The following is a 71,831-nucleotide window of genomic DNA, read 5'->3' on the forward strand; positions in this document are numbered from 1 at the left end:
GTCATAGTCATACTTAATATCAATAAAAAGCAAAGCATAAAAATGACATAGGTGCTCTCTAATTGGTGCTTATATAAGAGGAGAATGACTCAACAGGAAAATAAATAGACAAGCCCTTCGCGGAGGTAAGCATTGATTTGCAGAGGTGCCAGCGCTCAAGCTTTGAAAACAGAGATAATAATTCTGGGTGGCATGCTTTCATTGTCAACGCAATGACCAAGAGTTCTCAATATCTTCCATGCTACTCATGCTATAGGCGGTTCCCAAACATAAAAGTAAAGTTTTAACTCCCCCACCACCAATCAATCACACTCCACGGCTAGCCGAATCCTCAGGTACCGTCCATACTAACATCAATCCGGGGGGAGTCTTGTTTTACAGTTATGTTTTCGATTTAAGCGTGGCACTGAGCATTCCAGTTACCGGCCCCTTTCTCGTGAATGACCGTGAATAAACACATGTCGAGGATAACACTCCTAGCATGGAAGATACCAATAGCCCCCTGTCACCACATGAGCGGTTCGGGCATGCAAAACAGTTTATTTCTTGAAGATTTAGAGAGTGGCACATGCAAATTTACTTGGAACGGCAGGTAGATACCGCAAATAGGTCGGTATGGTGGACTCTCATGGAAAAACTTTTGGGTTTATGGAAGTGGATGCACAAGCAGTATTCCGCTTAGTACAAGTGAAGGCTAGCAGAAGACTGGGAAGCGACCAACTAGAGAGCGGCAACAGTCATCAAGATGCAATGAGTTTGACTAACATTGAATGCAAGCATGAACAGGATATAAATCACCATGAACACGAACATCATAGAGGCTATGTTGATTTTGTTTCAACTACATGCATGAACATGCGCCAAGTCAAGCCACTTGAATCATTCAAAGGAGAATATCATCCTATCATACTACATCATAGTCATCTCAAAATCTATGTTGGCATTCAAGACAAACCATTATAAGCTCTCAGCTAAATAAGCATGGCATCAGAAACTATGATCTCGAAGTTGTCATTGCAAACATGGTTCTTTCACAACAAAGCTGAATCTGGGTCGACAAGCTAGTCATATTTACAAAAACAAAATAGATAGAGTTCATACCAGCTTTTCAGTCTCAGTCACTTCATCTATATCATCATTATTGCCTTTCACTTGCACGATCGAACGATGTGAACAATAATAAGAGTGCTCGTGCATTAGACTAAGCTGAATCTACAGACAAACACAAAGGTGAAGACAAAGTAATATGGCTCTTTGAAAGCTAAACAGGTATGCATGCAAGAGCCACTAAACATTGTAACCAATATCTTCTACCTTGACCCAAAGAAGAAGAAAACTATTTACACGGGAAAGATCCCAACAAGCAAAAGAAGAAAGAAAAATCTTTTTGGGTTTTCTCAAAAGGACACAAAACAAGAAAATGAAAATAAACTAGCATGGATAATACAGTGGCAAAGTGTGAACACCGGCTAACAAAGTGAAAGCATAAGCATGAATGTAAAGTCGGTGAGAACACGTACTCCCCCAAGCTTAGACTTTTGGCCTAGCTTGGTCTACTCCCATGGATGGTCCTTGCGAAACCCAAAATCATAATGGGTGTTATACGGGAGTGATGTAGCCACTGCCTGAATAGCTGCCTCACGAAGTCGAGCAGCCGTCGCCTCCCTCTCATACTCCTCTGCCTCTCTTATGGTTATGTAGTATCTTTGTTTTACCTGAAAGTCAAAGAAAGCAGGAGCAGGAAGGGTAATATGGAAAACACGCTGTCGGTTAAATATCAAGCGGTATAGGAGGGATTCATGATCTCTCTCAAGGAACTGGTAGCGTGTTAGAGCGACACGATCAAGGTAGGTTGTACGGATAGGAGGGTCTTCTGAACGGATGGATACTCCAAGAAAATTTGCTAAGCGTGTAGCATAAACTCCACCAAAGAAATCCCCCTCACTGGCATTATTATTCAACCTCCTCGCTATTATAGCTCCCATATTGAAGCTCCTGTCACCTGTTACTGCGCTCTTAAGGATACTAAGGTCGGAAGCGCATAGGTGACAATGTGCACCCTTGCCGTTAATGCACCTACCTATGAAGAGGGCAAAGTAGTGCAAGGCAGGGAAATGGATGCTTCCTATGGTGGCTTGCGTGATATCTCTGGTTTCTCCAACAGTTATACTGGAGACAAAATCTCTGACCGAAGACTTAGAAGGATCATTAATACTACCCCCATCAGGTATCTTGCAAATCCTATTGAAATCCTCCAAATCCATGGCGTAGGATTTATCGTACAGATCAAACAGTATGGATGAGTCACGGCCAACTAAAAATTTAAATCTACGCACGAAAGAGGCAGTGAGCATAGCATACTGTTCACATTTATCCGAGAGGAATTCTTCTAACCCGGCATTGCAGACAAGTGTATCAAACTCATCCTTGAAACCTGCTTCGATCATGGACTCACCGGAAGGCCATTAACATGGTTGTACTGGTGCGTCCCTTAGTTGAAAAGGTTCGGGCTCCCGAAAAGAAAGACGGGGACCCTTCTTACTTGAGGAACCACCATGAAACTTCCTCCTGAACATAATTTCCTTTTGGTGAAATTTTTGAAGTTCAAGAGAAAAATGAATGAAGTCCGACCACACCTTGTAGCAACTACTCCGACTAGCGACTAGAGACTGTATCACGCGCTAAAACTACTTGGGGATCAACATTTCTACCTCAAGAACAGGGTCACCAAGGTAGCAAGAATACGCGAAGGATAAAGCACTAGAGCAAAAACTAATTGGACCAATGGAGGAGTCACTTACCAAGGAGTAATTTCCACAAAACGGTTCAGAGAATGGTGCTTTGAGCAAGGAGATCGAAAATCACAGCCAAATGAGCAAGAACACGGGTTTGAGTTGCGAAACAATTTTTTCTGGAGGTGGAAGAAGAGGCTGGGAGCTGGAATGAGTGGAGGGGGTCCTTGTGGGCCCCACAAGCTTGCAAGCCGCCACCAAGGGGGGGTGGCGGTGGCAGGGCTTGTGGCCCACTGGTGTGGCCCCCAGGCCAGCTCTTAGGCCCAGTAATTTTCAAATAATCTAGAAAAAATCATACTATATTTTCAGGACCATCGGAGAACTATTATTTTCGAGGTATTTTTCTTCGGGACGCTAGAACAGAAAACAGGAAAAACTAAACTAAATCTATCATTTTTCTTCTAAGCAACAGAAAATGAAAAGCTCAAAACAGAGGTATGTGACTCTTTGATTCATCCATTTCATGGTCATCGAAAGAAATCCGTCAATGGGGTTGATCAAGTCCTCATGACAAAACCTTCTCGAATCGCAAGAGAGAACGGAGAATTTTCGAGTAGCCACTAAGTCACCTCAATGGGGATATGTATCTCCCCAACAAGCAAATCATACTTCATCTTGACACGAGGAATAGGGCATTCAAAGCTCCCAATAAGAATCGATGAAGTCTTTTCAATAGCATTGATGCAATGTACTTGATATCGTTTCTTCCGAAAGTGCACTGTGTGCTCCTTACCGTTGACATGGAAAGTGACATTGCCTTTGTTGCAATCTATAATAGCCCCTCAGTGTTTAAAAAGGGTCTTCCGAGGATGACAGCCATGGCATCGTCCTCGGGAATATCCAAGATAACAAAGTCTGTTAAGATAGTGGTGTTAGCAACCACAACAAGCACATCCTCGCAAATGCCGATAGGGAAAGCATTTGATTTGTCGGCCATTTGCAGAGAAATTTCAGTGGGTGTCAACTTATCCAACTCAAGTCTACGATAAAGAGAGAGCGGCATAACACTAACACCGGCTCCAAGGTCACATAAGGCAGTTCTTACGTGGTTTCCTTTAATGGAACAAGGTATAGTGGGCACTCCGTGATCACCAAGTTTCTTAGGAGTTCCACCTTTGAAAGTGTAGTTGGCAAGCATGGTGGAGATCTCAAGATCTGGTATCTTCCGTTTATTAGTCACGATATCTTTCATGTACTTGGCATATGGAGACATCTTGAGCATATCAGTTAACCGCATCTGCAGAAAGATGGGTCTTATCATCTCAACGAAGCGCTCAAAATCCTCATCATCCTTTTTCTTGGATGGCTTAGGAGGAAAGGGCATAGATCTCTGAACCCATGGCTCCCTTTCTTTACCATGCTTCCTAGCAGTGAAGTCATTCTTATCGTATCTCTTAGGTTGTGGGTTATCAGGATTAACCGAAGGTTCAATCTCCACATCCTCATCATTGCTAGGTTGAGCATTATTATGAACATCACTGTCCATATTGTCACCAGGTTCATGTTCATCATCTGATTGTGTTTCTGCATCAGATGCAGAAATATCATTAGGTTCTTCAGGTGTGATAGTATTTGGTGAACTGGCATGTAGGTTTCTATCATCCTTCTTCCTCTCCTTAGGATGACTGGGTGTATCAGCATTGATTCCTTGAGAATCTTGATCGATTCTCTTAGGATGACCTTCAGGATACAAAGGTTCCTGAGTCATTTTGCCTCCTCTAGTAATGACTCTGACAGAGTTGTCATTTAATTCATTGAGCAAGTCATTCTGAGCTTTAAGTACTTGTTCTACCTGAGTAGTAATCATAGAGGCATGTTTAATCATTGACATTTATGTCTACACAAGCACTTAAATGGCTAAGCATACGAGTACTTTGTTCCAAGTGTCTGCTAACATAATCATTGAAACTCTGATGTTTGGCAACAAAGTTGTCAAATTCATCAAAGCATAGGCTAGCAGGTTTATCAAAAGGAATATCACTCTCATCAAACCTACGCAGAGAATTTACTTCCACTACCTGTATCGGGTTATCGAGACCATGGATCTCTTCGATAGGTGGTAGGTTTTTGACATCTTCAGATCTAATGCCTTTCTCTTGCATAGATTTCTTGGCTTCTTGCATATCTTCGCGACTGTGGAATAGAATACCTCTTTTCTTTGGAGTCGGCTTAGGAGGTGGTTCGGGAATAGTCCAAGCATTATCGTTGATCAAGATGTTATTTAGTAGGGTCTCAGCTTGTTCTACAGTTCGTTCCCTAAAAACACAACCGGCACAACTATCTAGGTGGTCTCTAGAGGCATCGGTAAGTCCGTTATAGAGGATATCAAGTATCTCGTTCTTCTTAAGAGGGTGATCAAGCAAATCATTCTGTAGCTCGACGAGCCTCCCCCAAGCTTGTGGGAGACTCTCTTCTTGGAGTTGAGCAAAGTTGTATATTTCCTGCAAGGCAGCTTGCTTCTTATGGGCAGGGAAATATTTCTCACAGAAGTAACAGACCATATCCTGGGGACTACTCACACATCCAGGAGCAAGAGAGGTGAACCAGGCTTTAGCGTCATCCTTTAGAGAGAAAGGAAACAACTTAAGGATATAGTAGTGGCGGATCTTCTCCTCATTAGTGAAAAGGGTGGCTATATCGTGTAGTTTGGAAAGATGGGCTACGACCGTCTCAGACTCATAACCGTGAAAAGGATCAGATTCGACTAGAGAGATTATCTCAGGATCGACACAGAATTCATAATCCTTATCGGTGATAAAGATAGGTGAAGTGGCAAACTTCGGGTCGTATTTCATCCTAGCTTTCAGAAATTTTTCCTTCCACTTGAGAAGTAATTTCTCAGCGTCATAGGCATCCTTACACGCAAGAAAATCCTCAGCTATCTCTCCCTCCATAACGTAACCCTCAGGTATATCAGGCAATTCATATCTAGGAGAGCTAGATCTAGCAGGAGCAAAAGCAGGTTCTATCTCAATAGTATCGACAGTTTCAGAAGCATCACGAGCATTGGCAGTAACTCTAGCAATATGAGCATCAAGGAATACCCCTAGTGGAACATCAGGCAAAGTAGTGTTTCTAGCAGTATCAAGCATAGCATCATCAGGCAAAATAGCATCTCTAGCATCATCAGGCAAAGCAGTATCAGGCATAGCATCTCTAGGAGTATCAGGCAAAGCAGTATCAGGCATAGTATCTCTAGCAATATCAAACATAGAATCATCAGGCATAGTATCAAGCATAGCATGTCTAGCAGTAGCATCATAAGCATCATCAAGCATAGGCGACATATCAAGATTTCTAGCACGAGGTGATATCGCAAACTTACTCATAACTGAAGGTGAATCAAGTGCAGAGCTAGATGGCAGTTCCTTACCTCCCCTCGTAGTTGAGGGCAAGACTTTGGTTTTCGGATCCTTCAGATTCTTCATAGTGATCAGTAGATATAAATCCCAAGTGACTCAGAGAATATAGCAATACCTCCCCGGCAACGGCACTAGAAAAATGTTGATTCCGTGACAGCAGACCTTCCCCTACAACGGCACCAGAAGAATGCTGCTAGCACTCTTCGGCAATCGAAACTAGAATAATGTTGTTGATGGCCCACCAACGCATGGGATCGCAGCAGTTTTCGAGGGTAGAGTATTCGACCCAAATTTGTTGATCGCCAAACAGGAGGTGAGAGAATACTCTCGAGTATTAGCAGCTGAATGTGTTACATTCAACCACACCTGAAAGATTAGTATCTGCAAGCACAGTAGTGACATCAAAGTAGTATGATAGCAACGGTGGCAAGCGACAGTAGTAGCAACAGTAGCAGCAGAGCAAAACAAGTAACAGCAGCAGAGCAAGACAAGTAACAGCAGCAGAGCAAGACAAGTAACAGCAACAGTAGGACAAACTCGTAGGCAATGGGTCGGTGATTTGTTTGGATGATATTCATCATGCAACAGTTATAACACGGAGAGATATGTGGCTAGCTCTCGTTCGTCAATGTGATGTAGGCATGCATTCCGTGTGTCGTCATACGTGCTTAGGGAAAATAACTTGCATGACATCTATTGTCCATCCCTCCCGTGGCAGCGGGGTCCAAAAGGAAACTACGGGATATTAAGGTTCTCCTTTTAATAAAGAATCGGACCAGCGCATTAGCACTTGGTGAACACATGAACTCCTCAAACTATGGTCATCACCGGGAGTGGTTCCGGTTATTGTCACTCCGGGGTTGCCGGATCATAACACATAGTAGGTAACTACAACTTGCAAGATCGGATCTAAAACACACATATATTGGTGACAACATAATAATTTCAGATCTTAAATCATGGCACTCGGGCCCTATTGACAAGCATTAAGCATGGCAAAGTAGTAGCAACATCAATCTCAGAACATAGTGGATACTAGGGATCAATCCCCATCAAAACTAACTCGATTACATCATAGATATCATCCTACTCATCACCGCCCAACGAGCCTACGAATAGATTACTCACGAATGATGAAGAGCTTCATGGAATTGGAGAGGGAAGAAGGTTGATGATGACGATGGCGACGATTTCCCCTCTCCGGAACCCAAAACGGACTCCAGATCTGCCCTCCAGATGAAGAACAGGTTGTGGCGGCGCCTCCGTATCGCAAACGCGACGAAATCTTCTCTCTTGCTTTTTTCTGGGACGAAAGTGAACTAATAGAGTTGAGATTGGGGGCGGCAGAGCCGTGTGGGCCCCACAAGCTTGCCATCCGCCACCAAGGGGTGGCGGTGGCAGGTCTTGTGGCCCACTGGCCCACCCCCTCAGGTGGATCTTTGCGCAGGTATTTTTCATATTTTCCAAAAATAATCTCCATAAATTTTCAGGACGTTCTGAGAACTTTGATTTCTGCAAAAAAATAACACCAAGGCAGTTCTGCTGAAAACAGCGTCAGTCCAGGTTAGTTCCATTCAAATCATGCAAATTAGAGTCCAAAACAAGGGCAAAAAAGTTTGGAAAAGTAGATACGATGGAGACGTATCCATGGCAACAACACGATGCGTGCCTCGCTATCCCTTCTGTCACTGGGTGAGGTCACCACACGGTATGAACCCAGAACCATGCACTTCTCCCATTGCAAGAATCATAGATCAAGCTGGCCAAACAAAACGCACAACTCGAAGAGAATTACAAGGATATGAAATCATGCATAAGAGAGATCATAAGAAACTCAAATAAGATTCATAGATAATCTGATCATAAATCCACAATTCATCGGATCTCGACAAACACACCGCAAAAGAAGATTACATCACATAGATCTCCATGAAGATCATGGAGAACTTTGTATTGAAGATCCAAGAGAGAGAAGAAGCGATCTAGCTACTAGCTATGGACCCGTAGGTCTATGGTGAACTACTCACGCATCATCGGAGAGGTCATGGTGTTGATGAAGAAGCCCTCTGTATCCGAATGCCCCCTCCGGCAGGGCACCAGAACGTGCCCCAAATGGGATCTTGCGGACACAGAAGCTTGCGGCGGCGGAAAAGTACTTTCGATGATCTCCTGTTTTTTCTAGAATTATTGGGAATATATAGGCGAAAGACCTAGGGCAGAGGTGGCCCAAGGAGCCCACAAGCCTGGGAGGCGCGGGCTACCCTGGCCGCGGCTAGGGGGCTTGTGGGGTCCCTGGTGGCCCCTGCCTTGGTTCTCAGGCTTCCCGATCTTCTTCTGTTTCGGAAAAAATATTTTTGGAAGTTTCATTCTGTTTGGACTCCGTTTAAAATCCTCCTCTGAAAGGGGTCAAAAACACGGAAAAAACAGGAACTCGAACTTGGCACTGAGTTAATAAGTTAGTCCCAAAAAGATATAAAAGGCATACAAAACATACAAAGTTCGACACGATAATAGCATGAAACCATCAAAAATTATAGATACGTTGGAGACGTATCAATCCCCTATACTCGTGGGTTATCAAGACCATTTTCTGGCACCGTTGCCGGGGAGGCACAGTTATTTTCTCTGAGTCACTTGGGATTTACGTCTGCTGGTCATTATGAGGAATCAGAAAGATCCAAGAACTAAAGTCTTGCCCTCAACTACGTGGACAGGTAAGGAACTGCCATCTAGCTCTGCACTTGATTCACCTTCAGTTATGAGTAAGTTTGCGACACCACCTCCTGCTAGAAATTTTATGTGTCGCATGTGCTTGATGATGCTACCTCTGCTATCCATGATGCTTGTGATGATGCTATGCTTGATACTACTTTGCCACTAGGTGCATTCCTTGATGCACAAATTGCTAGAATTGCTGCTAAATGTGATGATACTTCTGAAACTGCTGATACTATTGAAGTAGAACCTGCTATTTTTCCTGTTAGAATTAGCTCTCCTAGATATGAATTGCCTGATATGCCTGAGTGTTATGTTATGGAGGGAGAGATAGCTGAGGATTTTCTTGCGTGTAAGGATAGCTATGATGTTGAGAATTTACTGCGCAAGTGGAAAGAAAAATCTCTGAACGCTAGGATGAAATACGACCCGAAGTTTGCTACTTCGCCTATCTTTGTGACCGATAAGGATTATGAATTCTCTGTTGACCCTGAGTTAATCACTCTGGTCGAATCTGATCCTTTTCACGGTTATGAGTCTGAAACGGTTGTAGCCCATCTTACCAAACTACACGATATAGCCACCCTATTCACGAGTGAGGAAAAGATCCGCCACTACTATATCCTTAAGATGTTTCCTTTCTCACTAAAGGATGATGCTAAGACTTGGTTCACTTCTCTTCCTCCTGGTTGTGCGCGTAGCCCCCAGGATATGATCTACTACTTCTGTGAGAAATATATCCCTGCCCATAAGAAGCAAGCTGCCTTGCAGGAAATATATAACTTTGCGCAAGTTGAAGAAGAGAGTCTCCCACAAGCTTGGGGGAGGCTCGTCCAGCAACTGAATGCTTTTCCACATCACCCTCTTGAGAAGAATGAAATACTTGATATCTTCTATAATGGACTTACCGATGCTTCTAAAGACCACCTTCATATTTGTGTCGGTTGTGTTTTTAGGGAACGAACCGTAGAACAAGCTGAGATCCTATTGAATAATATCTTGTGCAATGAGAATGCTTGGACTATTCCCGAACCACCTCCTAAGCCAACTCCGAAGAAAAGAGGTATTCTATTCCTCAGTCCCGAAGATATGCAAGAAGCTAAGAAATCTATGAAAGAGAAAGGCATTAAATGTGAAGTTGTCAAAAATCTACCACCTATCGAAGAGATCCATGGTCTTGATAACCCGATACAGGTAGTAGAGGTAAATTCTCTTCGTAGATTCGATGAGAGTGATATTCCTTTTGATAAAACTGCTAGCTTATGCCTGGATGAATTTGATAACTTTGTTGCCAAACAACAGAGTTTCAATGATTATGTTAGCAGACAATTGGAACAGAATGCTCGTATGCTTAGTCATTTAAGTACTTGTGTGGACAGAAATGTCAATGATCTTAAGCTCTTGAGTAAACATGCCTCTATGGTTACTACTCAAGTAGAACAAGTACTTAAGGCTCGGAATGACTTGCTCAATGAGTTGAATGACAATTCTGTCAGAGTCGTCACTAGAGGCGGTAGAATGACTCAGGAACCTTTGTATCCTCAGGGTCATCCTAAGAGAATTGAACAAGATTCTCAAGGAGTTAGCACTGATGCACCTAGTCATCCTAGAAAGAAGAAGAAAGATGATAGGAACTTGCACGCTAGCAACCATGTTGCTGTTACACCTAAGAGTCCAAACGATGTCTCTGTTTCTGATGCTGAAACACAATCTGGTGATGAACATGAGCCTAATGATAATATCAATAGTGATGTTCATGATGATGCTCAACCTAGCAATGATAAGGATGTGGAGATTGAACCTGTTGATCTTGATAACCCACAGCCTAAGAATAAAAGATACGATAAGAATGACTTCGCTGCTAGGAAGCATGGTAAAGAAAGGGAACCATGGGTTCAGAAACCCATGCCCTTTCCTCCCAAACCGTCCAAGAAAAAGGATGATGAGGATTTTGAGTGCTTTGTTGAGATAATTAGACCTATCTTTCTGCAAATACGTTTGACAGATATGCTCAAAATGTCTCTGTATGCTAAGTACATGAAGGATATTGTGACTAATAAGAGGAGGATACCTGAGGTTGAGATTTCCACCATGCTCGCTAACTATACCTTCAAGGGTGGAACTCCTAAGAAACTAGGTGATCCCGGAGTGCCCACTATACCTTGCTCCATTAAAGGAAACTACATTAGAACTGCTTTATGCGACCTTGGAGCCGGTGTTAGTGTTATGCCTCTCTCTCTCTCTCTTTATCGTAGGCTTGAACTGGATAAGTTGACACCCACTAAAATCTCTCTGCAAATGGCCGACAAATCAACTGCTTTCCCTATCGGCATTTGCGAGGATGTACATGTTGTGGTTACTAACGTCACTATCTTAACAGACTTTGTTATCCTGGATATTCCCGAGGATGATGCCATGGCGGTCATCCTTGGAAGACCCTTTTTAAACACCGCAAGGGCTGTTATAGATTGCAACAAAGGCAATGTCACTTTCCATGTCAACGGTAATGAGCATACGGTGCACTTTCTGAAGAAACAATATCGAGTACATTACATCAATGCTATCGAAAAAACTTCATCGATTCTTATTGGGAGCTTTGAATGCCCTATACCTACTGTTAAGATGAAGTATGATTTGCTTGTTGGGGAGATGCATGATACGTCTCCAACGTATCTATAATTTTTGATGGTTTCATGCTATTATCTTGTCAAACTTTGGATGTTTTGCATGCCTTTTATTTATTTTCTGGGACTAACTTATTAACTCAGTGCCAAGTGCCAGTTCCTGTTTTTTCCATGTTTTTGACCCCTTTTAGAGGAGATTTTGAAACGGACTCCAAACGGGAGAAAATCCCCGAAAAGATTTTTTCTAGAACGGAAGAAGATCGGAGGACTTGGGAGCTAAGCCAGAAGAGCCCCAGGGGCCCCACAAGGCCGCACCCAGCGGCCAGGGGGTCGCGCCATCCAGGCTTGTGGGCCCCCTTGAGGTCCCCTGACCTAGATCTTGCGCCTATAAATTCCCAAATATTCCCAAAAAAATCAAGGGACGATCGCAATTACTTTTCCACCGCCGCAAGCTTCTGTTTTCGCAAGATCCCATCTGGGGCATGTCCTGGTGCCCTGCTGGAGAGGAGATTCGGACACGGAGGGCTTCTTCATCAACACCATGACCTCTCTGATGATGCGTGAGTAGTTCACCATAGACCTACGGGTCCATAGCTGGTAACTAGATGGCTTCTTCTCTCTCTTGGATCTTCAATACAAAGTTCTCCATGATCTTCATGGAGATCTATCCGATGCAATCTTGTTTTGCGGTGTGTTTGTCGAGATCCGATGAATTGTGGATTTATGATCATATCATCTATGAATCTTATTTGAGTTTCTTCTGATCTCTCTTATGCATGATTTCATATCCTTGTAATTCTCTTCGAGTTGTGGTTTTGTTTGGCCAACTAGATCTATGATTCTTGCGTTGGGAGAAGTGCTTGGTTTTGGGTTCATACCGTGCGGTGACCTCACCCAGTGACAGAAGGGGTAGCGAGGCACGTATTGTGTTGTTGCCATCAAGGGTAAAAAGATGGGGTTTTCATCATTGGTTTGAGATTATCCCTCTACATCATGTCATCTTGCTTAAAGCGTTACTCTGTTCTTCAAGAACTCAATACACTAGATGCATGCTGGATAGCGGTCGATGTGTGGAGTAATAGTAGTAGATGCAGAAAGTATTGGTCTACTTGTCTCGGACGTGACGCCTATATGCTAGATCATTGCCTTAGATATCGTCATGACTTTGTGCGGTTCTATCAATTGCTCGACAGTAATTTGTTCACGCACCGTGATATTTGCTATTATGAGAGAAGCCTCTAGTGAACACTATGGCCCCCAAGGTCTACTCCACACCATATTTTCAGCCTTACACTTTTTACTTCGTTGCACTTTCCGCCTTCAGTTCTCACTTTGCAACCAATCTTGAAGGGATTGACAACCCCTTTTAAGCGTTGGGTGCAAGCTTGTTTGTGTTTGCGCACGTACTTTGGAATTGACAAGGCCCTCCTTCTGGATCGATACCTTGGTTCTCAAACTGAGGGAAATACTTACTGCTCCTATGCTGCATCACCCTTTCCTCTTCAAGGGAAAAACCGACGCAAACCAGAGAAGTAACAAGAAGAATTCCTACGCACCAGGGAAGGACTTTTGTTGCCGCAGCAGAAGAGTTTCTCGCGCCGTTGCCGGGGAGGAAGATCATGTCAAGAACTCATCCAAGTAGGTGCCGCAAACTCATATCTTGCATTTACTTTGTTTGCCAGTTGCCTCTTGTTTTCCTCTCCCCCACTTCACCAATTTGCCTCTTTCGTTCGCTTTTTCGTTCACCCTTTACGTTCGCCCTTTTTCTGGCCCGCTTTTTGTTTGCTTGTGCGCTTGCTTGCCTGCTAAAGCCCGAATGGCCCCACTAAGGGATTTTGATGCTCGCTTTGTGAAGTAAGAAGAGATTGAAACTAGTGTTAAAGGCTTCATGTCTACACAGTTTGAATATAATAGTTACTTCCGTAGAGAGCTGAAGGAGCAAAATTATTTTTTGGCTTTTATGAGTAGAGAAGTTTATGATATGGCCAAAGAATTCCTTGTGCTGAATTCCCAGTTTGCTTGTCTTGAAAAGCTAGTGGGCCAGATTTCTGATAAGCAAGCTACTTTAGTCAATAAAATGGCTGCTAAACCCGAAACCCGTGATGAGAATCACGATGATCATAAAGTGATTGGTGTGAATCCCATTGAATCTTTGTTTTCTTGTGTCAAACCTAATGATTATGGGGCTGGATATGAATCCACTTTGGTTGAAAAGTGCCCCAATGATTCGGAGTCCATCTATCTTGATGCTAAAAGCATTGAAAGTGGAATAGAAGACGTTAAAACTTTGAGTAGTAATGAAATTACTACTGTGGATTTCGAAGAATTCAATTATGATAGTTTCTCCTTGATTGAATGCATTTCTTTGATGCAATCCATGTTGAACTCTCCACACGCTTATAGCCAAAACAAATCCTTTACTGATCATATCGTCGAAGCTATGATAAAAGCGTTTGAAGAGAAACTTGAATTGGAAGTCTCTATCCCTAGAAAACTTCATGATGAGTGGGAACCTACCATCAAAATCAAAATAAAAAACTATGAGTGCAATGCTTTGTGTGATTTCGGTGCTAGTGTTTCTGTGATTCCAAAGTCTTTATGTGATATTCTTGGTTTTAATGATATTGAAGAGTGTTCTCTTAATTTGCATCTTGCTGATTCTACTATCAAGAAACCCATGGGAAGGATGAATGATGTTCTTATTATTGCAAATAGGAATTATGTACCCATGGATTTGATTGTGCTTGACATTGATTGCAATCCTACATGCCCTATTATTCTTGGTAGACCTTTCCTAAGGACTATCGGTGCTATCATCGATATGAAGGAAGGGAATATTAGATTTCAATTTCCTGTAAGGAAGGGCATGGAACACTTTCTTAGAAAGAAAATAAGATTTCCTTATGAATCCATGATGAGGACTACTTATGGTTTGAGCACCAAAGATGATGATACGTGATGCTATCGCTCCTATGCCTAACTAAGGGCGTTAAACAATAGCGCTTGTTGGGAGGCAACCCAATGAATTTATCTTTTTCATTCTGTTTTGTTCCATCCACATTTTCATAATTCTGTTGGATTGTGTTTTTTGTGTTTCTTTTTGTGTTTGAGCCAAGCAAAACCTTTATGACTAGTCTTGGTAATGGTTGTTTGATCCTGTGGGAAAAAGACAAAACCTTTTCGCTCACGAGATGATTTTTCATTTTTATTCTGAAAGAGATTTTGAGTTGATTCTTTTTGCCGCTGATTGATATGCTTTTTCCCCAGACCGTCATAATGTTTCAGATTTTTTGAGGTACCACAAGTATACGAAGTATACAGATTGCTACAGACTGGTCTGTTTTTGACAGATTCTGTTTTTGTTGAGTTGGTTGCTTGTTTGATGAAACTATGGTTAGTATCGGGGGGTACTAGCCATGGAAAAATGAGAATATAGTAGACCATCATCAATATAGATGGAATTCAAGTTTGCTACAGTACCAAAAGAAGTGGTAGTTTGTTTTCTTGTACTAATGTTATCACAAGTTTCTGTTTAAGTTTTGTGTTGTGAAGTTTTCAAGTTTTGGGTGACGTTCTCAGGGACAAAGAGATAAGGAGTGGAAAGAGATCAAGCTTGGGTATGCCCAAGGCACCCCAAGCCAAATTCAAGGACACCAAAAATCCTAAGCTTGGGGATGCCCCGGGAAGGCATCCCCTCTTTCGTCTTCAATCCATTGGTAACATTACTTGGAGCTATATTTTTATTCACCACATGATATGTGTTTTGCTTGGAGCGTCTTGTATCTTAGGAGTCTTTTCTTTTTGTTGTGTCACAATCATCCTTGCTGCACACCTTTTTGAGGTAGAGAGACATGCACTCATCGTGATTTTGCTAGAATGCTCATAGTGCTTCACTTATATCTTTTGAGCTAGATACTTTTGCTCTTGTGCTTCACTTATATCTTTAGAGCACGGCGGTGCGTGATTTGGTAGTTGGCTTATGCTATGAAAGTAGTCCCAAATGTGCTAGGTACCCAAAGAGGATGCAAAAACCTCCATCTTCATGTGCATTGAATAGAAAGAGAAGTTTTGATTCCTCTCAATTAGTTTTGAGACGTGGATTCGGTAATATTGAGAGTTATGTTAGTAGGATGTTGTGAATCTAGAGATACTTGTGTTGGAGTTTGTGATTCACGTAGAATGCACGTATGGTGAACCGCTATGTTAGAAAGTCGGAGCATAATTGATCTATTGATTGTCATCCTTTGTGTTGAGGTCGGGATCGCGCGATGGTTAACACCTACCAACCCTTCCCCTCGGAGTATGCGTTTATCACTTTGTTTTGATTACTAATAAAAACTTTTGCAATAAGTATATGAGTTCTTCATGACTAATGTGAGCCCATGGTATAGATGCACTTTCACCTTCCACCATTGCTAGCCTCTCTAGTGCCGCGCAATTCTCGGCGGTGCAAAACCCACCAAATTCCTTCCTCAAAACAGCCACCATACCTACCTACTATGGCATTTTCATAGCCATTCCGAGATATATTGCCATGCAACTCCCACCGTTCCGTCTCATGACTTGTGTCGTCACTCTCATATTGTCATTGCATGATCATACTAGATCGTTGCACATCTCGGTACACCGCCGAAGGCATTTCCTATGGAGTCATCATCATTGTGATCTTTGAGCTTTGAGTAACTAAAAAGTGTGATGATCATCATTATTAGAGCATTGTCCCATGTGACGAAATAAAAAAGAGGCCAAAGAGCCCAAAAACAAAAAAAAAAAGAGAAAAGAAAAAAAAGAGGCCTAAGGGCCCAAATAAAAAAAAGAAATGAGAGAAAAAGAGAGAAGGGACAATGCTACTATCTTTTTCCACACTTGTGCTTCATATTAGCACCATGTTCTTCATGATTGAGAGCTTCTTGCTTTGTCACTACCATATGCTAGTGGGAATCTTTGTTTTATAACTTGGCTTGTATGTTCCAATGATGGGTTTCCTCAAAATTGCCATAGGTCTCCGTGAGCAGGCAAGTTGGATGCACACCCACTAGTTTTCCTCTTGAGCTTTTACATACTTATAGCTCTAGTGCATCTCTTGTATGACAATCCCTACTCATTCACATTGATATCTATTAATGGGCATCTTCATAGCCTATTGATACGCCGAGTCAGTGTGACCATCTCCTCCTTTTTGTCTCACAACCACCACCACACTCTATTCCACCTATAGTGCTATATCCATGGCTCGCGCTCATGTATTGCGTGATAGCTATAAAAAGTTTGAGAAAGTAAGAGTGCGAAAACAGTTACTTGGCCAATTCCAGGGTTGTGCATGATTTACATTAGTTGTGTGAGGATGATGGAGCATAGCCAGACTATATGATTTTGTAGGGATAACTTTCTTTGGCCTTGTTATTTTCAAAGTTCATGATTACCTTGCTAGTTTGCTTGAAGTATTATTGTTTTCATGTCAATAGCAAACTATTGTTTTGAATCTTACGGATCTGAACATTCATGCCATGTGAAATAAGTTCCAAAGGACAACTATTCTAGGTAGCATTCCACATCAAAAATTCATTCTTTATCACTTCCCTACTCGAGGACGAGCAGGAGTTAAGCTTGGGGATGCTTCATACGTCTCCAACGTATCTATAACTTTTGATGGTTTCATGCTATTATCTTGTCAAACTTTGGATGTTTTGCATGCCTTTTATTTATTTTCCGGGACTAACTTATTAACTCAGTGCCAAGTGCCAGTTCTTGTTTTTTTCCATGTTTTTGACCCCTTTCAGAGGAGATTTTGAAACGGAGTCCAAACGGAAGAAAATCCCCGAAAAGGTTTTTTCTGGAATGGAAAAAGATCGGAGGACTTGGGAGCCAAGCCAGAAGAGCCCCAAGGGCCCCACAAGCCCCCACCCCGCGGCCAGGGGGCGCGCCATCCAAGCTTGTGGGCCCCCTAGAGGTCCTCTGACCTAGATCTTGCGCCTATAAATTCCCAAATATTCCCCAAAAAAATCAAGGGACGATCGCAATTACTTTTCGTCGCCGCAAGCTTCTATATCCGCAAGATCCCATCTGGGGCACATCCTGGTGCCCAGCCGGAGGGGAGATTCGGACACGGAGGGCTTCTTCATCAACACCATGACCTCTCCGATGATGCGTGAGTAGTTCACCATAGACCTACGGGTCCATAGCTAGTAACTAGATGGCTTCTTCTCTCTCTTGGATCTTCAATACAAAGTTCTCCATGATCTTCATGGAGATTTATCTGATGTAATCTTCTTTTGCGGTGTGTTTGTCGAGATACGATGAATTGTGGATTTATGATCAGATTATCTATGAATATTATTTGAGTTTCTTCTGATCTCTCTTATGCATGATTGCGTATCCTTGTAATTCTCTTCGAGTTGTGGGTTTTGTTTGATCAACTAGATCTATGATTCTTGCATTGGGAGAAGTGTTTGGTTTTGGGTTCATACCGTGCGATGACCTCACCCAGTGACATAAGGGGTAGCGAGGCACGTATCGTGTTGTTGCCATCAAGGGTAAAAAGATGGGGGTTTCATCATTGGTTTGAGATTATCCCTATACATCATGTCATCTTGCTTAAAGCGTAACTCTATTCTTCATGAACTCAATACACTAGATGCATGTTGGATAGCGGTCGATGTGTGGAGTAATAGTAGTAGATGCAGAAAGTATTGATCTACTTGTCTCAGACGTGATGCCTATATGCTAGATCATTGCCTTAGACATCGTCATGACTTTGCGCGGTTCTGTCAATTGCTCGACAGTAATTTGTTCACCCACCGTGATATTTGCTATTATGAGAGAAGCCTCTAGTGAACACTATGGCCCCTAGGGTCTACTCCACACCATATTTTGAGCCTTACACTTTTTACTTCGTTGCACTTTCCGCCTTCAGTTCTCACTTTGCAAACAATCTTGAAGGGATTGACAACCCCTTTGAAGCGTTGGGTGCAAGCTTGTTTGTGTTTGCACAGGTACTTTGGACTTGACGAGGCCCTTCTTCTGGATCGATACCTTGGTTCTCAAACTGAGGGAAATACTTACTGCTCCTGTGTTGCATCAGCCTTTCCTCTTCAAGGGAAAAACCGACGCAAACCAGAGAAGTAACAATAAGAATTCCTACGCGCTAGGGAAGGACTTTTGTTGCTGCAGCAATGCACATCCCCATTGAGGTAACCTAGTGACTATTCGAAAATTCTCCGTCTTCTTTTGCGATTCGAAAAAGTTTGTCAAGGAGACTTGATCAACCTCATTGACGGAATTTCTTTCGATGACCATGAGATGGATGAGGACCAACATAGGTTGACCGTTATTTGTTGAGGAAGAGAGGTGGGATGAGTAGCATCCCCAAGCTTAGATGCTTGATACTTATTATAATGGGTTCCTTGGGCATCCCCAAGCTTGAGCTTTTGTATCTCTTTCAATCTTCTCATATCCCGGTTTCACCGAAGTCTCAAAAACTTCATCCACACAAAAACTTGAAAAGAACTCGTGAGATAGGTTAGTACACATAAGAATGAATCAATACTTCATTTACTCCCAAGACAAGTTGCATAATAATTTTCAAACATTATCTACTATTTACTATCATTTCCACAATTTATATCTGAAAGTGCATTATATCGACTAGAAGGGGTGAATAGGCATTTTTTATGAATTCGTCACTGAGGAAATTCCTCAGTCGCGAATGGCGAGCAACAGATTAAGTACTCAGGCAAGTGGGCAAAACAACAATAGCATAGTCTTCAGAGTGAAATGAAACATTCAGTTTGCACAAGTAGCGTGTTCAGGATATGCAAGTGAAGAACAAGTGAAGTTAAGAATTTGGGGTGGGGAAATTGCAAAAGTCTTCAGTAAAATTCTTCAAATAGTAACGATCAATTTCATCAACATACAACTGAGGAAATGAAAGGGTTGAGGAAATAGAACCGGTACTCGATGAAGAGAGTGGTTTGATGACCCAGTTCCAACTGTTGTGACAGTCGTACGTCTAGTTTGGAGCGGATTGGTATTTAAATCAAAGGACACACTATCCCATGACACATAGTCCTTACTGTATTCTCCTTGAGATAAGGACACATAGTCCTTTCCTAACACTCGTGATAAGACTTCATGGAAGACTACCAAACCCTCACAAACTTGGTCACCCAAAGATGCACAATTGACTGCTGGATGCTCTAGACCATGACGCCTAACCTTCTGAAGAATGCACTGTCCTCAAAGGTAACAAGCGTCGGTTCCACACAGGAACAATCTCTTCAGTGATGCTCAATCACTTTCGAGTTTTTGGGTTTTGGATTTGGTGTTGGTTTTTTTCCTCACAGATGGTTTTCTCTCAAAGTCTTCGAGGAATGTGTTGCTCTCAAATGACAAGTGTCAGTTTCTCCTGCGGAGCAGCCTACCAGCTAGTGGTTATGGGGGCGGCTATTTATAGCCTCGGAACAATCCCGACATGATTTGACATAAATGCCCTAATGATATGATCGTTATGTGGATAAGGTTGGGGACAACTGGCGCACACCGTAGCAACGGTCAAAATGTTTCAACTGTGAAAGTCCTGATGTCTCTCATGTTCCGCACTGATAGGTAATTCGCACTGGTGAAAACCTAACTCCTCAATTAGAGCAAATTCCTCGGATATCATAAGATCTTTGTCATTGTTATTGAAAAATTTGACTAACTTGTAAAAGATTTCTAAAGGCTTCACTCGAAGGATTGGTATATGTAGGCTTTGAGATGAGAATCACTTGGAAACTTTTCCTTCGTATTACGTCAACCCCCTTTAACAGTAGGGTGATCCTATGACTCAAACTACAGGAAATGAAACTATGAAAACAAAAGTCTTCATGCTTCAAAGTCCTCGCATCAAAGTCTTCACACACACCGAAATCCGCAAGTTGATGCCATAACATGTATCAAGTGAATAACTTGAATACCCCAATGTCGCTATGGGTATCCGCATGCAAGAGATGCATCAAGTGTTCTAAACCAAAAAATTCAATCCAACATAACGAGATCTTAAAGGGAAAGATTCAATTCATCGCAACAAGATGGCAAGGGAAGAACACCATATGATCCGACTGTATTAAAAAAGCTCGTGATACATCAAGATCATGTCATCTCAAGAACACGAGAGAGAGAGAGAGAGATTGAACACATAGCTACTGGTACATACCCTTAGCACCGAGGGTGAACTACTCCCTCCTTTTCATGGCCTCCGTCGGAATGATGAAGATGGCCACCGAAGATGATTTCCCCTATCCGATAGGGTACTAGAAAGGATCCATATGGGTTTTTCGTTGATACAGAGAGTTGCGGCGGCTGAGCAGAAGTGCTCCCTTTATTTCTGGGGTTTCTGGTATATATATGATTTTTGGAATCACGCCAAATGAAGCCACGAGGGCCCCACAAGCTAACAGGGCATGACCTAGGGGGCGCCCTGTTGGCTTGTGGCCCACATGCGGCTTCCCTCTTGTGGTTCTTCGCTCCAATATTTATTATTTCCTCCAGAAAAAATTATAAAAAGTTCCCCGCGATTCTGAGAACTTTCGTTTTCTGCACAAAAACAACACCATGGTAATTCTAGTGAAAACGGCATAAGTCCGTGTTAGTTTTAAATAAATCATATAAAGTGCATCAAAACTGTATAAAAATATTGTAAACATAAGTGAATATGGCATGAATACTTTATTAATTATTTGTACATTGGAGACGTATCGGTGCACGTAGGTGAGCCTTGTTGTTTTAGGTTTTAAGCTTGAAAAATTGAACACTAGTTTATTCCACATTTGTTTAAGCTAAACCATAATTATTTTGAAGTACCTATTCACCCTTCCTCTAGGCGACATCCACGTCCTTTCACGCATGAAGAACATGCTAGGGCAGGTGATGAGACTATTGTGTCTGAAGGAATTCCCAGGATGACTGCATTAGTCGTGCCTAAAGAATTTTATACATCTTCACCCTCAACTGCTCCAGTAAATTCTTTAATAGTGAAAAAAATCACACTTTCTTCTGTACTAGAAGTGAAGAAAACCAAGCCGCTGAAAAGAAAGCTACCAAGGCCACTAATATGTTTGTGAGTGTACACAGGAGAAACAATCCGTGAATATTTGGTTTAACCGATGAAAGACGATCCCTAAAAATGTATTTGTTCAAGTGAATAATTTGGTGCAATCTTTGAAGAAATTGAAGTGAAGAGTTGGAAGCTCGAAGACTTTGTTTTTGTAGTTTTCTTCTCTTATTTTGAGTCATAGGAAACATCGTACTGTTAAAGGGGAACTAGATGATCCATAGGCATATTTCCAAGTGACACTCTTCTAAAAAACGTACACCTACCTTTTTTTAGCTGATGACCTTAGAAATCTCTTGTAGTCGGTTTAGTTCTTCAACAATAGAGATGAAGTTCTTCTAGTCGCTAACAAAAATGGTCTGGGTGAGGAGTTAGTATTTCACCCGTGCGATTTGCCTACAAGGAGGAAATTGAGTGCCCTGACGAATTTGAGAGTTTAAATTTCCGACCGTTGTTGCGCTTAGTGCTAGCTGTCGAGTGGATCCTTACCCTGACAACAGTCATATTCGCACGAGCCTTTATGTCTTATCATGTTGGGTTGCCCTGGCTATAAATAGTCGCCCCACATCTAGAAGTTGGTTGGCTGCTTCAAGAGAGAGATTGACAAGTTTCATCTAGAGCAACCCTTCCTCTGACGACTTCGAGAGAATCCTAAGTGAGGAAAAACCCAAACACTCAAAGCCTCAAAGTGATTGAGCATCACCGAGTTTTTTTCATGTGTGGAACCAACGCCTATTACCTTTGAAGACCATGTATCTTCCAAACGGTTAGGCGTCAAGGTTTGGAGCATCCAAGAGTCATTGTGGATTGCCGAGTGACCTAGCGTGTGAAGGTTTTGGAAGTCTACCTTGAAGACTTATCATGAGTGATTGGCCGGAGTCTAATTGACTTTAGCTCAAGAAGAATACGGTGAAGACTTAGTGTCATTTGGTTTCACACCACGCCGTTCCAACCATACATACAACTGTCACATCAGTTGGAACTGGTCAAACAAATCTCAAGTCTTCATCGAGCAACCAAGTTCTATTTCCTCAACCTTTCATTTTCTCATTTATATGTTGATGAAATTGTTCCTTATCATGTGAACACTTTGACTCTAGACTTTATCAATTTGGTCAATCCTAATTCTTTAGTCGCTGTACTTTCTGCCTGCTTATCCTGATTGCTTGCTACTCATTCATCGTGTATGCTCTGTTTCATCAACGATAGAGAGGAAGTTCTTTTGGTTTCTGACAAAATTGACCTGAGTGAGGACTTAGTATTTCACCCGTGCGATTTGCATACCAGGAGGAAATTGAGTGCCCTCATGAATTTTCGATCGTTGCTGCGCTTAGTACCACCTATCGAGTGGATCCTTATCGTGACAACGGTCATATTTGCTGAAGACTTTATCAATTTCGTCAATCCTATTTCTTTAGTCACTGTACTTTTCTCCTGCTCATCCTGATTGCTTGCTACTCATCCCTCGTGTATGCTCTGTTTCATCATGATGACTTTGTTGTTACCATGGTTCACATGCATTTGAGTACTTTATCCGTTACATAACATTTCATCACTATGTATTTTTTCACTAAGTAATTTTTGAGTGACGAATTTGTTATAATCGCCTAATCACCCCCTGTGGCCGATATAACACACTTCCAGGAACACAACAATGTTCCAGCACAAAAGCGCTCCTCCACCAATATTGCTCAACTCCATCAATGTCGAGACAACTTTTTTTTGGCATACCAATGCTCCTTTAGCAGCTTAGTCTATTTCTTAGCCAATGTTGTTCAACTCATGTGCAAGCAAAATCCTCAACCAAAATTGCGCCTAGACAATTTTTTGGGAGGGCAACCTTGTGCATAAATCAAACATACCCTAAGATTACATAACAACAAAACCACATGGACACACATGTGTAGCATCTCTTTTTGGTCTTTAGTTGGTACCAAAGCGACCTAATTTCAAGCATACGGATGTATTTATGTAAAGTACTACTCAGTGAAGGAAAATCAAAACAATAATGTCATACCACTTCCATCCCCATTAAGAAAAAATATATATCCTAATAAAGGCGTGTATGTCTCTTTTCCTCTTTCATGAAAGAACACCACCATAAGCAAAAGAAGTCGTGGTGTGTCCAAACTACCCCCATAACACGACACTACAAAATCAAAGCACAATAAATGCATGCAGAAAATCACAGAGTAAGAACAAAGCGAAAATCAATGTGATCTTTCCGTTATGCTCGCTCACCAATCAGAAAACAGGGGGATATTCGCTATTGAATTGCATGCCGCACATGCGATTGAGAAGAGTAGTTTCGGTGGACTCAAGGGCCCACAACACTGGAGTTTAAAGAGAGACTAATTTCCAATGGTAATTTCTTTTTGGCAGTTTTGATCTCTTTCCATTGCCCTTTGTCTTTTGTGCCGAGGATTTTCCGCTCTCCTTTCAAATACAGGGTGCATACATACTCCCTCCGCCCCATAATATAAGAGCGTAGTAAAAATGTTCTTATATTATGGGACGGAGGGAGTAGATGTCAAAGTGACACATCGATTTTTTCAGGGGTTGAAGCTATGAACCTTAAAATAGACCTTGACATTTCCTTCACCTACATAAAGAGACGTTGGAGCGAGTCATTTTGACAATTTGCTAGATTGGAGCTACGATCCCCCTAAGGCTGCTCATAGTGGAGATTAACATATAGTACTATCATGCATATGTTACTATTGTATGATAGTACCTTCATAGTGCATAGTATCATAAAGTAGTACGTATCATAGGTGATCTCATTTATTGACATGCATGACACATAGTAGCATAGCATTTAACATGTTACGGTATCTACCTATGTTACTATAATCCTCTCTCTCTTCTTTAATTACTTGCCACGTTACCATGTTTGCTAATCCCAAGACTATGTTACTAGCTATGATACCCCACTATGGCCAGCCTAAACCCCAAGACACCACCTTTTCGTTCCATCAACCGTTCATTGTATGCAGAGAGAAAGTCTTCGTAACACAAAAGTGCCTTTTAAGATGCTTTTAACCATGTAACTTGCTCTGCAACCACCTCACCTCACCTCACCTCACCAGAGCAGCCCAACCTCAAGACCAAAGCGTGAGTCCCACAGCGGCGTACACTCCATGTTGATGCATAGGATTCCCGTTGGGCAGCTGTGAGTTTTGGGGAGCCGCGAGGCGCGAGTAGTAGTAGCAGTACCTGCACACCTCGAAAGGTGAAAACTCAACGAGAGAGGAAAAAAGGAGCACCCCACAAAAAAGCCGTCCCCACCCTCCTTAAAAAACCCGCCTCCGTTCATTTTTTATTTCTCCGCGGCCCCTTTTATTATCCTCTCCCTAATACAAACCCACGCCCAAACTACACACACAGGGTTCACAGGAGCTGCAGCGAGCGGAGAGAGAGAGAGAGAGAGAGAGAGGGCGAGAGCGGAGGGAAAGAGGGAGAGGCTCCGTGGAGAAATCCTGAGCTCGGAGGAGGAAGGCAGGCGAGGGGGCGCTCCCTAATCTTGAGCTCTTTGGGGGGGGGGGGGGGGGAAGGAAGGAGCTCTTGGGGATCCAACGGAGGCGGGAATGAGGGAAACGGAGGGAGGGTTCTCGATCCGTTCTTGAGCCGATTCTTTTGATTTCCTGAGCCGCGGAAGCGGGGAAGCTTTGGATCTCGAGGCCACCCGAGCGTGAACCCTCGGTTTCTCCGGGCCCTCCTCGCTGCATTGCCTCCTCCCCAGATCCGGACTGCCGGGCGAGGAAGCGCCGGGTCCTCGCCCTCGCCGCCCACCTCAAATTCGCCCGGAAATTCCAGCTTCTTTAGCTGTCTCCGGAGCCCCGCGCTTCAGATCTTTCTCGAAATGTCCATTATTTTGGTTGGGTTGGACGCGGTGGTGGCGGCGACTACTTTATGAGCTGTCTCCTGCCATTTTTGGAGTAGATTCACCCGCAATGGCGGATCTTGCCATGGAGCTGTAAAGGGGGGCTCTTTCCGCGAGAGCGACAGCAGCTGGTCATAAGTTGCAATGTCTTTGAAGAGCATCGTGCGGGAGCTCAAGGAGATGAGGGACGGCATCGGGAGCATGTCCAGGCGCGGCGGCGTCTCCGACGGGCGCGCCGGCCACGGCCGCGGGGGGTCGCGGCATTCCTGGCCCAGCCTGTGGCCGGAGCCGCAGCCGCAGCCACAGCGGCCAGGCCAGGAGCCGCAGCAGCAGGGGCAGTGGGCGAACCTGCCGCCGGAGCTGCTGATCGACGTGATACAGAGGGTGGAGTCCAGCGAGGTGGCCTGGCCGGCGCGGCGCTATGTCGTGGCCTGCGCAGCCGTCTGCCGGACGTGGCGCGAGGTCACCAAGGATGTGGTGAAGACCCTCGAGGAGTGCAGCAGGATCACCTTCCCCATCTCCCTAAAGCAGGTATCTCCAGTCCCCCCACATCAATGCCTTCTTCCGCCATGATCTGTTTGCTCATCAAATGTGTGAGTCTGGATGCTTAACCTTGGTGGTTTGGCGCAGCCGGGGCCTCGTGATTGTCCCGTGCAGTGCTTTGTGAGGAGGGACAGGGCGACGTCCACCTATCTCCTCTACCTGGGGCTCAGCCCATGTAAGTCAATCTTGTCTGGTTGCTTCATCACATGGTTTATCGTTCCTTCTTGTTCTGGTACCATTGCATCAAGATGTATTGCTTCAGTCATACTTTTATGTTCTGGCACCACACGCAAGAATGCAATCGCAGAATAAGCGGTTTCCTTGTGAGTTAGTATGGCTGACCTATGCAAGGCGATTTGATGCATGATTTATTCCATTCAGTGGAATCTGTATCAGGTAATGCCCAGTTGTTTGTATCATAAAATTCCCCCTTTACATGCGAGATTCATATTAGAGTGCTCTCATGGACGGTTTGTGTATCATGCCTCTCTGTTCGAGTTTGTACTACTACGTTCCTTTGAAAAGAATCCTCAGAATAATGAATAACAATCAATCTAAGGGTTTCCCCACTACTGCAAGAGCTTTATTGATTGCTAGTCCTGAACTCCAAATTGTGAAGGGGGCTAACTGTAACTGGTTAACATTATTGTGGACACTGTAATTAGTTAAGTGAGGGTATACATATAGTAAAACTCCTTCCTTGATGCATCAAATTGGACCTGGGTCACTCATTGCTTAGCAAGTGTAGCAGGACTAGAAGCTGAACTCAACCGTTCATGCGGTGCATTAATTTTGACCAGAATAAGCTAGACATCATATGTGCAGTCCACAGCAAACCTTTTTTAGGATCAGTCCACATCAGACTTGGTAGGCAGTGGAGCAGGGTGCATTTAGAAAGATAGCTTGCACCACATCCTATTTTAAGATCAATTCATTTGCAGAGATTTAGACAGACACAAAAATCTACCAAAGCTCAAATATGCCCAACAATGTCACTGACTACTGTTCTGTATGTAATGCAGCTCTGCATGGGGAAAATGACAAGCTTTTGCTTGCAGCCCGCAAGATCAGACGTGCAGCTAGGACTTCTTTTGTGATATCGCTTATCTCTGATGATTTTTCTCATTCGAGCAGCACCTACGTTGGCAAACTGAAGTAAGCTTATTATTTTGTTGGCTCAGTTATATGCTTACTTTACTTTGCGTTTTTAACCACACGATCTTCTCCTGAATCAGACCAAACTTCCTTGGCACAAAGTTCACAATATTCGATAGCCAACCTCCTTGTGATGCTGCGGTGCTGCCTAACAACAAGCCAAGCAAAAGGCACTCGAAGCAAGTGTCACCAAGACTGCCGCTAGGCAATTACAATGTTGCTACCGTCTCATATGAGCTCACTGTCCTGCGCAACCGAGGACCAAGGAGAATGCAGTGCACCATGCACTCAATACCAGCCGTGTGCATTCAGGAAGGCGGCAAGGCCCCGACCCCTACTGGCATGGTACACTCACTCGACGAACAAGTGTCCACCTTATCAACCAGTAGTAAAGGAAAGGAACCGAACATCGAATTCTCCTCAACAAGCCTCACAGCTGATTTATCAGGACCGATCTCTACTAGCGAAGCACCTCTGCTTCTGAAGAATAAAGCTCCCCGCTGGCATGAGCAGCTGCAGTGCTGGTGCCTCAACTTCCGAGGGCGTGTCACCGTAGCATCGGTCAAGAACTTCCAGCTCGTCGCCTCGGTCGACCCCTCCCTTGGTGTCCCCGCGGCGGAGCAAGAGAAGGTGATCCTCCAGTTCGGGAAGATCGGGAAGGACATATTCACAATGGATTATAGGTACCCGTTGTCGGCGTTCCAGGCCTTTGCGATCTGCCTGACTAGCTTCGACACCAAACCGGCCTGCGAATGACCGAAGAAGGCGGCGTTAACCGGGCCAGCCAGCTTGAGACATTACCTGCCCCTTGGATGGTGTAAATTCTGATATCTTTGCTTCAATTCTCGGACGCTGCCCCTGGGGAGATGGATGGTAGGTGGTAGATTGATGATAGTTTTGCCGGATCAAGATGTGGGAGCAATGATATCTCCGTATCTTGGCAAACCCCCCAGGAAGATTTGGGCGAACTGTTGTAAGCGACTGCTATGTATTATTGTTGTTGTTGTTGGAATGTTTAGCAGTGACATATCACTGCCTTTATGGACATTGTTCATCTTGCCTGCTCTCCTCTGAAATTCTTCAGTGTTTCGTCTCCTGCTAGCTACTGAGATTGATGACCGTCAGCATTTTCATGTCACTTTTTTCGTTTGGTTCCGTGTTTAATCTGTGAGGACTTTGTGTTGAATCGCTTCGAGATTTTTACTGCAAAACACTGTAGCCAGAAATGTATGAAGATCTGAAAATTGACACGTTCTTGAAGGGCAATATATATTGTTTGATACGCGCAAAAGAAAGTTTGAAATAAAACAAATTAGGGCAAAATATATTGTTTGATACTTGCAAAAGAAAGTTTGAAATAAAACAAATTAGGGCAAAATATATTGTTTGATACGTGCAAAAGAAATTTTGAAATAAAACAAATTAAATGCTACAAGGATAAACGGAGTACATATATGCACTAGTAATTACTACCAATGTCATCTTATAACTGGATGTAAACTTTTAAAATACATTTCTAATCAGAGGAAGTATTGCCCATAATCTCAGCCTCCAATCATTTTTTTCTCATGAACACTGTGACATGTGCCCCACGCGTAGTTTGAAATATTCCGAATAGTAGTCTATCTTGCAAGCCTGCTTCTCTGGACCTTTGCTTGCATATCTTCGTGATCTACGCTGGGCCAGAGAAGAATGCTAATTTTTTAGCCGAATGTTTTTCCCTTTTTCTTTTGAAGGCGCATAGAAGAGCGATAATAGTGGTACTAGAAGGATCCGAGAGTTCATTTAACCATTACGCCAGCAGATAATAACATGGAAGCAGACGAAAATTGCTTCTTTGCTTTGCTTTGCTTTGGTAATCTTGGGTTCCCACGCCCGCGGAGAAGCACCGGGTTTGGGCAGGAAGCATCTCCAACTCCGTCATCGTGGATGTCATGTACCGCCTGGCCTTGGTCCTCGCTTGCGTGGCGTGGTGATCCGCCTCCCCGCTGAATCTTCTCCGCCTTCTAGAAGGTGAGAGCGTCTTCTCAGAAAGAAAAGAAAAAAAGACACGTACTGGTTGGCCCTGGCCGCCTATTTCTTCCTCCGTCTACCCCACTTCACGTGGCGGCGTTACGCCCTTTGACCGTAGCACCGCCCCACTTGCTCCGACGGAACGGAGTACATGGAGGAGGAGGAGGAGGACTGGCCAGCGACCATGCATGTCAAATCGATGGATCCATGACGAAATCTAGATTTACTCCTTGGCCTCTGAATTTACTCCCTCCGTCCCATGACGTAAACACATGAGGAAGATGCACGAAATAAACCAGGACTCCTCCTCTTCGCATTGCTTGAAGTATCCAACTCAAATCCAGACGATGGAGGACGGCTAGTCGGCGAGGGAACCGCGCCAGCACGAAACCCCGGCAGCCGGCAGGCAGAGCCAACGCCATCACCACCAGCCAACATAAATAAATATACTCCTATCCTAATATATACCACCACCGCCACGGTTAACGTGTTTGCTGTTACTACTATACTCGGCTACTAGCAGGGCGTACGTACTGCGGCAGCAAAAGCAATCGAGACAGGGACGAGCGCGCTGTTGAGGTTCGTCGGCGGCACCGAGCACCGAGCAGGCGATGGAGACGGTGGAGGAAGACGTGGAGGAGTACAGCTGGAGGGAGGTGGTGCTGCCGCGCCTCATCCCGGTGGTCCCCCACGCCGCGCCGGAGCTCGAGCGCGAGACCGGGGAGCGCCGCCGCGGCAGGGACCTGCTCGTCGCCATCGACTTCGGCCCAAACTCCAGGCACGCCTTCCGCTGGGCGCTCGCCCACCTCGCGCGCATCGCCGACACCCTCCACCTCGTCCACGCCGTCTCCAGTTGAGCCCTCCGCCGTCCCATCTCGTCTCGTCTCACCCGAATCGCATCTCTCTAGGGTTGGCCGATTTTTTTTTATTTACTTTCGAGGCGATCCAGGTTCCCTCATCAATCATCCTGGAAAATTTGATACGTAACCCGAATTGTTAGATTATTGCGCGTAGTCAGGTCGCTGTCGATCGGTACGTATTTTTTTTCTACTTCCATTTGGCGGCTTGTTAGTTTCGTGTGTGTTCAGCGCCCTGGCTCTACTATGCTATATGTAATTTGGGCATGTAGTTTTGGGTTGGTTCTAAGCGGTACTAGTAATAATAGAACAAAAGACGGTGTTTTGGGCAGTCCGCCCAATATTTTAGTTTCGGTTGGAATATAGTCTCTTATCGTAGTGATAAGGCACCATACTTTGATTAACATTTCGTACCCCACGACCTCATCAGCTTGAATGTTCCCACGAAAGGAAGAACCGCCAATTGGCCGATATATCATGTCCTCACGACCCCACCTTGGTGAACTGCAATCAGGAAAGTTGTTGGCTGGTATCCTGGTTATCATGAATTCATGTTGCTAGAATGATGGGAATGCCATGATAGCATAACAGGGTTGGTTTCAGTCTTAAATAAACCAGGGGCATTCGGTTATACTCTGAATTACTGTGAGACCATCCAAGCATCTGAAATTCTGAACATGCAGGATATCGCTCCACATTCTGTAATCAATTTCGTCTCAATCTATAAATAAATTTTGTGGTCAACTGAAAATGAGGCTGAATGTGATCCAATTTCTGCAGGTGTGCATAATGATCTGGTATACAACAAGAGCCAGGAACTAATGGATGAGTTGGCCGTCGAGGCATTCAAGGAGTCACTGGTATGCTCTGTTAACCCTGTGTCTGTATAATCTCGTTGTGCAAATGAGCACTTTGTGCAACGGATTCATTTGTGTGACTCATGTTTTGGGATGCAGAGGCCGGGGGTGATCCTTCTTTAAAAAAAAATGTTTTGGGATGCAAGCTTAAAATGCAATGCAATGAGCACCTTTTTAGTGAAAGCTGTGCAGACTATTTCTCGTGTAGTGTTCATATTTGTGAATTACTGTGTCCTGTTTTGATTTTCATTAGTTTCCGCAAGGAATTGATACATGTGCCTTTGATTGGGAAACTTACAAGGTCCACACCAAGGCACGGATTATTGAAGGGGATGCTGGAAAGGTTATTTGCCGAGAAGCAGAGCGACTGAACCCAGCAGCCGTCATTATTGGCACACGTGGCCGAAGCCTTATTCAGAGGTATATGTCTTCTAAACCACAGTTCTGTTCCAACTGCGGAAAACCTTGATAACCTGAGGACCTGATGAGTTAGCTCTTTAGTTCATAACCTTGGCCAACACCGAGGCATAATTCTAGTATTATCCCATCAGGATAAGGTTTGCATATGAGAGTCCATCAAAGGTGTATTGCCGAAGCCCTTTTGTTGTTCTTGTTCAGTTTACATATCAACATATCTTCGTTTTAATATTGGCATAGTTACACAGTTCACGTGCACGTCATACTTGATTTGTGAGCATATAAATTTTCTCACCGATTCACCATCTAAAAGCAAGTCTACTAGTTTGTTGTGAAACGAAAACTCCCAAGACCATGATCTAATTCAATGTTTCAAGAATCAGGCCTGATTGTGGATAGGTAGGCTTCACTTAGTGCATGAAAAGAACATTAACTTCAGTGCTCTTTAAGAGAATCCTTTATTACTAAATAGCTACAACCCACTACCTATTTTTCCTAGCCATGCAACTATGAGACATAAGCAAGTATGCATGCAAGACATAAATAACATCTTTTGCATTACTCTATGCATGCAATGGTGCCACATCATCAATTCATGCATATTAGTCATAAATAGCTTTTTTGCATTAGAGTTCATCCTCCATATTTTGTTAAAAATTACATTTTAACTAAAACTTTCACTCTTTTTTTATACGTTTTGTATTTTATTGTTTTTAAGCTTACATTCGCTTTCCATTAGCTTTAGATTTTTTTATAACAACTATTTATCCATATTTTAGCAATGTTTCTGCAGCAACGTGCGGGGCATCATCTAGTATATGTGAGAGCTCGAGTATTTGTTCTGAAACCACAAAGTGCACTAAAAAATGTTCAATGTTGTTTTCTTATTTCTACCATTTGATGTATTGTCATATTTTATTGCGGCCTATGAGCTGAAGATATATTATGAAGTCCACCTTTAACTTTGCCCTTTTACTATAGTGTGTTGCAGGGAAGTGTCAGTGAGTATTGCTTCCACAACTGTAAAGCAGCACCGGTTATCATTGTCCCAGCCAAAGGTTAGTTCGAGTAGTTCTTACTTCATGATAGTCCACAACTTACACGAAATAAAGACTGTCAGATACAAGTGCTAGTGCCAAATCTGGCATGTGCGTCTGTGTATGCCCATATTGGTATGCATTGGTGGATGCATGTGGATAATTTCTAGCAGTTTCTAGTTGTAAAGAATTTTTTGCCACAAGATATTCAAGCAAATGATTCTGCTGTTTCTCTACGAGTCTGCCTTGTGTTCTCCGAGAGTAATTTCTGCTCTTCCTCACATCAAATTTGCGCTCGGTGAAGAAGGCTCATTTTCCTTTTCACACCGATACTGTAATGTTGGTGACGATTCTCCTTCCCTCAAAACAATTCATTAATTCAATGTTGTTTGTGATGGAAAAAATATTCACTTGATAAACAATATTTTAATGTAGCTTTGTTGACGGAGTCACAACGAGAGCAAAGTTATCTTATACTGTTACCTTTTAGTAGCAAAACATATTTGATGGTTTAAGATATATTGAAATTTGAGTAGTACCCATGAAAAGTCTGAAACAATATACCTTGCTCGAAGAGCGGATCTGGGCGCACTTAGATCTTCATCAGAACTTATTGTGAGTGATGGTGTGCACATGAATTATGTTTTACTTTGAGTATAAGTAAGGTTGAATTATGTCTTTGCAGAAGCTGGTGAACAGTCTGTGCTTTAAAGAGGGGACGACAAGTAGGAGACAGCGGTGCACTGGTTTGGTGTTGCACTTTCAGTTTAATGTAATTTAGCTGATAAGATTGTGTGCATGTTGTTGTTCTGAATTTGTTTGTAGTGAGAACATTTATTCTGAGCAAGGTAGCGAGAATATATTGTAAATGCTTTTGCTGTAATCTGAATCCTTCGTGTAGCTCAGTAGTGAAGAACTGCGGATTGCTTATGATATGATTTGGTACACGAGCAATACAAGAATATAACTTCACACAAATGTGCTTCTGTTTTCATTGCTGACAGAATACTGCATTAGTACAGTTGCTATGAATAAAGAATCTTCAGCCACACGTATAGTTGCAGTTAAAACTCCAGGAATGAGAATTAATCCTGCTTACAGTTCCATTTTGAGGTTGTCTAACAAACAGCCACCTGCAAGGGAAAGTAGCAGCCTGATTCAGGGGAAATGTTCTTCTGAAGTTAAAAATAGTACAAAATGGGCACTTGAGTCCTGACACTGCACCGCATACTAAAAATATGAATTTCATATTTGCATTACAGGACCAACATAGCAGCTTATTCAACTTTCGATGTGTTCATGGCACATGCTTCCTGCACTTAACTGACTATACACATGCATCTTCCAAATTTGCACAAGAAGCAAGTACTGTTTGTTTTTGGTCGAGTTCTTTAATCTTCTGTCAGTATAACACCTATATGATGACTACACTAGCCTCAACTTATGTGTAACAACGTCTTATTTTTTCCTTGACTAAACATGTATCTATGTTCTTTCACATGAGTATATCAGTACAAAGTAACCCTGCAAGTGCAAGCTTTGCTTCACAGAAGCAGCTACTCACTTTGAACTGACTGAAACTGTGCATCAAACCCACTGAACAAGTTCTGGGATGCAATGTCCCAAGCGGCAGCTCCGTTCACCTGCAACAAAACGCAACAAAACAGAAGTTCAGAATATCATCATCTATCAGAACCGTACATCATGCAAGGACGGTCGATCTCCGGGCACATACATCGAGGCATGACTCTACCGATGTGGCGGCCGACGCCGACGCCGGCGTGGCAGCCGCCGACCGGAGCGGGTACGGGTGGTTGAGGACCATGTCTAGCCCGAACCCAGCAGCCGGCTGCTGCATCTGCTGCATAGCAGTGTTGCTCATCTGAAGGCAGGACGGGTCCAGCTGCCCATGGTGCATCGGCAGCGTCATGGCGGGCAGGGCCGCCGCGGGGCCGCACGGCTGGCTCATCCTCCTGCCACCGAAGAGGTCGTCGACGATGTTGAAGTTCACCACCGGGTTGGCGGCGGCGATCTTCATGGACAGGAACTGCGCGCGTGCAGCCATGCCCAGAGGTAAGAAGCATGCAACGTGATCTTCACACGAGAGAAGCGGAATCAGGCGGGTGGTTGATGCCGTGATGCGTACCTCGACCTGCTTCTGCAGGGACTGGACGTAGTTTATGATCTCGTCGAGCATGCCGGCCTTGCCGGTGACCTTGTCGCACCCGGGCACCAGCTCCTGCAGGTACCTCATCCGCTCGCTGATCCTCTCCCGCCTCACCTGCACCATGCGCACCAGGATCAAACTGTGCATGCATGCGCAGCGCAGGTTTGATTGTTCTTGTTTCTACGAGTAGCATAGCAATGCGTACCCGCTCGGCGAGGCTGTGGCTGTCCGTGGCCTGCCCGCGCCGGGCTCGGACGTGGATGTAGTCGGTCTTCTGGCCGGCGGCCGCCGCCTCCGGCTTCTTCCTGGCGCACGCCTTGGGCTTCTCCGGCCTCCCCTTCGCCGCCCCTCCGGCCTCGTCAGGATCGCGCAGCTGCTGCTTCCCTCTCGGCCTCTTGCAGCCGTCCTGACAACGGTTTTTTTTTTTTGTCAGTCAAATGCTAGCACACCAAGAAGCAGAGCGCATGCATGAACATCTGACGCACTCACCTTTGCGTCCAGATACGCGTCGGGTTTTCTCTTCGTGGAGCCGCCGCCGCTGCTGGCGCTGCCGCTGCGGGAGAAGGAGTTGCCGGCGCCGTTGCTGGTGCCCGCCGGCGGCGGCGGCGGCGCGCCGAAGGCCGCGTAGCACGCGCCGCTGAGGTCCGGCCACTCCTGCTGCTGCAGGTACCCGAAGGCGCCGCACAATGCGCGGTACTTGTCGTCGTCGTCGAGCAGGCCCTGGAAATGGCTCTCCACGGACGCCGCCGGACCCGGACCGCCGCCGCCGCCGCCGCAGTGCGCCATTAATCACCACCTCGCCAAGAGCGAGCGAGCGACCGATCGATGGATCAAGCCCGGACGAAGCCTTGGCTGATTCTTCTTGGTGAAGTGCAACCAACTATAGGTAAGGTGTGCGAGTGCGAGTGGATCTTGGAAGACAAGCGACGATCGAGGCGGCGTAGGGCTTGTGCCTGAAGCTTGCGTGTCCCTGTCTCGGTGTCTCCCTCCTCTTTTGTGCTTCCTGGAATTTTTCCTAATCCGTATATATAGAGGGGATGATGGGTGGCCGCGTAGGAGCATTTGTGCAAGTAATCGTACTTTTTTCCCTGCGAGATTGGATTGGATTGGATTGGGCCCTGTAGGTGTGATCATGTGAGGTAGGGCTGGGGTAAAGGAGGGGCCGGGTCCCTGTGTTTCAGCTGGCGGGCAGATGCATGCAGTGGCTACCGAGTCCCGCTCAGGCCCCTCCCGCTTGTCTGCAAACTGGTAAGTGGCTCGTTCCTACATTTGCCTTGGTTTGTAAGACTGATGCGCTGTCGACCATTGAGGCTAGGGAGACCAGTTATGATGTGTGAACGATAGCCATTCATCAGAAACGAGCATATGCAAAACTTTTTCCTCGGGCAACCAACAGTATCTCTTGCCTTTTCATGTGGAAGAAGAAAACCGACCTTGAACAAGGAAAACTGACCCAACGCTCCATGGTCTCGAAACGCTCGGCTTTGGTTCAACTCTCGGGGCGATGTTGCGCCCCAAGCGAGCCGACGACTCTGTCACCCAAATGACCATGATCGACACCATTCAATACGATCCATGTTGCCGCTTTGACTTACAAACCTGAACAACACACACTAGCCCTTAGGTTGCGTACCAAACGAGCCGACGACTCTCCTAACCATGTGACAATCGACACCCTACAACACATACGCTCTTCGGCGTCGTCATGACTCCGGCTTCCACATCGCCCCTAAGCCACGTACCCGATGAGTCGAGGACTCTGCCACCCAAGTGATCAAACTCGACACCGGCAACACAAATCCGCTATCCCAAGCTGCCATTCCCACATTCACACCGATCCCGAGGCCGCACAACTCCATAAGAAAATATCTTAGTCTCCAAGGTAAATAGGAAAAATCCGAGTCTCTTGAACAGGATCTTGAATGAGAAGTAGATCATAGTATTATATCTTAGGTTTTCAATATAAGCTGGGAGGTAAGGGACGTGATGTTTTTGCATCCGAGCTCAAATGAGTTTGGGTGAACAGTAAATTCAAAATAAAAATAAAAAAATACTTTTAAAATTTTCAAAAAAATCCGAATTTTCTTATAGCAAACTTTACATTTTTTAGAACATTTGTCAAATTTGTCGTATTTTTTAGATTTTGAACATGTTAAAAGTACTTTTGAAATTTAATGTTTGCCCGAGCTCATTTGAGCTCGGATGTAGAAGGGCACTTTTCGGAGGTAAGTCTATTGTTTGAAGAAATGATAGCACACTAGAAGGATAGTGCGTGCCGCACTGTGTTATATTCTTGAGGTTATACATGTTTCGTGTAATTTTTTTAAAGTTCTAAAAAAATTACGTATTAGTTGATTTGGCGTGTGAGGGATGCAATGAAGTTTTTTTTAATTAGATATGCTACTCCTACGAACATACTTTGTGGAATCATGCTTACAATTTATGGTCACGGATTTAGGAAAAAGTGGGCCAATGGTATAAATCGGGAAAGTATTTAGTGGAACAATATTTAGTATGTACAATCCATAGTAAATTATTCGTGAGTGTACCATTTTTCTTATTATCATTGTGGTGTTTGGGTGGTTTTTTTGACCGTATGATTGAAGAACGTCTTTTAATTAGTACAAAAATATGAGAAAATTATTTACATTGTTGGACGCGTGTGTTATGCTGGTGCTAAACGGCCATGGGCAATATTTTTGTACGTGCCATGGGCAATATTTTTGTTTTTTCACCCATTCATCGAGAGATCTCACCATGAAGCCAGGGTGAACGACTCAATCAATTATGTATCCAAACAAAATTAAATAGTTGAATGAGGGGCTTTAAAACAGGATAGCTCAATGATGTTAGAGATTTCAGTGCCACAACAAAGGATTGAATCAAGGATTGACGGGAGAAGCTTTAATATTAGGGACCATAGTGTATTTAACAATGAATAAGAGAGCTCACTGTGGAATTATTGACTAGGTCAAAATTGGATTACCCAACATCAAAGTGAGACCTCAATTAATTGTGAGGCCTTAAAGAAATAGAAAGCCCAGTGTTATAGAGGGTTAAAACAATTGAATGAGAAATTGTTGACCCGATCAAAATCGATGGCCCAATTTTAAATTGGTGACCTCAATTGAATGGGAGGTCTCCAATTTTAAAGAGTTTAGTGATATAATACATTTCTCAGTTATTGACTACTAATAAAATGTGCCTAATCGTTCACTTCCATAATTTACCGTGTTTGTTGAACTGTGCTGTGATGCGCTGAACTTATTTTATAATTGACCTAAAAGATAATCACCACAGGAAAAAAACAGGCAACCGGACGATAAAATGATTAGAAATAGACCAGGCAAACCAGACTACTCAGGGGAAATGAATAGCTAAGAGCATCTCCAGCCGTTGGAGCCCCTCAAAACATCACCGAACCAAAAAAATGGTGCATTGGGGCGCCAGATGCTTCATTCGACAACAATACGGATGCATCTTTCCAGCCACACCCCGTTCCAATCAAAGTTTGTGAGGGAAATGATGAAGTGGGTCAACAAAAAGGACACATGAAAGACGTAAATCGTTCAAACTTTCACTTACCCCCCCCCCCCCCCCCCCAAAAAAAAGAAAAGCCCCCCAAGGCGTCGAGCCGATGCTATTTTGACGTCCGGATGAGCGTTCAGGACATGGTTGAGACGTTTTTCGGTCAAAAAGCATCACCGAATACCGAACCTAAAAAGATGTCTTATGGACATCTTGGGGACGGGGGTTGAAGATGCTCTAAGCAACGAAGGATCCCTTTATGAATTTTGAAAGGGGAGGCTGCTTTCTGAGTTTTGACTGAGGCTGCCTACAAAAGGACGATTGTTGAGGTGACAGCTGCTCCAATAACCGCATGTACAACCTCTATCGTCTCTGCGCGCACTCGCACACCGGCCCCCATCACCGCGCACCCGCCACGTGTACACTGCATTAAGACGACGAGATCGCCGGATTAATGATAACAACCCTTTGGCCATTACTGTCGGAAAACCGCGCTTTGGGTTGTCGCTAATACGATGATCAGTATGCGTGCGCGTCGGCTTAATTCCTCTGGCACTGTCAGTCCTCTTCTGATACCAGTACCGATGACGATGATGGACAAGACCCGCGACAGTGTAGTTGTTTTTGTCAATTTTCGTGAGGCCGTTCCTTTATTTTTCTTGGACTCATCTGTTGTTTTTTGCTGCCAGAGCGTTTGCAGTATCTTGGGAATGTTGTGTTGTTTGTTTATATGCGAAATTGTTTAAGGTGCTCATGTTTGAACGAACCTATTTCGTTGAGTTGTTCTTCGTTGGTGTTCGCAGATTGGTCCATATATGTTTTTGGGAGTCTGTACATATCGTTGATGCGCTATGCGTTTGCTACCGCCCAGAGCAATTTACTGCTGTGCTATAACTTTATATGTGCAAAGTTTAAGAAAAGTAGCCCATGTTGAATTGCTAACCTGAAGGTTCTGAAGTTTCCTAGTTAGCTAGCGGGGTAGTAGCTAGCCAGCCAGCAGTCACCGTTGACAAGGTCGAATGGCTTCAGCTAAGCAGCTAAAGGTGGGAAGATTCAAAGTACGTCACCACACCTACCCAGCTCCCTGTCTGTCACTGGTTATGCAAGCTACCGTTCATCGTTTCCATTGCTCCGCTCCGGCGTGGTCGCAGTCATGGACGCGTCCAGCGCCCGCACCACACACAGGCCGATCGCGCCACGGCTGGCTGGCTACGTGCGTGCTCTAGCCCCATACGTACATGCATGATGCATCCCGTCGCATGCCCATCATCCGCATAGGCATAGCACCAAGCCAGCCAGGAGCCAAACCTCTCGTCTACCCTTGTCGGCCCTGCAGTCCGCCACTGCTCCGGAGCAGCGAGCGCCAGACGGCGCATGCAGCGTACGTACGTGCTCGAGAACGGGCGGGGTTGCTGACATGCTCGGGAAAGGGCCTCCTCCTCTTGTGGGCAGACACGAAACGGTCAGGGTCAGGTCGACCGGAAATTCAAGGAGATGGATCGATCGATCGGGCAGAGGCATGCGGCATGCCCGTAGTATGTGCATGGCAGGCGCAGGTGCTGGTATCAATTGCAGGTCGATGCATGGATATGGACGGATGGGGGTTCGGTCAGGCCCATGCAGGTCGATGCATGCACTGCGGGGTGGGGGTGGGGTGGTGGGGTGGGAGGGGGTTGTGTGTGGCTTGTCTTGTATTTGTCGCTGCCGGCGGGAGGCGCGGCAGAGGGGATCTCTGCCGGTGCGGCCAACAGGGCCCCTGAAAACCACCGGTGAGCGGACACCCCACATGCACCTCCGCCCGGCCCCCATTGTCCCGTGTGCCAGCGGCCCGGCATTCCTTCCTTCCACAGCATCCACTTCGTTCGTAGGACCTTTAATCTTGATTATCATTAGGAGGTTAGAAAGACAAATGGAACAAAAAACATGTGTATTTTTAAGAGTTTATAACTACTACTAGTAACAAACATGACATGGAAGAACTAGCCGGAGCATCAGGGAGATGGATGCGTCGCACTAGCTGGCTCCACCATCGGCCGATCTGTTTTAATTGTTGCGCGTCTGCGTCACCAGCTCCTCTGGTTAGCTAGCCCTAGCCTATCAATCGCTCAAAAGTGACCAGCGATGTGGAGAGATTGCCATCGCAGATCCAGAAGCAGCAGCAGCAGCGCCATGCTTTTTCTTCTCTCTATGATGGAAACGGGCCGGATTACCGCACGGCACGCAAGCGTCTGCTTCTCTGATCCTCGTCGTCCCCTGTTTGGTGGTGCGGATCACCTTGCCTTCGTTATCGTGGACACTGAAATTAACCTTTTGTCGTGATTTGGCAGCACATTAACATTTGCTTTAGTTCTGTCTGACTAGGATGCGTGTACATGACCGTGAATCAGAGATCTACCGGCATTGTGTTTAAGTGGAGTTACTCATGTTTGAATACTTCACGAAACAAGGTTCCATCCATACAAGAAAATAAAAGCAGGTCTCCTAGGGGCTAGGGCAACATCAACGGGGCATGCCCAAAAGGAAGCCAAAGGAAAGAGACCTACGGCCAACTACTCGAGTCCCGCGTTGGGTAAATAAATCACTAGCCAAAGGTGTCACTATATCTTAGTCGATTGAGATTTAATCAAATCTCAATCAAATGATATAGTATATTTTTTCAAAAGAAAAATGATCGAAAATACTCCTTCCGTTTTAAATGTAAGTCTTTCTAACGATTTCATTACAAACTGATACAAAACAAAATAAATAAATCTACACTCTAAAATATATATTTATATAGATCTGTATGTGGTTTGGAGTGAATTCTTTAAAAAAACTTATATTTAGAAACATAGAAAGTATAAAAATAATATCTATGATGTCTTTATTTCATGGGACATAATCTAAGATGTCTAGAATGTAGCTTCAAGAATAAAGCGGTGACACGGGAGGGACACTTTGGCTCCGGGATCAAAATGCTCTCTATATCTTGGACATTCAGTTGTACATGAGATCTAAGTCAGATATAACTTTTTAAATGAATATTGTTGGTTGGAAAATCTGTTACATGGGCAGATAGTATGCATAGGTAACTTACCGAAGAAAGAGCATGCGACGGATACACCAGTCGATTGGGTGGAAAGGGGGTGTGTTTGATGGCCCGCTAACGTTGAATATGTGTACCAGAGAAGATGATGGAAGCGCACCGCCTATACCGTGTGCCATAATTTTTCTTTGACCCATATGTCTCTTTGGTGGTACAAAATCCGCTATGACATAAGAAGGCATTCCCGACCCTTCGTTGTTCTTTCCTTGTGAAATATACAAACTCACATAACCAATTAATATGCAAAACATTTTTATTACTAAAAATTTACTATTTAAATATCATTAATATTCGACATAATGTACAAAGAAGCATCCTGCAACCATATTAATTAACTGTTTTTGGTTCGGCGCAATTACTCCATACTTTAGCTATGACATCATGTTGACACAAACTTTGTTTAAATTAACTGATTTATCCACATTTATGCTCCATTAAATAAACTTTTTATGAGAGTATTACACTTAACGATGTTTTCTAATTCTTTATAACTCATTCAATTTACATATAGTTGTAACCAGTACGATCTTCTATCACACTTTGCAAAATTTACTACTTTTTTTATTTCTTTATAACTCATTATATCAATATACAATCATCCTCCCTAGCACATTTTTCCATTACACTTAGTAAAATTAATCATGTTTTTTTACTTATTTATAACTTATTTTGTGTGAATGGAGTTGTAGCTAGTCTATTTGCCTTTTACACATAGAAAAATTAATCGCATTTGTTATTTTAATCCGCGCATGATCACAAGTAGTGTATGTTTCTGTTATAAATCAAGATTAACATATCTTTCTATTAGAAAGCAAGATTAACCATGTAACATTGTTGGTGAAAATAAAGGTAAGTTATTATTTGTTACACACTTTAGCGCCTCACATTGCAAGCATGCTTGCACTGAATTTGAATTCTATTTGCAAAGATAGGTACATTATTATTTTATGCCGACACAATGCACTTTAACAACCTTCCACTAACTGGACCCTCTCAAATGTGAGAAAAAGTGAAAAGGGAATAATCATACGACTAAGTGGATTATTTGTTCTACTTAGAGGAATTATAGTTTATATACTCGGATGTGTTAGCATTCACTTCGTGATTTTTATATATCTTGGAAGTGATATTTATATTATGTGGTCTAACAAATACTCTCAATAGTGGTTTCTAGAGTATGGAATTGTGTATCATGTATGTAAATAGGTGGCCGATTCTTGAGATGTCTAAGATGACTTGTTGTCGAAATGTTGTTGTTGCTTCTTTACTGTCTCTTATTTGTTTCCATATATATGTATATTTTTCGCAAACACGTGTCTTCCATGTTATCGCAACACATGCATACTATGAATAGCATCGTGTGTGGTACATATGTTAGAAACAAACCAAATCAAGAAGATAGTCACAATGTGGACTGAGGGTTGAACTCTCTCATATTGAAACCTACACAAAAAGCAAGAACACCACACATGAGTAGGGTATTAACTCCACCGTCGAGGGCCTGAACCTATATAAATCCTTGAGCATGCTTTCATCCGCACTGATAAGTGGATACAACTACCTATACATTTACACCCTCGTAATATTGCCAAGATTATACCCACAATAGAGTAAATCCACCCTAGGGTTGGCCACGCCACCCCTTGTCTGCCTATATATAGAGGGTCGAGTGCATAGTGAGCGTACAAGGAGCCCTAGCCGCACGCCTACATGGGCGCTGCACCCCTCCTGCTGGTCGCTGTCTCCCCGCTCTAGACCAGATCTACTCCAAGCCGATGATTGTTCTCTCGTAAGAGTGGTTGGGTAACCCCAAGTATAAGGATGAAGTAACTTAAAAATATAATTTTCCTCGCTAGAGAATCAAGGTTTATAGAACCATAAGGAATTCTTCCAACAAACCAAGCCATTGGCACCTGCACAAAAAACATAAGACACATTTGTCCCCAACAGGTAAAGAAGGTTGTCAAGCTTCTTGTCTCGCTAGTGACAAGATTAAATTGCATGGTACGGTATGGATTGATAGACAGATAAAAGAAAATAAATGGTACGAAAAAGAAACAATATTTTTGGTAAAGTTTTCAGCATAGCAAGATAGACTCCCGTGGCCATAGGTTCACTAATGGAATATCTCCAAGCATACAAGTGTAGTGTGGTGCACAAATTATAGTCGGGAAGCACTTAAATTGCAATATTTATATTTATGACTATGATCATTCGTGGTATAATATCATATAGGCATAATGTCCGTCATATGTAGACCATTATCCAAATACATCTACAACTAATACTCAACCCAAAGACCGTTATCCATCATGCATCTCGAAGTATTAAGTTCATAAAAAATAGAGCATTACAATAAGCAAGATTAAAAAATGTCAACTGCAAAACTATCATCCAAGTATGATAAAGAAACCATGAGTTTATCCTTAGTGACAACAATACAATATGTGTCTTGTCCCTTTCTATCACTAGGATATAGATCACCGCAAGATATGAACCCATTACAATGTACAACTCCCTGTCAAGAACTACCCATCAAACTTGGCCAAAGAAGACAAATAGATCGGAGAGCATACAAAGCTATTCAATTATACAACAAAGAAACTTCAAAAGATTCTTTTGATTCCAATGAACAATCTGATTATAAAATGACAATTATTAGATACCGACAAACACACCGCCGATTACATCATACAGACCCCATCATGTGTGGCTGGTCACGGAACTTTATATTAAACCACAAGGGAGAGAAGATGCCATCTAGCTACTCGTATGGACGCTACAATCCTAAGTGGAGGCAACAAGGTTGATGAAGAAGCCTTCCGTGGTGGATTGCCCCTCCAGCAAGGTGCTAGAATAGGCCTCCAGATTGGTTCTCCTCTGAATAGAAACTTGTGGCGGTGAAAAAAGTTAGAGAAAATTCTGTTGGAAATATGCCTTAGAGGCAATAATAATTGTATCATTTATTTCCATGCTTATAATTAGATGTTTATATTTTATGCTATAACTACTATGGTTCTTGAATATGTGATTCACACGAAAAACCCATAAGCATGTGTAGAGTAGTAAATAATAAAACCTGATTGCCAATCTCACCTCTAGGACTAGTTAAAGTCTTGCATGATGATTATGTTCTCGTGATCATTGCCATAAGTTAACTTTAACAAGGATCCCGACAACTATGATTATATTGAACTGACCAAAGTTGATTGTTATACTAAGAGATGTTGTCGTCGTATGGATGTCCACGGTTCCATTGTTGATCGTTGAATGAAAGGAAGTTTTGTTCATGCTTATATTTCACGTAACCTACACGGTCACACACTTATGGGACTATGATTTGTTGAGATCTATAGGAGTTAGTAATATGAGTAATTTTCCAAAAAGTTTCAGGAATAAAAGAAATAGTTTTGATACAAACAAAAAACATTTTGGGGGTACCAGAAAGGTTTCAAAGAATACCTAGTGATGGTATATATGCGGAAATAGTTTCTTGGTACCTAATACAAATAAGAGAGGGTTCCGTTAATTATCGGGATGCCCCTAGAATTTATTTAGGTGATGTGGGCTAATATTATTTGCTAAAGGCCTCATATGGAAAAGTTAATTGGCCCAATAAGGTTGGGGCACCTCCTAGGTTGTAGGACAAACATGATGGTGGGGGGATTGGAGTCGAAGTGCCTTCGTTGGCTGACACACCAAGGGGAGAATCCCTCCCCGAGCCAGTGTTCCCTCCTACCTCAACCTATATATACGGGGGGCATCTAGAGATACAATTCCCTTTGTTCTGGGCGCCTCCTCTCTAGTTCTCTCTTCAAGTTCTTGATCTAGACTTGAACTAGTTCGAGTTTTATCTAGTCCACATAATAGAGAAGCCTGATGATCTATATTTTACGCATTTTTAGAACTCATTTGTTGCATGTTCTCTTTATGTATTACGTCCCATTGAATCAAATAGTTGTTCATTATGCATGATTACCGGTATTTACACATTTCCTAGTGAGCATTGCATATTTAGTATTTTATTAGCTTTAATTAGTTTTTCTTGTTTTCTTGCATCCACAGGTGTTTTGTAGCAACATAGGAGCAAACATGATAAGAGGATCAAAGATGGGTTCAATATAGAGTTGCCCATGGGCCAAACCTAGCCATTCCGGAGGTCAGAAAAGGTCAATTTTCCAAAGTGCACCAAATCAAGATCTTGGACCAGGATTGGATCAACGTCGTTCGTACAAATACAACGAGCCCAAGAATGTCAAAGTTTGAGTTGTATGAAGAAATGGCGGCCGTTTTACCGGAGAGGGTCAAAACAAAAGACAATGTTTCATGCAACTGTGGCCGGTGGTTTGGCTAGCCGTATGATGTGCACATAGCTTCGAAAGTTGCCCCTCCAGAAGGGATCCTTCATCAATTCCATCCTCATTTGATGCCACGAGATCCTTGGCTCATAAAGAAGAGCTTGGGAGAGGATTTGGCTCATTTGGAGCCCTTGGATGCAACCCATCAAGGGAGGAGGGTAGGGAATACCTTATATATCATCAACAACCCTAGCCGTTGTGAACACCACACCATTCATCCCCTCAACACATCCATCTCCATCTCCATTCTTGTTGCATCACTACCATAGAGGAAGGGGCAAGCTCAAAGAACGAAGAGAGGGCTTTCAGCGGTGCTCGGGGGCCGACGTGCTTCCCGTGCTTTGCCTTGCGTCCCGGTGCTTCTCGTGGTGTGGTGCGTATGGGCGCAGGGGCTAGGGAATCATACTGCAACGGGTCTGAGTGGTGTGTCTCTGGTACAAGCGACGACATGTCTCGGCACTCGATGGCTTGTGGATCAGCCGCCCCGCGAGACGGTGGTGTGGTACCGTCCCATCCGACTTGCCACGGGACGGTTTGTTTGGCTGCGGCGAGATGGACGGGGAAAGCCATGCTCGGATTATTTTTCGACAACGGCGATGGCGATATATTTCGGCGTCATCAGCTTGTTGAAGATTTCATTGATGTCGTGCTCACATACATGCCTACACTCCGGGGGAAACCCTAGGTCCGGCTAATCTTGGATCCCGCGATGGCGTCAATGGTGTCATATTCTCTCTTGGGGGCATCATCTTAGAGATGCATCGATTAGGTGGACCAGCGGATGATGTAGGGTTTGCGCTGCGATGGATGCTTCCATGTCTCACCATGCTATGTTTTGGGTGGATGTGGCATCGAGGCGGAGTGTGGCGATTGGTGGCTGCGATCCTTCGTGGGGATGTCGCTTACGAAGTTGGTGCGTGCTAATTTGTTGGTGATAATCATGGCTTTTGCACAACAGTGACAACTCGTGGTGTATTGTCTGGGGTATAGTGCCTAGATTTATCACTAACACACACGAGCGATGAAAGTGTGGGATTGCCGGATTGTCTTCAAGGTGGGATATCGATGGTGACGTCTTCTCTGGCCCTGCGATCAGTGGCTCCCGGATGAGCTATTTGCTTGGTGTGTGCTTGGTTTACAACTCATGCGGATATCACATCTAGACTATATAGCATAGCATTGCTCTTTTACGACTTTGTTATTTGCGTGTGTGATATTTTGCATTTATGCATTTATATTAATTGTGTGCATCCTAGCAATGCACAGGCTAGATGTATGTTCATGATGTTTTGTATCTTTTTGATGCTTCAATAAATAAAGAACACACTTTTCCCGTAAAATGGACCTTTTTGGATTTGAGAAATACTGGAAAGATAATGATTATGCCCCTTACATGAATTATAATTTATATATTGATATGTGTTGGCGCCACTTTAAAATTATAGTAAATATTTTATCAGGGAAATCTACAGTGTATAGTCTAAATATACAAGGCAATTATAACATGGCCTCTCTTACTTCCTCTTTTCACATGAGAAAACCTTGATAGTGATTTCTAGAGTATATAGTTTGGGCGTACAAAAGCCTAATTCTATAGAACTCTACCTTGATTTCTTTTTGAATAGTTGGAATTTCATGTTTACCATTTTCTCTTGACAGTGTCCCCCCCTCTTTGTAAATCTGTTTTCTTTTATGCTCTTGCGCATGGTATGGTTAGGTCAATGGTATATACAAACCGTATGTAGGATTATATGTTGTTATAAATCAACTACTTCAAGATGGCCTAGAAATTTTTATTTCTATGTTGAAAATAATTACACATTATGTGATATAGGGTTGGACACAAGATACATTGTTCAACTTTAGATGTGGAAATGTCCAACTATCTACTTGATATTAAAAAAACTGAAGTTCTAAAATGCTAGAATGTGCAACCACCAGTTTTTTGGATAAAATAATCAATGATTGAGCTTATTGACTTAGAAATAAGAATTTCTTCATCAACTTAACAATATAGATTGCATGCGCCAGTCAGTTCACCTAAAAATCTAAAAACAGAAAGGTGAGCAATGCACTTATTCACTCGCCAAAAAAAGCAATGCACTTGTACCTCATTGCTTCTCGATGATTTCTTTATATTTTTAGTTGCAATTGTTGGGTCTTGTGCTTGAGCTAGAAACCTCTCTTATATAATGTGGAATTGTATGCAAGAGTGAGTTCACTCAATAATGAGTTCTCTCACAAATTAGACTTAACATGGTTGAAAGAGATTTTCTACGAGCAAAAACTTTGCTTTTTCATTAATTACGGAGTTATATGGACTAAAGGCCAACAACTGCTACAAGTCGATTACTTTTACGACATGATTTAACCCAAGTGCTTTGCTACCATTATTGATTATAGGGTTGAAGATTTTTTTTGAAAAGACTCATGCAATTTTCTCGTTCCATTTTCCCGAAGATACCAACATGATAATGGAGGTGATATTGATACCTCTTCTAGGTTAATTTGCGATGCCCGTAATGTTAGTCCACTAGCTCTTGATGGTTGTCGGTAAAGTTGACACCTATGGGAACCTCGACTGATCCCTTGATCGTTTGGCGGGGAGTTGGGTGGCGCCAAGAGAAGAGCTAGCGATCAACACCGGCAAGGTTTTTACCCAGGTTCGGGCCGCTCAATGCGTAAAATCCTACTCCTGCTTTGCTTGTTGTATTGGGTGCTTACTGTAGGGTTACTTGCTACAGTAATTGCCTTTCGGCTGGTGATCAAAGAGTATAAAACCCCCAAAGTTCCAACCCCTAGAACTGAGCTTTGGGCCTCCTTTTATAGGCAAAGGGGGTCACCAACAGTGCTCTGTAGTGGGTTCACGAGTCGCATAGTGAACAGGGTTCACCGCTATCTATCTACCGCAGTGTCAGGGGCAGTAAATGCCTTGTCAGACCCCCCTGACCTGCACCAAGGTGGCATCGACACGTACCTAGGTGTTTTGACACCTGGGCTTTGTGCTGGCGCATGAGGGATGCGTTGGAGCATTGGTAGTCGGTGGAACTGTGGCAGGAGGGACACCTGGCGGGCGAAGGGAGCTTGTCGGCCTGGCGTCCTTGCCGGTGGCCTAACCTGCCTTCCCGGCAAGGAGGGCTTGCCGGGGCCTTGTGGGTCTTCCCGGCAAGGAGGGGTTGTCGGGGCATTGTAGCTTGAGCTTGTTCTTCACACCCTTGGAGGGGTGTGACCTTGGTGAGCTTGGGTTCTCTTTTCCGTCAGCCTTCTTCGTGTACTGGCGCCAAGGGTGTTGCCGGCGCCCATGAACAAGTCTGGGACACAGGAGACCCCGGTCTTCAGTGCACCGACAGGAGTCCCCGGGCCTAGGCCACACAAGCGTGTGAGGCGTCGTTCGGCCAGGCCCAAAGTGGTGCACGAGCTTCTGTGATAGGGTATTTGCAGTTTGGAGCCGTTGCAAGTGGCCTTTCCCCATGTCGCGCATCGAGCATTCGAGGTGGAGAGGCGTGCGCATAGTGTCCGTCCCACCTCCCGAAGCATCACTGCCACGCATGAGGCATGTGCAGTAACAGTCAGGCAAGTGGCGATCGTGGCCTTAAAGGTCGCAGTTGTGGTAGGGCCCGCTGTTGGGTAACGTAGCATAAATTCAAAAAATTTCCTACGCAAGTTCAGATCTTCCTATGGAGAGACCAGCAACGAGAGAGGGGTAAGAGCATCTTCGTACCTTTGAAGATTGCTAAGCGGAAGCGTTGCTAGAACGCGGTTGATGGAGTCGTACTCGCGGCGATTCCGATCTAGTGCCGAACAACGGCACCTCCGCGTTCAACACACGTGCAGCCCGGTGACGTCTCCCGCACCTTGATCCAGCAAGGAGGAGGGAGAGGTTGGGGAAGAAGACCAGCAACACGACGGCGTGGTGTTGGTGGAGAGACGAGGTCTCCCGGCAGGGCTTCGCCAAGCGCCGGCAGAGAGAAGGAGGAAGAAGTGCAGGGCTGCGCCGAGGGAGAGGGAAAACTGTGTCCTCCAAAGGCCAAAAGTGCCCACTATATATAGGGGAAGGGGAGAGGGGGTGCCACCCCTAGGGTTCCCACCCTAGGGGGTGCGGCAGCCCTACCAGATGGGGTTTGTGGCGGCCAGATGAGGGAGGAGGGGTGGCGCACCCCTCTGGTGGGCCTAAGGCCCACCTGAGTTAGGGTTCCCCCCCTCTTTTCCTTTCCCCTACGCCATGGGCTGAGTGGGGAGGCGCACCAGCCCAACTAGGGGCTGGTTCCCACCCCCACTTAGCCCATCTTACCTCTTGGGGTCGCAGCCCCCCTTCGGTGGTCCCCCGGGACCACCTCCGGTGGTCCCGGTGGTCCCGGTACGTTACCGGTGATGCCCGAAACACTTCCGGTCTCCGAAACCATCCGTCCTATATATCAATCTTTACCTCCGGACCATTCCGGAGCTCCTCGTGACGTCCTGGATCTCATCCGGGACTCCGAACAACTTTCGGTAATCTCGTATAACAATTCCCTATAACCCTAGCGTCATCGAACCTTAAGTGTGTAGACCCTACGGGTTCGGGAGACAGGCAGACATGACCGAGACACCTCTCTGGCCAATAACCATCAGCGGGGTCTGGATACCCATGGTGGCTCCCACTAGCTCCACGATGATCTCATCGGATGAACCACGATGTCAAGGATTCAATCAATCCCGTATACGATTCCCTTTGTCTGTCGGTATAGAACTTGCCCGAGATTCGATCGTCGGTATACCTATACCTTGTTCAATCTCGTTACCGGTAAGTCTCTTTACTCGTTCCGTAGCACGTCATCGTGTGATTAACTCCTTAGTCACATTGAGCTCATGATGATGTTCTACCGAGTGGGCCCAGAGATACCTCTCCGTCACACGGAGTGACAAATCCCGATCTCGATTCGTGCCAACCCAACAGACACTTTCGGAGGTACCCGCAGTGCACCTTTATAGTCACCCAGTTACGTTGTGACGTTTGATACACCCAAAGCACTCCTACGGTATCCGGGAGTTGCACGATCTCACGGTCGAAGGAAAAGATACTTGACATTAGAAAAGCATTAGCATACGAACAATACGATCTAGTGCTAGGCTTAGGATTGGGTCTTGTCCACCACATCATTCTCCCAATGATGTGATCCCGTTATCAATGACATCCAATGTCCATGATCAGGAAACCATGATCATCTATTGACTAACGAGCTAGCTAACTAGAGGCTTGCTAGGGACACATTGTGATCTATTCATTCACACATGTATTAGTGTTTCCTGTTAATACAATTATAGCATGAACGATAGACGATTATCATGAACAAGGAAATACGATAATAACCATTTTATTATTGCCTCTAGGGCATATTTCCAACAGTCTCCCACTTGCACTAGAGTCAATAATCTAGTTACATTGTGATGTATCGAACACCCATAGCATTATGGTGCTGATCATGTTTTGCTCGTGGAAGAGGTTTAGTCAACGGGTCTGCAATATTCAGATCCGTGTGTACTTTACAAATATCTATCACTCCAGTTTGTACATGGTCCTGGATGGAGTTGTAGCGGCGCTTGATGTGCTTCGTCTTCCGGTGAAACCTGGGCTCCTTGGCTATGGCAATGGCTCCAGTGTTATCACAGAAGAGTGTCATAGGACCCGACGCGCTTGGAACCACTCCAAGGTCGGTGATGAGATCCTTCATCCAAATTCCTTCATGAGCCGCTTCTGAAGCAGCTATGTACTCCGCTTCACATGTAGATGCTGCCACGACTTCTTGCTTGCTGCTGCACCAGCTCACTGCCCCACCATTCAACACATATACGTATCCGGTTTGTGACTTAGAGTCATCCGGATCTGTGTCGAAGCTAGCGTCGACGTAACCCTTTACGACGAGCTCTTCGTCACCTCCATAAACGAGAAACATTTCCTTAGTCCTTTTCAGGTACTTAAGGATATTCTTGACCGCTGTCCAGTGTTCCGCACCGGGATTACTTTGGTACCTCCCTACCAAGCTTATCGCAAGGTTTATATCAGGTCTGGTACACAACATGGCATACATTAGAGAGCCCACGGCTGAAGCGTAGGGGACAGAACTCATCTTCTCTCTATCTGCTGCCGTGGTCGGCGACTGAGTCTTACTCAATCTCATACCTTGCAAAACTGGCAAGAACCCTTTCTTTGAGTTTTCCATATTGAACTTCTTCAGTATCTTGTCAAGGTATGTACTTTGCGAAAGACCTATGAGGCGTCTCGATCTATCTCTATAGATCTTGATGCCTAATATGTATGCAGCTTCTCCAAGGTCCTTCATTGAAAAACTCTTGTTCAAATAGGCCTTTATGCTCTCCAACATCTCTATATCATTCCCCATCAATAATATGTCATCCACATATAGTACGAGGAAAGCTACAGAGCTCCCACTCACTTTCTTGTACAGACAGGCTTCTCCGTAAACCTGTATGAACCCAAACGCCTTAATCACCTCATTAAAGCGAATGTTCCAACTCCGAGATGCTTGCACCAGCCCATAGATGGAGCGCTGGAGCTTGCATACTTTGTTAGCACCTTTAGGATCGACAAAACCTTCTGGTTGCATCATATACAACTCTTCCTTAAGATTCCCGTTAAGGAACGCTGTTTTGACGTCCATTTGCCAAATTTCATAATCATAAAAGGCGGCAATTGCTAACATGATTCGGACTGATTTCAGCTTCTCTACGGGAGAGAAAGTCTCTTCGTAGTCAACTCCTTGAATTTGTCGAAAACCCTTTGCGACAAGTCGAGCTTTGTAAACGGTTACATTACCGTTTGCATCAGTCTTCTTCTTGAAGATCCATTTATTTTCTATGGCTCGCCGTTCATCGGGCAAGTCCACCAAAGTCCATACTTTGTTCTCATACATGGATCCTATCTCGGATTTCATGGCCTCAAGCCATTTGTTGGAATCCGGGCCCGCCATTGCTTCTTCATAGTTCGAAGGTTCACCGTTGTCTAACAACATGATTTCCATCACAGGGTTGCCGTACCACTCTGGTGCGGAGCGTACCCTTGTGGACCTTCGTGGTTCAGTAGTAACTTGATCCGAAGCTTCATGATCATCATCATTAACTTCCTCTTCTGTCGGTGTAGGCACCACAGGAACAACTTCTTGCGCTGCGCTACTTTCCTGCTCGAGAGGGGGTGTAATTACCTCATCAAGTTCTACCTTCCTCCCACTTACTTCTTTCGAGAGAAACTCTTTCTCTAGAAAGGATCCGTTCTTGGCAACAAAGGTTTTACCTTCGGATCTAAGATAGAAGGTATACCCAATAGTTTCCTTAGGGTATCCTATGAATACGCATTTCTCCGCTTTGGGTTCGAGCTTTTCTGGTTGAAGTTTCTTCACATAAGCATCGCAGCCCCAAACTTTAAGAAACGACAACTTAGGTTTCTTGCCAAACCACAGTTCATACGGTGTCGTCTCAACGGATTTAGACGGTGCCCTATTTAAAGTGAATGCTGCAGTTTCTAATGCGTATCCCCAAAATGATAGCGGTAAGTCGGTGAGAGACATCATAGATCGTACCATATCTAATAAGGTGCGATTACGACGTTCAGACACTCCGTTGCGCTGCGGTGTGCCAGGCGGTGTTAGTTGTGAAACGATTCCATACTTCCTTAGGTGTGTGCCAAACTCGTGACTCAAATATTCTCCTCCACGATCAGATCGTAGACATTTAATTTTTTTGTCACGTTGATTCTCAACCTCACTCTGAAATTCCTTGAACTTTTCAAACGTCTCAGATTTGTGCTTCATCAAGTAGATATACCCATACCTACTCAAATCATCGGTGAGAGTGAGAACATAACGATAACCACCGCGAGCTTCAACGTTCATTGGACCACACACATCAGTATGTATTATTTCCAATAAGTCAGTGGCTCTCTCCATTATTCCTGAGAATGGAGTCTTAGTCATCTTGCCCATGAGGCACGGTTCGCATGTGTCAAATGATTCAAAGTCAAGAGACTCTAGCAGTCCATCAGTATGGAGCTTCATGCGCTTAACGCCGATATGACCAAGGCGGCAGTGCCACAAGTATGTGGGACTATCATTATCAACTTTGCATCTTTTGGTACTCACACTATGAATATGTGTAACATCACGATCGAGATTCATCAAGAATAAACCATTCACCAGCGGAGCATGACCATAAAACATATCACTCATATAAATAGAACAACCATTATTCTCTGACTTAAATGAGTAGCCGTCTCGCATTAAGCGAGACCCTGATACAATGTTCATGCTTAAAGCTGGTACTAAATAACAATTATTGAGGTTCAAAACTAATCCCGACGGTAGGTGTTGTAGCGACCCGACTCAATGAGTCAAGCCTCTGGTGTTTCTGTACCATCCCAAGATCATGCTGGTACACACACAGTACATAATGTATATATTCAAGAGTGCAATCACACAGCTTTATTAATCAAAATCTCATAAAGAGTACTTTATTACAATAAAGGAGTACAATAAAGTGGCTGAAGGCCAACTCATGAGATTATCTAACGAAGACTAAGCGGAAGCATCAGGTAGACGAGTCCATCCGACTCCAAGGGCATGTCGCTGAGCGTAGAACGGTAACCTCACTCCTGGTCGGAAAAGTACTCTGTAACATGATACGTTGCAGCCGTGTAGGTCAGCATATTGAATATGCTGGCAAATCATCAAGAGAGGGAGTAAAATAATCACTATCTCTACATGCATATTTGGCCGGTGGAGCTAAGTTTTTTTGCATAAAGCTAGTTTTATCCTACAACAAAAGGGTTTGAAAGCAAAATATTACTACATAGTTTGTTGTTAACGAGATGGTTCCGCCAACCAATTCTCGTACCCGAATAGTTGTTAACACCCACATCATTATTAAGTTGTGTCGAGAGTTCAGGGGAAATTCAATGCCTTCGGCTCAAGTTGTCCATGACCGTGGACACGGCTAATCGATTAGGTTGGGTACTCTGCAGAGTTTTGCACACGTTCCCCACAAGATTTGATCGCCTCCGGGTTTGTCCTCGCACTTCAGGGTGTTTGAAGACCGGATGATCAAAACATGGTCTTTCAACGGGTCCCTCTGAATCCCTGTCGGTGCCCATCCATTCCTACCGTTCGTCTACATCTGCTAGCACCGCCTGTCCAGAGTCGCCGCGTTGTCCAACCAAGCCAGAGCCCATAATGACTTGTGGCTGTGCAGGTAAGCCTTGAGTCTTGAAGTCTCCGTCCGTCCCTTTGAGCCTGGGTGAAGCTTTCCGCAGGATGACATGGCCTCTCCAGCATCCCGGGCATCCACTGGGTTTTCCAGGGAGCCGATCAACCGTCCTTCACCCAGTGTTGCATTGCGTCCGAGGTCTTGAAAATCTTGTCTTAGTCCGGTCTTGATTATTATATCAACCTCGCATCACTCGTGGAATACACTCAACCGATAACCCGTCTACTAGAGCATAGCATATATAACATTGTCGTCCCGGGGCCAAGTATCGGGGTGTTGGTGTTCCTACCACATGATACTACACCTATGACTAAAGTTTCCAAGTACCTAGGCAGCATGCAAATAGGGCAAAGAAGGTGATCTACTATGCATTGAAAACATAGGTAAAATAACATGATCAAAGATGACTTGCCTTGATGATAGTTGTCCTGCTCGAGCGTCTCTAAGTAACACGCTTCGCACTCCAGATGATCTACCGATACAAACACAAAGCACACCATAAGCAATTCAATCATTCCACGAGAAAAAAAAATAACATCACATGCAAAGATTGGCAAACGACTACGCAAAAGAATTTTATCGCACGTCGGTAGGACAGAAACTTGTTTCTGTTGAAAACACTAGTAAAAATACTTGGAAAATTCTGAAAATTCTACTACAGTAAGGTTTTATCACTAGAAAACTGCAGCAAAAAGAATCAACTCAATATCATTTTTCAAACTCCTGGAATAGGCAAAACGGTGTTTAAACTAAATCTGCTCTAACTTATATTTAAAAATTCCAAACACAGAAAAATTATATATTTTTGAAAACTACAGGAAATTTTTGAGCTACTGGAAAAAGAATCAATGTCATTGGACGTAGGGATAAGAAGTTGTGATCAAAACAAGATTGAAAGTTTCTGTTTTTGAAATCTGGACAGAAATTACGAAACTGCTAGTGTTAATGAGAGGCACACGTGGCAAGCTTCTAATGGCTGAGATGGAGTGCAGGAAATAGAGAGAGAGAGGTTGCTACCTGCTGCTGGAGGTGTTGCACTGGCAAGAAAGGAGATGGCCGGCGAGGAAGGAGGGAGTAGCTCCGGGCGGTGGGGCGTCGGGCGGCGGCGGTGAGGTTCCTTCTCCGCGGGGAAGAGGCAGCGGTGGAGAGAGAGTTCGGGGAGGGCTCCTCCTCCGCGGCGAGGCCGAGGTGCAGCAGCTTTCGGGCTGCTGCCGCTGCTCGCGGCGGCGGCTAGGGCAGCGGTGGGGTGAGGCGCCGGCGGCGGCTTGTGGAGGCGGCGGTGGAGAGACGGCGGCTAGGGTTGGGGAGAGGTGGAGGTGGGGGGGGGGTTTATATAGGCTTAGGGGAGGAGAGTAGAAAGGAAGGAGAGGGAGAACTTTGGGAAGGAGATCATGGGAGAGAAAAATAGGAAAGAGAGGGAGGAGAAAGAAGGAAGAGAGAAATAAGGAAAAGGGAGAGAAAATAGGAAGGAGGAGACGTGGGGAGGGAGAGGGATTGGGGACGTGGGGGAGGCTGCATGCAAGGCATGCGTGCATGCATGGGGTGGCTGGGCTGTTTTGTTTTTTTTTTTTTGAAAAAAACAAACAAACAGCAGCAACAAAAAGAAATAAAAAAAAACAAAACAAAACAGAAAAAATATATTTTCCTAGCTAACAAAATACTAGGAAAAAAAGTACTAATATACATATATGCGCTAGAATACTTAGGAAAACAAAATACATATACAACTAATACATATATAATATATATAGGAACCCTAGTTCCACCTAATGCAACTAAAAAAAAGTTTTATGCACTAGGATCACACAACGCGATCGAAAAAAAAACTCGACTAAAATAATTCGGAGTTTGGAAAAATTTGCAAAAATCAAAAATGATGACTTTAACTCACAGGGGAGAAGTCATATTATCTCCGCTCCGATAAATTGCCTGCAGTCACATAACGATAAAAATTTTTAGAGGAACACAATGATGCATAAAATGTGGGATGCAAATGAATGATCTATTAACATCCGAATTTACGAAAATTGGGATGTTACAAACCTACCCACCTTAAGATGAATCTCGCCCTCGAGATTCGGGTTGACTAGAAAATAGGTGCGGCTGGTCTCGACGAAGATCCTCTTCTCGTTCCCAGGTGGCTTCTTCCTCGGTGTGGTGGCTCCACAACACCTTGCAGAACTTGATGATCTTGCTGCGGGTAACTCTGTTGGCGGTCTCGAGAATTCGGACAGGTTTCTCCTCATACGTCAGATCGTTGTCAAGCTGTATGGCCTCTAGGGGCACTGTATCTCTCAACGGAACATCGGCCATCTCAGCGTGGCATTTCTTCAACTGGGAAACATGGAAGACATCATGAACTCCGGACAATCCTTCCGGCAGTTCCAGTTTGTATGCAGCTTCGCCTCTACGTTCAAGAATTTTGTAGGGGCCAATGAAACGTGGTGCTAGTTTTCCTTTCACACCGAATCTCTTGATTCCTCGAAGTGGAGACACCCGAAGATATGCTCGATCTCCCACTTCGTATGTTACTTCCTTGCGTTTGCTGTCGGCATAACTCTTCTGCCTGGACTGAGCTATCTTGAGTCGGTCACGAATAAGCTTGACCTTCTCTTCAGAATCTCGGATGAGGTCGGGACCAAAAAGTTGTCGGTCGCCAACTCCATCCCACGTCAATGGTGTTCTGCACCTCCTTCCGTATAGAGCTTCGAAAGGGGCCATCTTCAGACTGGTCTGGTAGCTGTTGTTGTATGAGAACTCGGCATACGGTAAATTGTCATCCCAACTAGACCCATAGTCTAGTGCGCAAGCTCTCAACATGTCTTCCAGAATTTGATTAACTCTCTCGGTCTGTCCATCTGTCTGCGGGTGAAATGCTGTGCTGAACTCCAATCTTGTTCCCAAGGTTTCGTGCAGTTGGTGCCAAAATTTTGATGTGAACTGAGTCCCTCTGTCAGACACAATGCTCTTTGGTACTCCGTGCAGACATACGATCCTCGTCATATAAATCTTGGCCAGCTTGGCACTAGTGTAGGTAGTCTTCACCGGAATGAAGTGAGCTACCTTGGTCAACCGATCGACCACAACCCAAATAGAATCATAGCCAGAACGGGTCCGAGGTAATCCTGTGATGAAGTCCATACCAAGATTTTCCCATTTCCATTCGGGTATCGGCAGAGGTTGGAGCAAACCTGCTGGCTTCTGATGCTCGGCTTTTACTCGCTGACAAACATCGCATATAGCTACGTACTCGGCAATGTCTTTCTTCAATCCTGTCCACCAGAAACTTTCTTTCAGATCCAGATACATCTTGGTGTTACCAGGGTGTATCGAGTACGGGGAATCATGAGCTTCCTGAAGTATCAACTTCCTGAGTTTGGGATCATTGGGCACATAGATGCGATCCTCAAACCATAAAGTTCCGTGTTCATCCTCACGAAAACCTTTAGCTTTCCCATCTTCCATTTTCTGCTTAATCTCAGCTATCTCTTTGTCAGCTTTCTGTGCTTCACGGATCTTTTCCGTCAAAGTAGACTGAATTTCCAGTGTGGCAACAAATCCTCTTGGAACTATCTCCAATTTGAGATCTCGGAGATCATCGACTAACTCCTGGGGTAATCCTCCCGCTGTGAGCGTGTTCACATAACTCTTGCGGCTCAACGCATCGGCTACAACATTTGCCTTGCCTGGGTGATAATGCAATCTCATGTCGTAGTCCTTGATCAACTCTAGCCATCGCCTCTGTCTGAGGTTCAACTCCTTCTGCGTGAAGATATATTTCAGGCTCTTGTGATTAGTGTAAACATCACAACTATTTCCGATCAGGAAATGTCTCCAGGTCTTGAGAGCGTGCACTACGGCAGCTAGTTCCAAGTCATGTGTGGCATAATTCAACTCATGAGGTCTGAGCTGTCTGGATGCATAGGCTACAACTTTGCCTTCTTGCATGAGCACTCCTCCAAGTCCTTGACGAGAAGCATCACAGTAAACCTGGAAATCCTTCTGAATGTTCGGCAATATCAGCACCGGGGCTGTCACAAGACGTTTCTTCAGCTCTTGAAAACTGGTTTCACAATCCTCAGTCCAAACATACTTGGATTCCTTCTTCAATAACTCTGTCATGGGCTTGGCAATCTTTGAGAAATTCTCAATGAACCTCCGGTAATATCCGGCAAGTCCGAGGAAACTGCGGATCTCCTTGACTGAAGTGGGTGCTACCCATTCGGTGACTGCTGCGACCTTGGCAGGGTCCACTGCTATGCCTTCTCCTGAGATGACATGTCCGAGAAATCCGACTTCCTTCAACCAAAACTCACATTTGCTGAACTTTGCATATAGCTTATGCTCTCGAAGCTTCTCCAGAACTAGACGCAGATGTTCCTTGTGTTCCTCTTCGTTCTTGGAGAATATCAGTATGTCATCGATGAACACCACGACAAACTTGTCCAAGTACTCCATAAATACCTTGTTCATCAGATTCATAAAATATGCCGGAGCATTAGTCAGTCCAAATGACATGACCGTGTACTCATACAAGCCGTACCGAGTGGTAAAGGCTGTCTTGGGTATATCCTGTTCACGAATCTTCAACTGATGATACCCGGATCGAAGATCGATCTTTGAGAATATGCGAGCTCCAACTAACTGATCAAACAGATCATTGATCATCGGCAAGGGGTACTTGTTCTTGATGGTCACATCGTTCAATGCACGATAATCGACAACCATTCTCAGGGACTTGTCCTTCTTTTCAACCAAGAGCACTGGGGCTCCCCAAGGTGAAGAACTTGGGCGAATATACCCTTTGTCCAATAACTCTTTAATTTGCTTCTTGATTTCTATCAAGTCATTTGCGGGCATCCGATAGGGTCTCTTGGATATCGGGGCTGTTCCGGGTAATAGCTCAATCAAGAACTCAATCTCTCTATCGGGTGGCATGCCCGGCAATTCTTCCGGAAATACATCTGGGTACTCCTGTACAATCGGTACTTCCTCCTGGACTACTCCCGTGAGAGAGTTTACTCGCTTACTCCGGGTCGGGCGCTGAGACACGTACTTAATCCGCTTCTGCTCGGGGGTGGTGAGCAAAATAGACTTAAGGGCACAATCGATATTACCTTCATACTTGGCCATCCAATCCATGCCTAGGATTACATCCAATCCCTGGGACTCTAATACGATGAGGTCGGTGGGGAAATTATGGTTCCCGATGTTGAGACTCAAAGCATGGCATCCTATCCCGGTTGTCATCATGCCTCCTGGGGAACTGACCTTAATAGGTTGGCTGAGGGTTCTAGTTGGCAAACTATACTTTTCCACAACTACCCTTGATATGAATGAATGCGTTGCACCAGAATAAAAAAGTACCAATACTGGATGTGAATTTAGCAAAAACATACCAACCACAGTATCGGGGTGATCATAGACCTCTTCCACATCAATGTGGTTCACCTGAGCTCGAGGAAAAGGATTGGGCTTCTTTGCTGCAGAGTTGCCGTTGCCGTTGCCGTTTCCATTTCCCTGCTTGTTCTGGGGACAATCAGTGGCATAGTGTCCCTTCTTCTGACACTTGAAGCAAGTGATGTGAGTCAGATCCTTCTGAGCTGGAGTTGAATTCTGCTGAGTGCCAGTACCGCCATTCTTGAAGTTGTTGTTGTTGCGGTGATTCCCATTTCCTCCATGGTTGTGGCCTCCATGGTTGTGCACAGGGTGGTTATGCTGAACATGTCCACCAAACTTACCGGATCCAGTCCCGGTATTCCCTGAGTAGGGGGTGTAGCGAGGCTTCTGCTGAGTGCCGGAGTTGAACTTTCCAACCCCATACTTTCGCTTGCGGTTCTCCATCTGCTGATGTTTCCCCTCCAAGATGAGGGCCTTATCAACCAGCTCCTGGTAGTTGTTGAAGGTGGCTACCATCAACTGAATGCTCAGCTCATCATTCAGTCCTTCCAAGAACTTTTCCTGCTTGGCCGCATCATCGGCCACATCTCCGGGTGCATAACGGGCGAGCATGCTGAAATCATCAACGTACTGGGCCACAGTGCGACTCCCCTGGCGTAAGTTGCGAAACTCACGCTTCTTCAGACTCATTGCACCAGCTGAGACATGCGCGGTGCGGAAGGCTTGCTTGAATTGCTCCCAAGTGACTCCAGCAATGGGATAAGTGGTGGTGTAGTTCTCCCACCAAGCAGCTGCAGGGCCTTCAAGTTGATGCGCGGCAAAACGCACCTTCTCAGCTTCAGAACAACCAGCGGTGACGAGCTCACGCTCCATCTTGCGAAGCCAATCATCTGCCACAATGGGCTCAATGCTGCTGGAGAAAGTTGGAGGGTTCAACCTCAGAAAACGGGTAAGGTTGTCGGCCTGGGGTGGATGATGGTTGTTGTTGTTCTGGTTCTGGATGATCAGTTGCATCAGGGTGTTTTGTTGCTGGATCAACTGGGTGAGTTCCGGCGGAAAGTTGGAGGTAGGGGCGCGTCTTGGAGGCATCTGATGTTTGTAGAGGGGTGAGATTAGCATAGAACAATGGTCTAGAGGAATTACACTACCCATATGAATGCAACACACAAATATCACACCACACATTTTATTCAAACATCACAAAGGTTCACACGAGGATACAAAATCGATAATCCTAAACATCGGCCTAAAACGTAAAACGATAAAGTAAAAATTGGTGGTCTAGTCTAAGTGTCCTCCTCAAAATAGCATAGTGTCGGGTCCTTCGGTGGAGCTTTCTTCATAGTCCTCGTCGTTGCTGATCACGGGGGCTACGTCTCCTTCGGGATGAAGGTTCTCGCCCATGTCCAGTTCCTCCTCCAGGTATGCAACTCGAGTCTTCAGCTTCTCGATCCGCTCCAGAAAGTCCTTCACTTCCAGCTCATGCTCATAGTGGGCTTCCTGGGCTGCATCTTCAAGCTCAAGCTCGCGGAGTGACAGTTGCTTGATCTTCTTGGCGTCCTTGATCGCGTGATACTCTAGAGTTACGCTGTGCTTCTCCAAGGTCTGGGCATAAGATAAGAGAGCGTCGTTGGTCTTGCTTGAGATGATGTCTCCGTCTTCATTTCTCCAGGATACAACGAATAGGTCTGGAGAAATAGGGCAGCCTTTGTATTTATCCTTGATACGTCCGAGTGCACAATGGATCGCCATGTCCCTTCCGAGAATCCAGCTGGGTGCGATGAACTTGAAATCCATCGGCTCAGTGCGCGGCTCGAATGTCCTTCCGGGAATATGCACCTCGATCCTGTAGCATGAATCCTCCGGGTAAGATGAAGTTGGCTTCCCTGTGATAGTCGGCACAACAATCCTCAAGTCTTTGGTGATCTGCACCAGCTCTTTTCCGAACGGCATAGTGGTGTCGGGCTGGCAAAACTCCGTGAACATAACAGGGATGAAGGTGGCCATCTAAACATTGGAAAATCGGAGAGAAGTCAGAAATGATCAGAAGAGGAAATAGAAGATTTTAGAGAAAATAGTTTTCTTCCTAAGGCTTTTCCATTCCTAGAGGTTACGTCCTAAGGTCAGCGTGTGCTCTGATACCATTTCTGTAGCGACCCGACTCAACGAGTCAAGCCTCTGGTGTTTCTGTACCATCCCAAGATCATGCTGGTACACACACAGTACATAATGTATATATTCAAGAGTGCAATCACACAGCTTTATTAATCGAAATCTCATAAAGAGTACTTTATTACAATAAAGGAGTACAATAAAGTGGCTGAAGGCCAACTCATGAGATTATCTAACGAAGACTAAGCGGAAGCATCAGGTAGACGAGTCCATCCGACTCCAAGGGCATGTCGCTGAGCGTAGAACGGTAACCTCACTCCTGGTCGGAAAAGTACTCTGCAACATGATACGTTGCAGCCGTGTAGGTCAGCATATTGAATATGCTGGCAAATCATCAAGAGAGGGAGTAAAATAATCACTATCTCTACATGCATATTTGGCCGGTGGAGCTAAGTTTTTTTTGCATAAAGCTAGTTTTATCCTACAACAAAAGGGTTTGAAAGCAAAATATTACTACATAGTTTGTTGTTAACGAGATGGTTCCGCCAACCAATTCTCGTACCCGAATAGTTGTTAACACCCACATCATTATTAAGTTGTGTCGAGAGTTCAGGGGAAATTCAATGCCTTCGGCTCAAGTTGTCCATGACCGTGGACACGGCTAATCGATTAGGTTGGGTACTCTGCAGAGTTTTGCACACGTTCCCCACAAGATTTGATCGCCTCCGGGTTTGTCCTCGCACTTCAGGGTGTTTGAAGACCGGATGATCAAAACATGGTCTTTCAACGGGTCCCTCTGAATCCCTGTCGGTGCCCATCCATTCCTACCGTTCGTCTACATCTGCTAGCACCGCCTGTCCAGAGTCGCCGCATTGTCCAACCAAGCCAGAGCCCATAATGACTTGTGGCTGTGCAGGTAAGCCTTGAGTCTTGAAGTCTCCGTCCGTCCCTTTGAGCCTGGGTGAAGCTTTCCGCAGGATGACATGGCCTCTCCAGCATCCCGGGCATCCACTGGGTTTTCCAGGGAGCCGATCAACCGTCCTTCACCCAGTGTTGCATTGCGTCCGAGGTCTTGAAAATCTTGTCTTAGTCCGGTCTTGATTATTATATCAACCTCGCATCACTCGTGGAATACACTCAACCGATAACCCGTCTACTAGAGCATAGCATATATAACATTGTCGTCCCGGGGCCAAGTATCGGGGTGTTGGTATTCCTACCACATGATACTACACCTATGACTAAAGTTTCCAAGTACCTAGGCAGCATGCAAATAGGGCAAAGAAGGTGATCTACTATGCATTGAAAACATAGGTAAAATAACATGATCAAAGATGACTTGCCTTGATGATAGTTGTCCTGCTCGAGCGTCTCTAAGTAACACGCTTCGCACTCCGGATGATCTACCGATACAAACACAAAGCACACCATAAGCAATTCAATCATTCCACGAGAAAAAAAAATAACATCACATGCAAAGATTGGCAAACGACTACGCAAAAGAATTTTATCGCACGTCGGTAGGACAGAAACTTGTTTCTGTTGAAAACACTAGTAAAAATACTTGGAAAATTCTGAAAATTCTACTACAGTAAGGTTTTATCACTATAAAACTGCAGCAAAAAGAATCAACTCAATATCATTTTTCAAACTCCTGGAATAGGCAAAACGGTGTTTAAACTAAATCTGCTCTAACTTATATTTAAAAATTCCAAACACAGAACAATTATATATTTTTGAAAACTACAGGAAATTTGTGAGCTACTGGAAAAAGAATCAATGTCATTGGACGTATGGATAAAAAGTTGTGATCAAAACAAGATTGAAAGTTTCTGTTTTTGAAATCTGGACAGAAATTACGAAACTGCTAGTGTTAATGAGAGGCACACGTGGCAAGCTTCTAATGGCTGAGATGGAGTGCAGGAAATAGAGAGAGAGAGGTTGCTACCTGCTGCTGGAGGTGTTGCACTGGCAAGAAAGGAGATGGCCGGCGAGGAAGGAGGGAGTAGCTCCGGGCGGTGGGGCGTCGGGCGGCGGCGGTGAGGTTCCTTCTCCGCGGGGAAGAGGCAGCGGTGGAGAGAGAGTTCGGGGAGGGCTCCTCCTCCGCGGCGAGGCCGAGGTGCAGCAGCTTTCGGGCTGCTGCCGCTGCTCGCGGCGGCGGCTAGGGCGGCGGTGGGGTGAGGCGCCGGCGGCGGCTTGTGGAGGCGGCGGTGGAGAGACGGCGGCTAGGGTTGGGGAGAGGTGGAGGTGGGGGGGGGTTTATATAGGCTTAGGGGAGGAGAGTAGAAAGGAAGGAGAGGGAGAACTTTGGGAAGGAGATCATGGAAGAGAAAAATAGGAAAGAGAGGGAGGAGAAAGAAGGAAGAGAGAAATAAGGAAAAGGGAGAGAAAATAGGAAGGAGGAGACGTGGGGAGGGAGAGGGATTGGGGACGTGGGGGAGGCTGCATGCAAGGCATGCGTGCATGCATGGGGTGGCTGGGCTGTTTTGTTTTTTGTTTTTTTGAAAAAAAAACAAACAAACAGCAGCAACAAAAAGAAATAAAAAAAAACAAAACAAAACAGAAAAAATATATTTTCCTAGCTAACAAAATACTAGGAAAAAAAGTACTAATATACATATATGCGCTAGAATACTTAGGAAAACAAAATACATATACAACTAATACATATATAATATATATAGGAACCCTAGTTCCACCTAATGCAACTAAAAAAAAGTTTTATGCACTAGGATCACACAACGCGATCGAAAAAAAAACTCGACTAAAATAATTCGGAGTTTGGAAAAATTTGCAAAAATCAAAAATGATGACTTTAACTCACAGGGGAGAAGTCATATTATCTCCGCTCCGATAAATTGCCTGCAGTCACATAACGATAAAAATTTTCAGAGGAACACAATGATGCATAAAATGTGGGATGCAAATGAATGATCTATTAACATCCGAATTTACGAAAATTGGGATGTTACAGGTGTAGAGGTAGCGTGCCGACGGCGATCACATCGACTTTTGAACCATTCCCGACGCGCATCGTCACCTCGTCCTTGGCCAGTCTCCGCTTATTCCGCAGTTCCTGCTTTGAGTTGCAAATGTGAGCAACAACACCGGTATCAAATACCCAGGAGCTACTACGAGCGCTGGTAAGGTACACATCAATAACATGTATATCACATATACCTTTAACGTTGCCGGCCTTCTTGTCCGCTAAGTATTTGGGGCAGTTCCGCTTCCAGTGACCCTTTCCCTTGCAGTAGAAGCACTCAGTCTCAGGCTTGGGTCCGTTCTTTTTCTTCTTCCCAGCATCTGGCTTACCGGGCGCGGCAACAGCTTTGCCGTCTTTCTTGAAGTTCTTCTTACCCTTGCCTTTCTTGAAACTAGTGGTCTTGTTGACCATCAACACTTGATGCTCCTTCTTGATTTCTACTTCTGCAGACTTGAGCATCGAGTACAACTCGGGAATGGTTTTCTCCATCCCTTGCATGTTGTAGTTAAGCACAAAGCCTTTGTAGCTTGGTGGGAGAGACTGGAGGATTCTGTCAATGATAGCATCATCCGGAAGTTCGACTCCGAGTGAAGTCAGACGACCGTGTAACCCAGACATTTTGAGTATGTGCTCACTGACAGAACTGTTCTCCTCCATCTTACAGCTGAAGAACTTGTCGGAGACTTCATATCTCTCGACACGGGCATGAGCTTGAAAAACTAGCTTCAGCTCTTGGAACATCTCATATGCCCCGTGTTGCTCAAAACGTCTTTGGAGCCCCGTTTCTAAACTGTATAACATGCCACACCTGACCAGAGAGTAGTCATCACTCCGCGCTTGCCAGACGTTTAGAACGTCCTGGGCTGCTGCAGGAGTGGGAGGGTCACCTAGCGGCGCATTAAGGACATAAGCCTTTTTAGCTGCTTCAAGGATGAGCTTCAGGTTGCGAACCCAGTCCGCATAGTTGCTACCATCATCTTTCAGCTTGTTTTTCTCTAGGAATGCGTTGAAGTTGAGGTTGACGTTGGACATCTACAATATTTATAAAGACAACTTTTAGACTAAGTTCATGACAATTAAGTTCATTTAATCAAATTAAGTATGAACTCCCACTTAAATCGACATCCCTCTAGTCATCTAAGTGGCACATGATCCATGTTGACTAACCCGTGTCCGATCATCACGTGAGACGGACTAGTCACCATGGTGAGCAACTTCATGCTGATCGTATTCAACCATACGACTCATGTTCGACCTTTCGGTCTCTTGTATTCGAGGTCATGTATGTACATGCTAAGCTCGTCGAGTCAACCTAAGTGTTTCGCGTGTGTAAATCTGGCTTACACCCGTTGTATGCGAACGTTAGAATCTATCACACCCGATCATCACGTGGTGCTTCGAGACAACGAACCTTCGCAACGGTGCACACTTAGGGGAATACATTCTCGAATTTTTTTAGGAGGGATCATCTTATTATGCTACCGTCGTTCTAAGCAATAAGATGTAAAACATGATAAACATCACAATGCAATCATATAGTGACATGATATGGCCATTATCATCTTTGCTCTTTCGATCTCCATCTTCAGGCATTGCATGATCATCATCGTCACCGGCGTGACACCATGATCTCCATCATCATGATCTCCATCATCGTGTCTCCGTGAAGTCGTCACGCCAACTACTACTATCACTACTACTATGGCTAACCGTTAGCAATGAAGTAAAAGTAGCAAGCACATGGCGTTGCATCTCATACAATAAATTAAGACAACTCCTATGGCTCCTGCCAGTTGTCATACTCATCGACATGCAAGTCGTGAAACCTATTACAATAACATGATCATCTCATACATCATACATGCAACATCACAACTTTGGCCATATCACATCACATGTCAAACCCTGCAAAAACAAGTTAGACGTCCTCTAATTGTTGTTGCAAGTTTTACGTGGCTGATTTGGGTTTCTAGCAAGAACGCCTTCTTACCTACGTGACAGCCACAACGATGATATGCCAAAGCTATTTACCCTTCATAAGGACCCTTTTCATCAAATCCAATCCGACTAGAGTAGGAGAGACAGACACCCGCTAGCCACCTTTATGCACGATGTGCATGTCTGTCGGTGGAACCAGTCTCACGTAAGCGTACGTGTAAGGTCGGTTCGGGCCGCTTCATCCCACAATACCGCCGGAAAAGAATAAGACTAGTAACGGCAAGCAAATTGACAAACCATCGCCCACAACTTTTGTGTTCTACTCGTGCATAGAATCTACGCATAGAAAACCTGGCTCGGATGCCACTGTTGGGTAACGTAGCATAAATTCAAAAATTTTCCTACGCAAGTTCAGATCTTCCTATGGAGAGACCAGCAACGAGAGAGGGGTAAGAGCATCTTCGTACCTTTGAAGATCGCTAAGCGGAAGCGTTGCTAGAACGCGGTTGATGGAGTCGTACTCGCGGCGATTCCGATCTAGTGCCGAACAACGGCACCTCCGCGTTCAACACACGTGCAGCCCGGTGACGTCTCCCGCACCTTGATCCAGCAAGGAGGAGGGAGAGGTTGGGGAAGAAGACCAGCAACACGATGGCGTGGTGTTGGTGGAGAGACGAGGTCTCCCGGCAGGGCTTCGCCAAGCGCCGGCAGAGAGAAGGAGGAAGAAGTGCAGGGCTGCGCCGAGGGAGAGGGAAAATTGTGTCCTCCAAAGGCCAAAAGTGCCCACTATATATAGGGGAAGGGGAGAGGGGGTGCCACCCCTAGGGTTCCCACCCTAGGGGGTGCGGCAGCCCTCCCAGATGGGGTTTGTGGCGGCCAGATGAGGGAGGAGGGGTGGCGCACCCCTCTGGTGGGCCTAAGGCCCACCTGAGTTAGGGTTCCCCCCCTCTTTTCCTTTCCCCTACGCCATGGGCTGAGTGGGGAGGCGCACCAGCCCAACTAGGGGCTGGTTCCCACCCCCACTTAGCCCATCTTACCTCTTGGGGTCGCAGCCCCCCTTCGGTGGTCCCCCGGGACCACCTCCGGTGGTCCCGGTGGTCCCGGTACGTTACCGGTGATGCCCGAAACACTTCCGGTCTCCGAAACCATCCGTCCTATATATCAATCTTTACCTCCGGACCATTCCGGAGCTCCTCGTGACGTCCTGGATCTCATCCGGGACTCCGAACAACTTTCGGTAATCTCGTATAACAATTCCCTATAACCCTAGCGTCATCGAACCTTAAGTGTGTAGACCCTACGGGTTCGGGAGACAGGCAGACATGACCGAGACACCTCTCTGGCCAATAACCATCAGCGGGGTCTGGATACCCATGGTGGCTCCCACTAGCTCCACGATGATCTCATCGGATGAACCACGATGTCAAGGATTCAATCAATCCCGTATACGATCCCCTTTGTCTGTCGGTATAGAACTTGCCCGAGATTCGATCGTCGGTATACCTATACCTTGTTCAATCTCGTTACCGGTAAGTCTCTTTACTCGTTCCGTAGCACGTCATCGTGTGATTAACTCCTTAGTCACATTGAGCTCATGATGATGTTCTACCGAGTGGGCCCAGAGATACCTCTCCGTCACACGGAGTGACAAATCCCGATCTCGATTCGTGCCAACCCAACAGACACTTTCGGAGGTACCCGCAGTGCACCTTTATAGTCACCCAGTTACGTTGTGACGTTTGATACACCCAAAGCACTCCTACGGTATCCGGGAGTTGCACGATCTCACGGTCGAAGGAAAAGATACTTGACATTAGAAAAGCATTAGCATACGAACAATACGATCTAGTGCTAGGCTTAGGATTGGGTCTTGTCCACCACATCATTCTCCCAATGATGTGATCCCGTTATCAATGACATCCAATGTCCATGATCAGGAAACCATGATCATCTATTGACTAACGAGCTAGCTAACTAGAGGCTTGCTAGGGACACATTGTGATCTATTCATTCACACATGTATTAGTGTTTCCTGTTAATACAATTATAGCATGAACGATAGACGATTATCATGAACAAGGAAATACGATAATAACCATTTTATTATTGCCTCTAGGGCATATTTCCAACACCCGCCCCTGCATGCATTGGTGCAGCAGGGCGGCCCCCTGTTCGCCCGTGATCATGGGTAATTGAGCGAGAGGGGCGACAGTTTCTAGAGCGAGGAGGGCTAGCCACCGCGCCTCGCCCTATAAATTAGGGGGTTTTCGAGGGAGTTTTGCTCAGCCATCCAACTCCTGAAACGCTCAGCACCCCCAGCTTGTTTCTGTAGCATCTTCCTTAGCTTCGGGTGGCGCTCTCCCCTAACCATGGCTAGGGGACGAGGACGACCACCATCGGCCACCAGAGCGGCGAGAGGATCCCGTTCGGATCATGCCACAACTTTAGGGGCCGCAGCTGCGGAGGGTGGCCCGAGGTGGCAGAGGGGCAAGGGGCCGCGGTCGCCGCGGAGGCCGTGGCCGTGGAAGGCGGGATGCTACTCGAGCACCCCCTTCTTCTCCCCCAGCGCCACCTTCTCCCTCATGGGGCGGGCACTCGGACGGGACGGCGCTGGAGTTCATCGTGGAGCTGCACGGTGTTCCTCGAGGCCATCTGCACCTCCCTCGCCCCTTCGCCAGGGCAATGGAGGCCGCCAAGCCTCCCGTCTTGTGGCTGCGGGCATACGACTGCTCACACGGTGCTATGCAGGTGCATGTGGAGTACCCGAAATGCCTCTCCATGCTGCTCGGGCGTGGCTGGAAAGCCTTCGCCCGCGCCCACAATCTCGAGGACGGGCATGTCCTCCGCTTCAAGCTGGCGGAGGATGATATGCCATCCGTCAAGTTTTATGGGCGCTCAGGTGTGCGTCTCGGCTGTTGCGAAGAGAGCTCGAGCAACGTTGAATGTCCCTCCTCGAGCGATAGCAACGAGGAGGACAGCGGTGGTGGTGGCGTTCTCGGCGGGTCAGGATCTCGGGGTGTCAAGTCGGAGCACGACACCCCGAGCTCTAACTGACCGCCGGAAGTGCCACCAGGGCCAGCTCACGCCTCTCCCTCGCCCAACGGGGTTACCTTGTCGGAGCCGGCATCGACGCCTCGTCTTCGAGGAGGCGCGATCGCGGGCTCCGGCTTCTTCATCCCTTCCGGTCGCCGTGTCCTCCGGCCCCGTTCTCCTCTGCGCAGTGCTGGTTCAGGAGGAACCAACCTGGGTTGCACCGGGGGTCGTGCCGCTTTTTGTCTTCTTGAACTTATGTCCGGCAAGCATTGTCCACATGACCCACAAGTATAGGGGATCAATCATAGTCCTTTCGATAAGTAAGAGTGTCGAACCCAACAAGGAGCAGAAGGATCTGACAAATGGTTTTCACCAAGGAAATATCTGCACGCACTGAAATTGTCGGTAACAAGTGATTGTGTGGTGAGATGATTCGTAGCGAGCAACAAGTAACAAAAGTAGCAACGGTGCAGCAAAGTGGCCCAATCCCTTTTGTAGCAAGGGACAAGCCTGGACAAAGTCTTATAGGAGGAAAAACGCTCCCGAGGACACACGGGAATTTCTGTCATGCTAGTTTCATCATGTTCATATGATTCACGTTCGTTACTTTGATAGTTTGATATGTGGGTGGACCAACGCTTGGGTACTGCCCTTACTTGGACAAGCATCCCACTTATGATTAACCCCTCCCGCAAGCATCCGCAACTACGAAAGAAGAATTAAGACAAAGTCTAACCATAGCATTAAACTAGTGGATCCAAATCAGCCCCATACGAAGCAACGCATAAACTAGGGTTTAAGCTTCTGTCACTCTAGCAACCCATCATCTACTTACTACTTCCCAATGCCTACCTCTAGGCCCAAATAATGGTGAAGTGTTATGTAGTCGACGTTCACATAACACCACTAGGAAAAACAACATACAACATATCAAATTACTGAACGAATACCAAATTCACATGACTACTATTAGCATGACTTATCCCATGTCCTCAGGAACAAAAGTAACTACTCACAAAGCATAATCATATTCATGACCAGAGAGGTAATGAGTAGAATCAAGGATCTGAACATAAACTCTTCCACCAAGTAATCCAACTAGCATCAACTACAAAGAGTAATCAACACTACTAGCAACTTTACAAATGCCAATCGGAGTCGCGAGACAGAGATTGGTTACAAGAGCTGAACTAGGGTTTGGAGATGAGATGGTGTTGATGAAGATGTTGATGGTGACGAGTCCCCTCCGATGAGAGGAGTGTTGGTGATGACGATGGCGACGATTTCCCCCTCCGAGAGGGAAGTTTCCCCGGCAGGATCGTCCTGCCGGAGCTCTAGATTGGTTCTGCTCAAGTTCCGCCTCGTGGCGGTGGCGAATCCACAAAAAAGCTCCTCCTTGATTTTTTCCTGGACGAAACCCTTCATATAGTAAAAGAGGGGGGCAAGTGGGCCAGCAGGTTTCCCACAAGCCCTCATGGCGCGGCCTAGGGGGGTGGTCGCGCCGTGCACCCTTGTGGCCAACCCCTGGCGCCCCTCTGGCAGTTCTTCGGCCCAGTATTTTTTATAAATCCGGAAAAAAATCCTCGTTGATTTTTACGGCGTTTGGAGTTGCGCAGAATAGGTATCT

General features: G+C 45.0%; 3 protein-coding genes across 4 annotated transcripts; 2 read left to right on the forward strand and 1 right to left on the reverse strand.

Annotated features, from left to right (window-relative positions):
• Window positions 1-24,930: 24,930 nt before the first annotated feature.
• Window positions 24,931-28,221, forward strand: LOC123402947 (tubby-like F-box protein 5). 2 transcript variants are annotated; one of them, XM_045096916.1, is made up of 4 exons: window positions 24,931-25,997; window positions 26,097-26,184; window positions 27,032-27,164; window positions 27,245-28,221. In XM_045096916.1, the coding sequence occupies exons 1-4, from the start codon at window positions 25,611-25,613 to the stop codon at window positions 27,918-27,920; spliced, it is 1,284 nt and encodes a 427-aa protein (XP_044952851.1). In that variant the 5' UTR covers window positions 24,931-25,610; the 3' UTR covers window positions 27,921-28,221. The 2 variants fall into 2 exon arrangements, with proteins under 2 accessions (XP_044952851.1, XP_044952852.1); XM_045096917.1 differs by lacking the exons at window positions 24,931-25,997; window positions 26,097-26,184 and adding an exon at window positions 26,198-26,405.
• A 1,168-nt stretch (window positions 28,222-29,389) lies between these two features.
• LOC123402949 (universal stress protein A-like protein) lies at window positions 29,390-33,323 on the forward strand. The gene is made up of 5 exons (XM_045096920.1): window positions 29,390-30,029; window positions 30,815-30,894; window positions 31,193-31,311; window positions 32,290-32,366; window positions 33,031-33,323. The coding sequence occupies exons 1-5, from the start codon at window positions 29,789-29,791 to the stop codon at window positions 33,054-33,056; spliced, it is 543 nt and encodes a 180-aa protein (XP_044952855.1). The 5' UTR covers window positions 29,390-29,788; the 3' UTR covers window positions 33,057-33,323.
• Window positions 33,300-35,598, reverse strand: LOC123402948 (transcription factor BHLH089-like). Its single transcript, XM_045096918.1, has 6 exons — window positions 35,002-35,598; window positions 34,718-34,918; window positions 34,492-34,626; window positions 34,081-34,392; window positions 33,910-33,988; window positions 33,300-33,478 (listed from the first exon to the last, which is right to left on the reverse strand). Exons 1-6 carry the CDS (start codon window positions 35,296-35,298, stop codon window positions 33,441-33,443), a joined length of 1,062 nt encoding a protein of 353 aa, XP_044952853.1. The 5' UTR covers window positions 35,299-35,598; the 3' UTR covers window positions 33,300-33,440.
• Between the last annotated feature and the right edge of the window lie 36,233 nt (window positions 35,599-71,831).

This window comes from Hordeum vulgare, chromosome 6H (assembly GCF_904849725.1).
Source record: "Hordeum vulgare subsp. vulgare chromosome 6H, MorexV3_pseudomolecules_assembly, whole genome shotgun sequence".
NCBI lineage: Eukaryota > Viridiplantae > Streptophyta > Magnoliopsida > Poales > Poaceae > Hordeum > Hordeum vulgare.

Excerpts from the sequence above, each read along its gene's own strand:
- LOC123402949 (XM_045096920.1), top strand. The coding sequence starts at position 29,789 with ATGGAGACGGTGGAGGAAGACGTGGAGGAGTACAGCTGGAGGGAGGTG. Across the intron at positions 30,030-30,814 it reads CCTCGTCCACGCCGTCTCCA|GTGTGCATAATGATCTGGTA; the intron begins GTTGAGCCCTCC and ends CAATTTCTGCAG. Across the intron at positions 31,312-32,289 it reads GGCCGAAGCCTTATTCAGAG|TGTGTTGCAGGGAAGTGTCA; the intron begins GTATATGTCTTC and ends CTTTTACTATAG.
- LOC123402948 (XM_045096918.1), bottom strand. The coding sequence starts at position 35,298 with ATGGCGCACTGCGGCGGCGGCGGCGGCGGTCCGGGTCCGGCGGCGTCC. Across the intron at positions 34,627-34,717 it reads GCCACAGCCTCGCCGAGCGG|GTGAGGCGGGAGAGGATCAG; the intron begins GTACGCATTGCT and ends CGCATGGTGCAG. Across the intron at positions 33,479-33,909 it reads ACAGTTTCAGTCAGTTCAAA|GTGGCTGTTTGTTAGACAAC; the intron begins GTGAGTAGCTGC and ends TTTCCCTTGCAG.
- LOC123402947 (XM_045096916.1), top strand. The coding sequence starts at position 25,611 with ATGTCTTTGAAGAGCATCGTGCGGGAGCTCAAGGAGATGAGGGACGGC. Across the intron at positions 25,998-26,096 it reads TCCCCATCTCCCTAAAGCAG|CCGGGGCCTCGTGATTGTCC; the intron begins GTATCTCCAGTC and ends GGTTTGGCGCAG. Across the intron at positions 26,185-27,031 it reads CTACCTGGGGCTCAGCCCAT|CTCTGCATGGGGAAAATGAC; the intron begins GTAAGTCAATCT and ends TATGTAATGCAG.